Source organism: Spinacia oleracea, chromosome 1, assembly GCF_020520425.1.
Source record: "Spinacia oleracea cultivar Varoflay chromosome 1, BTI_SOV_V1, whole genome shotgun sequence".
NCBI classification, from domain to species: domain Eukaryota; kingdom Viridiplantae; phylum Streptophyta; class Magnoliopsida; order Caryophyllales; family Amaranthaceae; genus Spinacia; species Spinacia oleracea.
In genome coordinates this window covers 135,496,939-135,557,052 of record NC_079487.1, presented here as the reverse complement: position 1 = coordinate 135,557,052, position 60,114 = coordinate 135,496,939, and the positions used below count along the sequence as shown (strand labels likewise).

At 35.0% G+C, this 60,114-nt stretch overlaps 5 protein-coding genes across 27 annotated transcripts; 2 read left to right on the top strand and 3 right to left on the bottom strand.

The window, feature by feature from the left end:
- Window positions 1–12,227: 12,227 nt before the first annotated feature.
- Window positions 12,228–26,973, bottom strand: LOC110785711 (phosphoinositide phospholipase C 6). 21 transcript variants are annotated; one of them, XM_056830695.1, is made up of 14 exons: window positions 24,669–24,899; window positions 24,007–24,073; window positions 23,687–23,737; window positions 23,317–23,469; window positions 23,148–23,234; window positions 22,739–22,998; window positions 22,457–22,548; window positions 21,810–22,233; window positions 21,296–21,638; window positions 18,730–18,818; window positions 18,319–18,524; window positions 13,364–13,616; window positions 12,777–12,868; window positions 12,228–12,649 (listed from the first exon to the last, which is right to left on the bottom strand). In XM_056830695.1, exons 1-7 carry the CDS (start codon window positions 24,719–24,721, stop codon window positions 22,479–22,481), a joined length of 741 nt encoding a protein of 246 aa, XP_056686673.1. In that variant the 5' UTR covers window positions 24,722–24,899; the 3' UTR covers window positions 12,228–12,649; window positions 12,777–12,868; window positions 13,364–13,616; window positions 18,319–18,524; window positions 18,730–18,818; window positions 21,296–21,638; window positions 21,810–22,233; window positions 22,457–22,478. The 21 variants fall into 21 exon arrangements, with proteins under 21 accessions (XP_056686673.1, XP_056686684.1, XP_056686680.1 ...); XM_056830706.1 differs by having other exon boundaries at window positions 12,228–12,621; XM_056830702.1 differs by having other exon boundaries at window positions 12,228–12,868; window positions 13,364–13,450; window positions 13,560–13,616.
- A 1,540-nt stretch (window positions 26,974–28,513) lies between these two features.
- LOC110785710 (protein gamma response 1) lies at window positions 28,514–32,961 on the bottom strand. Of its 3 annotated transcripts, XM_056830653.1 has the most exons (4): window positions 32,801–32,961; window positions 30,967–32,024; window positions 29,630–30,320; window positions 28,514–28,967 (listed from the first exon to the last, which is right to left on the bottom strand). In XM_056830653.1, exons 2-4 carry the CDS (start codon window positions 32,021–32,023, stop codon window positions 28,826–28,828), a joined length of 1,890 nt encoding a protein of 629 aa, XP_056686631.1. In that variant the 5' UTR covers window position 32,024; window positions 32,801–32,961; the 3' UTR covers window positions 28,514–28,825. The 3 variants fall into 3 exon arrangements, with proteins under 3 accessions (XP_056686631.1, XP_056686636.1, XP_021845892.1); XM_056830658.1 differs by lacking the exon at window positions 28,514–28,967 and having other exon boundaries at window positions 29,440–30,320; window positions 30,967–32,038; XM_021990200.2 differs by lacking the exon at window positions 28,514–28,967 and having other exon boundaries at window positions 29,440–30,320; window positions 32,801–32,960.
- Window positions 32,962–34,545: 1,584 nt separating this feature from the next.
- LOC110785709 (uncharacterized) lies at window positions 34,546–38,360 on the top strand. Its single transcript, XM_021990199.2, has 2 exons — window positions 34,546–34,797; window positions 35,289–38,360. The coding sequence occupies exon 2, from the start codon at window positions 35,388–35,390 to the stop codon at window positions 37,500–37,502; it is 2,115 nt and encodes a 704-aa protein (XP_021845891.2). The 5' UTR covers window positions 34,546–34,797; window positions 35,289–35,387; the 3' UTR covers window positions 37,503–38,360.
- A 1,470-nt stretch (window positions 38,361–39,830) lies between these two features.
- Window positions 39,831–44,234, top strand: LOC110785708 (uncharacterized). Its single transcript, XM_021990198.2, has 3 exons — window positions 39,831–39,991; window positions 41,391–41,547; window positions 44,069–44,234. The coding sequence occupies exons 1-3, from the start codon at window positions 39,989–39,991 to the stop codon at window positions 44,113–44,115; spliced, it is 207 nt and encodes a 68-aa protein (XP_021845890.1). The 5' UTR covers window positions 39,831–39,988; the 3' UTR covers window positions 44,116–44,234.
- A 6,223-nt stretch (window positions 44,235–50,457) lies between these two features.
- LOC110785707 (F-box only protein 6) lies at window positions 50,458–57,520 on the bottom strand. Its single transcript, XM_021990197.2, has 2 exons — window positions 57,185–57,520; window positions 50,458–52,027 (listed from the first exon to the last, which is right to left on the bottom strand). Exons 1-2 carry the CDS (start codon window positions 57,313–57,315, stop codon window positions 50,770–50,772), a joined length of 1,389 nt encoding a protein of 462 aa, XP_021845889.1. The 5' UTR covers window positions 57,316–57,520; the 3' UTR covers window positions 50,458–50,769.
- Window positions 57,521–60,114: the final 2,594 nt, after the last annotated feature.

Genomic DNA, 60,114 nt, shown 5'->3' with positions numbered 1-60,114 from the left:
TTGTTATCATCCATGAAATTTTTTGCCAACTAAACTAGTTAGTATCCATTTATCCCTGAAAGATCCTGATTTATCCACGATGGTAGTTAACTTACTCAATCTAAAGCATTGGATGACTAGGAAAACAAAATTTAATAAAAACTTTGGTTAAAACCTCTTTATAAGTATTTGATAGTGTCTTTTTCGTTATTTCGCAAAATAAGATTGAATATATTAGAAAGGTAACTTCAAAATAAAAGTACGAAATTATTTTGATTGAACCGATTAAAATGTGTATTACATAGTAACCAACTAACCACATTTACTTTAAATAGCAAAATCTTTAAAAAAAAAACCCTATAGATGTAGGAAAATAATAAAGAAAGAAAAGTTCAAGTCACAAAGAATTAATTCTTAGGCACACCTTGTTTAATGAGTATTTATCCGAATACATGATAATAGAGGTTACGCGCACTTTATAAGGAAAAGGTTTAACCTACATGCATTTCAATTGTCCTGTCTAATCTGTCCTCCTTTGACAAATCATTCATCTATTCTTATTTATATGACATAATTATTTAGTGATGTTTGCCAATGCACGATTTTCAAACATTAATATATTCAATCATGGATAAGAAAAAATTACAAAATATTAATATTTATAAAATACATATTGAGAGAATCTAGCAATTAAGACCTCATACAACTATATTTTTTCTTAAATATAAATTACAAAAAGGAAGTCAAATGATCTTGTGTGAATAATGTTTTAAACTCGATTATGTCATGTAGATACAAACGGAGTAAGTATATCAATAACGTAAAGATTTGAGGTAATATTACACCAACAATGTTATAGATCGTCACCTCCAACTTGTGTATTCATCCAAGTTAAAGGGGGGAAGAAGTGTAAAAAGACAACATTGTCCTTCCTTTTAATTTGGACATTGCCAAAACGATTAAGCACCGCATGCCGTTGTAGATGATTGGGACGTTGGTAATGTGATATACACTTGAGTAACTCATCATTCTCTTCTTAGATGAGTCATACTCCAATACCCACTTTTCAAAAGTTTTTAAACTAATCCATAATATATTTGATTGATCCAAACTAACCAAAATTTAAGTGCATGTGTTACATGATGACATAATCATATTAGATTATTAGGTGCTTTTGCTAAGTCATGAGTGGCAACCAAGAGTTTTGTACTGTATTAAATAATTTGCCACGTATTAAAAAACGACGATCAGATTTAATTGCGGAGGAGGTAGGGAGGTAGAGTCTGTTAATGCTTTTTAATTTAACATAACAATAATAATAATAATAATAATAATAATAATAATAATAATAATAATAAACATTTATTTAAGACAAAATTAATACTCCGTACTTCGTATTAGGAGGCCATAACAAAGACTTGTCCTTGGACATACTACGATTACAAACTTTACGAGTCGGGTATAAATGAAAGCAAATTTAAGGTTTTATATTTTTATATGTATAAATTTTAATTAGGGCATCAAGTGCAAAGCCCCTCTACCATAAGTATGGAATAAGCAAATTTAATGATGACTAAAGGTCTAAAGTATGTATGTTTTTCATTTGATAATAAGTTCATATGACAAGTAATATGTGTCTAGATTCATTCTTGTACAAGATAAGAAAAACAAGAAATGAAATCCCACTACATACAAGTACACATAGATCCAATGAATGCTCATGCAATCATAGTTTAAAATGTATAGTGTTACATGGAGTATGGTATGGATCATAAGTTCTTGACCAGATTTTTGTTGTTGTTTGGATAGGGTGCCAACTCCTAAGTACGTACTTTATTCGTTTGAGGAACTAGGGTACAAAAATAATGGTACAATATCGCTACATGGAGGCCGCTGAGTAGGTTATTTCTCTAAACTTATGAAATGTAATTCAGGTCTGTTGATCATAGGTTCAAATCCCCCATTTTTATATATTTGTAATTTATATTGCCTTCGTGGTTCACATTATCTCAATATGCTTTCCACCATTTAAACGTATGTTATAATTTCCTCGCACGACTTTATCACCCTCGAACATCAGTATGTACACCTCCGTGATTAAAGGCCTATTGCCATTTGTCACCCACATTTCTATTCACATAACCTTAATTAGTATTGTACATACCATCACCTTCATTATCGCCCAATAAACTATCGTACTACATGCACAACTTCTTAATTCGAGTTGTAATTTTTAATATTAAGTCAATTTTTAACCACTAGACTAAAACCTTGTTGGTAATTACTTTGTAATATTAGATATTATAAGATCACTACAAACTCTTTTTATTCATCAATTTTTTTCAAAGGTTATTGATCAATTATATTTGTACTACAAAACCCACAAAAAAAAAAAAAGCACTCCAAAAAGCAAATAAAAATGGGAAGGATGATGTACGTGAAACATGTGTAAAAGCCAGAGATTAACCCACTATCTAAGATGTACAAGGACTCAACATCTAAGAGTATTAAACTCAACACCTAAGAGCATTAAACTCTCACTGTTGTCGATTTTGATGCTAAAACTATATTATATTAAGTATAAATTATAATACGAAGTATAAAGTTTATCTTAAATAGATTCATATGCTTTTTAGGAGGTGGGTGATTGATGAAGTCATATTATTCACAGGTATAAATATGTAATATGCGATAGGTTACGGATTCATATTTTCTTCTCGGTTCCATCATTTGTAATTTGTATTATCTTTGTTGTACAATTGCAAAAAAAAAAAAAAAAAGACAAAAAAAAGAGTATTATATATAAATTATGTAAATAATCAAAGGAAGTCAAATCTAATCTAATCTAACATATATATATAAAGGGGAGTTTTTTCAAGAGTATTGGGAGCGTCCACGTAGGAAAGTCCAGTCACAAAATCAACATTAATTTAATTTTAATTAATGTAAAAGATAAAAGTAAATTAAGGATAAAATATTTAACTATAAGATAAACATTGAGTAATAATTAAGTTGATAAAATCAAATTAAGGATAAAATATTAAATGATAAGATAAACATTGATTAATAATAAAGGTTTTATTTTTAAAAAAAAATGTAGGTATAAGATACTCCTATATATATAATATCTAAATATCTCATGGGCTATTTGCGTAGTCAAGGAGCAAAATACTTCAATTTTTATTATAGCTTTACGCCTTTACGAATGGTTTTTTTGGGTGTTCTATCGTTCAACTTTTTGTAGGCATAGATTTTAACTTTAACGCTGTTTTATATAATAGCTTTACCGTGATTTTTGTTGTTCTATCATTATTCAACATGTTTTATTAATCGACATACAAGACATCTAACTGATGATCCGAAGTGTTATTTATGTGGAGATGAGGAGAAAATAATGTTACGTTGCATATACTTAGAAACTTTCCAACAGCCAAGACTATTTGCCGTCGGCTTCTGGTCCTACAGATGCACTCAGTTTTTTTCAAGAAGACCTTAGACATTGGTTTATAAAAAATCAGGAGTTTAAAGATCCTACGAGCAATATAATTTGAGCCACTTATTTCTATATTACAATAGGGTGGATATGTGTGAGGAATTGTTTCGTTTTTTGTCGTAGTGAAGATGGTTGTGCGTGGTAACAAGTAGGAGATTTATGTAGCTTGGTGTGCCCACCTGATGGTTGGTATGCAATGAATACTGATGGACCATTAAAAGGCTCTTCGAGTCTAGCTGGGGGATGGGGCGATCATACGGAACAACAGGTCGAGGTACTATGGTGTCTGCCTTCATAGCTTAGGGAACTTTGGTAGATGCAATGCTTCTTTTCAGGCTGAGGTTATGGCGCTTGCAAGTGATAAATCTAGCATGTGTGCAAGCTCTCGAGTGTGTTGCGGATGGAAGCAGTGAGTGTGATTGCTCGCCAATCATGGAGTTCCTAGAGGATATTCCATCTTATATTATACATATACAAAATTTATGTATTAAGTATATTAGTTTAGTAATAATTTAATTTTTTTTAGTTTGGTTATACTTCTCATGTTTCCAAACATAAAAATATTGTTGTACAATCCGGGCAACGACCGAAATTTATTTTAAATTGTAAACTAATATTTTTCCCCCCTTTATCCTTCATAATTGATATTAAAAGTATTTTTTTATTCTTTATTTTCTTTACATTTGGATGTTAGAACAGGCCCTGTCAAGATTCAAGACTCTTCTATAAAGTTTGACAATAGTAAAGATAAGATTTTATTTTATAAGAGTTTTGGGAAGTGAAAATACCATAAGTGACGATGACATTTTAAAAAAAAATCTGGCATATAGTAAAGTGCATTTAGATAAATCTTAGCAAAGATAATAAGATTAGTTATTTAGATGATCAAAGAAGTTTGTTTATGGTAGAAATAGTCCATTTAGACAAATCTTAGCAAAGTAGAAAAATAGAACAATGTTACTAGATCAGTTCATATACGAAGTATATAATTTCATCAAAGATTTTTCTTATTTAGAGTAAAATTTTAATTTTTGCTTTGGTATTACAATTAGGCCAATTAGGGATATCATAGACTGAGCATAAGAGTTTTTCATAAACTTATACTTCCGTATAAGATATAAGTCATTGTATTTTAACTATTGTTTTTTGCCGTGCATCGCACGGGCTTCAAACTAGTATACATATATAAAGGAGGCATATTTGCTGAACTATTAGAGCGCCACCTAGGATTACTAATGGTTTCGGCCAATGAAAAATAAGATTTCTAATTTATTTTTGAATTAAAAAAATCGAATGCCACATAGATAATTAAATAGATGTCACGTAAAAAATTTAATGGTTTCGGCCAATTAAAAATAAGATTTCTAATTTTTGAATTAAAAAATTCTTCTGAAATCATTAGATTTTAGCCAATAAAATTAAGATATTTTTTAATTAATTAATTAATTACTAATACAACTCTAATATCTTATACATATATTTTTGATGAAATATTAGCAGGCCACGTAAGCAAGGTTATAATTTCGACCAACAAAAGAAAAATTTTGGAATTAAAAAAATAATTTTATTCATGCCATACGGCTATTCAGCTATATAAATAATTAATAGGTTGATTTTTTAAACAATTGCAAAAAAAAAAAAGCTAACCTATAATGATCTTATGAAAACGTAGCATGGTGTTTAATAAATATAAATTATTATTTTTTATTTAAAGAACTTACAATCCTACTCCGTATAACTCTTTAGATGGTTTATGTGCCACTAAACTCTAACTTCTAATCATAAATCATAATACCTGAAATTGATCAAAATCTAATGGAACTCTTCTATTGATGATAGATTTTTTGTTTTATTTTTAAACGCGAAGTTAAGTCGTAACATACTTATCTCGTGCAAACTATATCTACTTAGTATATATTAAATCATCCATCCCACCTCACCCAATTCTATATTCATCAACTTCTTGCATTATATTGGACTCTTATTTCGCATACAATTGCTTGCATTTGTTTTTCAATGATATATTCTACTTTACTGTATTTTTTCCTCCCGTTCTTTACTATGATCAATTGCAAATAATTTGTTGTATTTTATGTATTAATTATTATGATTCATCTTTGTTTACATAGGAGGTGCTGCTACTTCCTTTTCAAAGAAACAGGGTTCACCATAATGAGATGATTTATTCTTCACCATAACAGAAGTTCGATTATGGTAAATTATTATTTTGATGGGTTTGTATTTTATTTGTTTTCATATATATAACTTCTAGGAGCCATACATACTCTTCGTGTCTTCATAAATCTCAGAAGTGACATTGTGTAGTTCATGCCAAGTCCTATCTCAATATTGAAAAATGGTCTCCCATTGTATTTTGTTCATGTGGATGTCTTTAGAAATGAATAATCTCTATTATCTACTTTTTTTATAAAAAAACCCATTATCAACGTCATAGGTTAGGGATGACTTTTTTTTTTTGTGTATTTTTGTTACTAATGCTAAATTCATTTTTTCAGCATCCTCTAAACCGCGAAGAAAATCAATGACAAAGTTAATATGTAACGCATTAATAATGATTTCTTGCAATGGAACATATATAAACAATAATAAACAATGAAGCACGTACAAAATTATTTTCTATGGAACATAAACAATGAAGCCCAACATAAACAATTATGCGGTACACCGTGACCATCGGGTGGCCCGTATTTATGAAACGAAATAAAGAATAAACGTACGGAGTAATTGAATATTTGCTACGTATTCCCCTGTAATTGACCACCAATATCAAATTTCGAGAATTCATCGTGAATATCATACAAAGTAATATTTATGGCGCGATTATGAAGCATGGTTGATAATATTAATGTTTCTGTTTATTGTATTTGATACTCCTTATCTGTTGTTATTGTTCAGATTTACTCCTAACTATAGTTTTATACTTGGTTTATTTGCTTAACTAATTGAATTTCAAACTTAATTAATTGGTTTCAGCGGTTAACTAATTAGTTAAAGTGCATGCATATAAGTGGTCTAAAGAACCGTTAGACCGTCTTTCCTAAAAGTTTGTATTATTTTTATGCACATATCTACATATATATAGTTGGTAGGCTTTAAATTTGAGATCCTCATCATGGATTTAAATTAATGGTGTAGTGAATCTTCATGTTATCCTCCATGTTTGAGATCTAAGTATTCAATTATAAAAAGCTTGAAGTATATTATTATAGTTAACATAAAATTTTCATTATATTGTAGAGTAGTACATAATTTAAAGTAGTTCTGCGTAGGTAATTAGATCTTTACATGAAAATAAAAATAAAAATAAAAATATAGAGTAAAGAGATAATAAGTATATACTTAATTTAGCTAAACTATTCCAAACTATTATGAAATTCATGATTTTTATTTTGTTAGATCATTAGACGAAGCTCAAATAATTACATTTTCAAATAAGACTCTTTAGAAGGTACTTATACTGTCTTTTTTGTTATTTTGATAAATATGAGTATGAGATAGATTTATGGAGTATTAATTAGTTCTAAGATTTATCTACAATGAGATAAAATTTTAACTTAATAAATATACTTTAGGCTAAGATATACAGAATAAGTTTGAGATAATGTATAGTTTTAAGTTATAAGGAACATTTAATACAAAGAAAACAATTTGTATATGACTTTTTTGACGGGAAAGAAAATTTTAATTAAAAAAACAATCATAGTTTAGGATAAGATATATTTCATACTTAATTTAATACAATGAAAAAAAATTGTATTAAAAGAAGATTTGTTTTTTAAAATTTAATTTATCATGAAATTTAAATCTCAATCAACATGAATAAAATTCCGTGCATCGCACGGGCTTAAGTCTAGTATATATATATATAAAGGGGAGTTTTTTCAAGAGATTTTGGAGCGCCACGTAGGATTGTACAGTCACAATTTTATTTTATTCTATATTAAATACTACGTAAAAGATAAAAACGAATGGGGATAAAATAATATGGTTGGATAACTTATCACAAATATCTTTTACAAACTACTTTACAAAATTTATCTAATTAAATGATAAGTTATAGGTTGACAGAACCACCACAAATATATCATTCTTATATATTATTGTATAAATAACGTAGTATGAAATTAAACCATCCACGACAAACGTGGTTCACAATCAAATCATTCTCAAATATTGTAACCCATGACGTAGGAAGTAATTTTGGTTTACAATGCTGTAGGTGGGATTTGTTCGAGTACAAAGGTGAGTTAATGGAGGAGATGCAAACGGAGCTAGCCTATAAACGGGCCATGAGAACATATTAGTTCCCCTTGATTTGTATGCATTGTATTATTTAAGTTTTGTTGGTTGGCGTATGAATTAGTTTTCTTTCATTTGTACGCATTAAGTTTTGTTGGTCGGTGTATGAATTAGTTTCCCTAGATTTGTATGCAATGAGTTAGTTTCCCTTGATTTGTATGCAATGAATTAGTTTCCTTGATTTGTATGTATTGTATTATTTAAGTTTTTGTTATGCTTGATTTCATCTTGTTTAATTAACTCACGCACATTAATTATTTATTGTGTTTCAGCGTAAAAGTCGATGGTGGAGTATTACGCATATAGGTTGCACACAAGAACAAGTGAAACACAAAATTTAATGCAAGGAGGGTGATTGATGCAACAAGTTATACTGGACTGCTACTGTTCAATTGATGACAAAAGGTTTTCTTTTATACAGCACAACGAACTACAATATAGGTGTGTAACTGCGGTTGCAAGCCTACATGTGTCCATAATATATTCACTGCAAACCCGAGATAGGTAGAACTAGAAGGACAACAGCCGGAAGGTCGCCCCAATATCATGTTGCATCAAGAATTGTAAAAAATATTTTACTTGGAAGCATTCCACTAACTTAACTATCTATGAAAGACATATCTAAATAAAGCTCAAATGTAGTTTTATAAAATATAAAACACAAGTAACGAGTAGGTAATATTGGTTAATCATATTGTTGCAGTGTTAAATACGTATATAGATTGGTCATATTCAAATATATAGGTTCAAAAATTATATAGATACCTACTATGTATTAATTAATTAATTTGAATACATCAGTAACAGTTTGTTACGTTGTGTATTGGACTGAAGAATCAAGTCTGGTTTCTTTAGATCTTAAACTTGATTAGGAGTTGGGGTAGTGATGATCTAACTATAATTAACCTCCTGTTGTTAGAGGTAATTTTGATTGATTTTTTTTTTTGTCAAACCCCTTATATTTTGTCAATCTTTGATATACTTATCCTCAAATCTGAATATAATAATTACTACTACGAAGAGATAAATTTCGGTAATAGTATAAAAGATACAATTATCCCCTTTTAAAAAATAAGATAGAATTATAAATAGTGAGTTTTCCCAAATGTAAAATACCATAGAGAGTGGATAGAATAGTCAAAGAAGAAAAATAGATAGAATTTGTATTCATATTAAGCTTTAAAATAAAAATCGAAATTAAACTTCTCGAAAAAAGATAAATATTTAAACTGGTAGTTGTGAAATCTACCTCATTACGATAAAAATAAAAAAGATAAATATACGGTAGATGTGATTCCATTCTTTGAGATAGGCGTAGGGGGTGCAAGATGAGTATTTTGTTCTAGGGTTGAATTTGTACAAGGATGACCAGATTGGACTTTATTATGAACCAAATAGAATTTTAGATAAAAATTCTTATAGAATTTTATTCACATTAAACATTTAATATTTGAACTAATTCATATTATAATAGAATTCTACTTACATTAAACCTATATTTTTCTGTAATTATTATTACAAACACGTGCATTTATAAAACGCTTATCTGTATACAATGATATAATAAGACAAATATGTATTTTTCATTTCAAACCCGTGCATCGCACGGGATTCAATACTAGTGTGCCAATAAAGTTTAGGACTATTGTCAAAGACGGAAGACGTGTGTATAATAGAGTAAATTATTAAGGAGTACATTTTTTAGTCCCTTTTCCCCTATAATAATTTGTACTTCATCTGGTTTTATATAATAGTTACTCTTTGAATTTTGGCAATATTCACGAGACACGACTCCAATTTGATATGCATTTTTGATATATCAACTTTTTATATTTTTGTTACATAATTAACCATAAACATTAATGTTCAAATATTTATGTTGGAAAATGTAAGAAGATACAGAGTACCGTGTAACCATTATATCAGAATACGGGGAATAATATTGTAAAAGATTGTTTTTGGCTATTTTATGAACATCTTTGTGTATGTGAGATACCCATGACGATTCTTGCACACAGTGTTCCAATAAAAACCCTGGTGATGGTTCTTGATAAAGATGGTTGTGGGCCGTGCATGCTGTCCCGAAGCCTTACCCAACCCGGTATCAAAAAAGTCGGCCCTACATGAGCACGAAGAAAGCCCGGCCCGGTCCGAGTACGAAGTCGTGGACCGGGCCTGAGCCTTAATTTTTTGGAAAAAGCACGACAAGACACACTAAATTTGGTAAAATTAGCCTTAGACACGGTGGCCCAGCCCGGCCCGACAGAATATGGGTCTGACATGGCCCGACCCGATTAGCCCAATGGGCTTGGCGCCTTGGCCCAAAGCCCCGGCCCGACCCGACCCACGACAAATTGGGTGTGCACAATTCATAACTTCACTACTGAACTTCTAGTCATGGAATACATTCAAACTGCTGGTTTGGTATATATGACCTTGCCGATTCTGCTTAATCTTTTGACTGAAATTATTTTGTCACTCGAACTTGGGAATTGCAACAGAGAAAATGGCTTAATCTCAAAAGACACAAACTCAAACTGGTCTGTACATTCAAATCTGTTTCTGTATAGCAAATCAGTGATGCAGGTAAATAGATATTTTTTTTTGTTAAATGTAGAGAGTATTACATTTGTAAATGTTTTGAGGAAAAGTAATAAACCAACAGTTTTCTTTTTGGCAAATTTTTAGAATGAACTTCTGTAAACTGCTTCTAGTCTCCAAAAGTCAAATGGATTTGATTCTTTGTGGCTTATTTTTTTTTTTAAAAGTCCAATTTTTATAATCACATTTAACTTCACTATTTTTTTCGAGATTTAAAATTAAATTCTGGGTTAAATAGGTTGATATAGGTTTTGAACCTATGTTGTGCTAAAATATAATTTGAATCTATACAATTTCTATCATTATTATATTTAAACATATTTTGAGCTTAAATTAGACGAAACTTGTTGAAAAAACAGACACTAACTAATTTTTATGGTTTGTCGGAATAGCGTGTTCATTTATAGTACCGTGTGTAGTAGCTACGTATTGGTTTGCGTCTTATAATGCATTTGAAGAGTTATACTCGACTCAATGGGTTTGGTTTTCCGCAGAAAAAAAAAGTGAGATTTTTTTTTTAGATTTCATCTTGAAATAATGGGGAGCTTAGTTTTTAAAATTTACTTAATTAGTCCTTTCGAAAATTTGAAAGATTTACCAATTAAGAAAGTTGATTATCTTCACATGTTGATGTTATTGATCATCAGACCACAGTTCTTGGTGATTTTGTGAATGTTGACGGAAAGATAATAGTAAGATCGTAGTTGTTTTTTTTTTTTGTTTTTTTTTTTTTTTGTGAGATTTCATTTTGAAATCAATGGTGTTTGGTCCGTTAATTTTTAGAATTTATTTAACTAACTTAGGATCCGTACAATACACGGATGAAATTAAATTTGATTACGGAGTATTATAAATTACTCTTCTTGGTGATTTTGTGAATGTTGACGGAAAGATAATAGTAAAATCATAGTTGCTTTTTTTTTGTTGTTGTTGTGAGATTTCATCTTGAAATCAATAGTGTTTGGTCCGTTAGTTTTTAGAATTTATTTAACTAACTTAGGATCCGTACAATACACGGATGAAATTAAATTTGATTACGGAGTATTATAAATTACTCGTAAATAATATTATAAGTAAGAAATATTTTTAATTAACTAATTTTTTTGTTATTTGTCATTGAGAAAATATGAAATACAAATTAGAATCACATTAACTTCACTACTTTTCCTCCATTGGCCACGAAAATTCCCTCTGAAAATTCCCTCTAAGATGTATAAGGACTCAACACCTAAAAGCATTAAACTTCCACTGGCTTTTTTTTAAGCTTGACCATGATGACATGCATGATCTTAATACTACTAGAGTGGTTGTGTCTTGTGTGTTATTTTTTGTAATTGCGTATGACATTTTATGAATGTATATAAAGATTTTAATGAAATATCGGTTCTTATTATTGTTTCTCAATGCACGATTTCAAACATTAATATATCATTGAAAAACGTGACTAAATAATTGTTTTAGGTAAATGAGAATAGAGGAAATTATAGGCAGGCCTGTATTACGGAGTAATACACTAATATGGAGTTATGGTTTATGTCTTGAGTCGTTAAGTAGTACAAAGTTTTTAGCAATTTGTGTAGCAAATTTGCACGATTGTTAACCTCATAATTCGGATTTTGAAATCATGTTTTGATAAAAAAAATTGGCAAATACGTTTTGATCGTGCACTTGAGTTTCGACGAGAGTAGAGCAGCGACTAAAGTAAATAAGCCATTGAGAAAGTCTTGCTCAGATTGCACAAAGATAGCTATTTACAAATTATTGGTAAACATTTACTCACACAAATTTAAATTTACTCGTACACTGTAAGTGTTGATAATTTGAAGGCATAATATCACACAAAAGATAGCGATTTACAAATTACTGGTAAACATTTACTCGCACAAATTTAAATTACTCATACAATGTAAGTTTTGATAGTTTGAAGGCATAATATCAAGCCAAAAGGTGAGCTAGAGCAATATTTACTCTTCCGGATCCTAATTATAACAAGCAGTAACATGAGATCTGAAAGATGTACAAAACTTAGTCAAGACTAAACCTTTCTGTTAGAGAGAGATCTGTTTTCGTCTTTTGTCTTCTCGGATCTTTTTCTTTTGTTGCCTTTATATTCCAACCGAGAAGCCTTTTCAAAACTTCTTGACCTCTAATCTTGTCGCTTTTCTTGATCTCTCGGTTTTCAGCTCCATATTTCCTGCCTAAATCATCCTCCAAGGAAATCAAGGACACTACTTGATCAAGAACACCAAACTCAAACTGTATTCCACCCATGAACAATACACAAGGTCGGAGAACAATACACAAGGTAGAGATGGTGTATATAACACTGTAAATGTGTAAATATCACTAAAAACATCTATAAATCACTGGAGGAGATGGAGACCTTGGATTGCAGGGCATCTTTGGCATGGGCTCATGTTCCTTAAACCCAGAAGGAACGTGACCTCCTCTGCTTGCCCGAAGAACAACTTCTGACTTGAAAACACAACCTTCATTGTAATAAACAATGGCTTTCCAAGATAAATTTGAGTAAGGAAAATTTGGTAATATTAATCCAACCTTTGGCCGATTTTCTTTTATTAAGCCCACCTATGACATATTTTTTAATAATCCCACCTTTGCTACCCGGCGACTTTTGTTGGACCTAAAAGGTCATAAACCTGTTGTAGGCGGTAATATATCCCTACGTAGTAGTAGTCTCTCTCGATATATCCAGTCATCATCATCAATTCATCACCATCTCGTTGACTTTTTCACCGGTTTTCGGTCACTTAAGCCCAATAAAAGTCGTTGGGTAGTAAATGTGGGATTATTAAAAAATATGTCGTAGGTGGGATTAATAAAAGAAAATCGCCCAAAGATTGGATTAATATTACCAAATTTTCCTTTGAGTAATGGGGATAAAATATACCCAAGAATAAATAAATAAAAAATCAAAGTTTAAATTATGACATCTAATAAGCTGGATACCTAGAGAATCCTCTGAGGACTTGAGTAGTTTTGCTATTCTTGCAAGGAATATGAGCATTCATCTGAGCAAGAGCAGAGATAACATCCCTAAGTGCAGAAAGTGACTTATTTATATGTTCGGCCTTTCTCCAATATCCTCAGAGCTGGTGTATTGCTTCAATCATTGACTGATTTATACATATGAAAGGATGCATACCTCAAGAAACAAAGCCTTAATTTGTCTCAAGTCTTTTTCAGCCAGATCCAGAAAGACCTAATAATCAACAATCAATGGCATTCGATCATTTATCAGAAAAATGAGTACGGTATATATGCTAATACAAAGCAATCCTTTACACGGTCCAGCCTAGGACTTTGTGCTCTTGCTGAAAAGTATAAGATTCACAAAAAACTATATTTTACTATGCAAGAACACAAAAGAAACCATGATAAGTTTACATCCCCAGTGATCACCCTTGCAATAACCTTCTTGTACGGTACATATTCATCTTTTAACTTTCTTGTACTTACACTTAGTATCAACTAACAAACATGAAACAAACTCACTGTAAAATCGGATGAAATTATTGGAGAAAGGACAGACTCCTTCTCAAAATGTAGCACAGAAAAATAGCTTTGAAGCCAAGTAAATATGTCATTCACAGAAATTCAGAGTCATACAATTGCAAGAGCTGAAAACTGATCTTCTATAAGACAACAAATACTTCAAAACTAAACGTATTGTATGAGTTGACTTTATGAACTATCCCCAAAGATTCAATACATCTATACTGATTCAAATTATATTGATTCAGATCAGTAGTATTATACCCACACAGACACGGAAAGACACAGGCGCGCGAGCACACACATAAAGAACAGGAAAAAGCCAGATAGCCCAACCTAGAGTATCCCAGAATCACGGAACAAGACAACAGAAAGTCAAAATAGCACCCAGTAGCCCCAATAACGACAAACTGAAGATATTTAAGACCTAACCTCAACCATCCAGAAAAAGCACACAATCAAATCTTCAAACATCAACCTAATGTTTACAGGAACATAAAATTCCCACATCGACTAATTAACTTTAAACACATCCATTAAAAGGAGTATTATAATGACATTAACTTTAAACACATCCATTAACAGGAGATCTTCAATCAGGTAGATATCGGGAAGTCAAATCTTTCTTTAAAGGGGAAATAGGCATAAAGAACCATTCACACAGGTATAATTGTGTGTTGGAGGGAGGGTTATGGAATTTTTAGTGTGCGCTAATCCCATAATAAACTTACCACAATTTCACAGTATTTATACATGCTTCACTTCTATAGCTAACAACTAACAATATCTTCTTTTGAGTAACATGATAGAAAGGATTAATACGAGTCCCTCACATGACACGACGGTACTAAAGTTCTTGAGCTTCATTTGCTTCAGCAAAAAGTGAAAAGCGAAGAACACTTTTCCAACAGTCAATCAATGTTCCAAACCACAAATTATTTCACTCAAAATTGGGACATGGAAACACGGTGAAACAGACTACCATAATGCAGATCCAAGAGCTAAACCTAGTTGTTTCTTCAATCTATGTCCAAACTGATTTGAAACACTCAATTCTCGTATCCTAAGCAATGCAGCCTCCATTACAAGTGATAAGTTCAATAATAATACCTTTGTAAACTCAAAACAAACCCCAGAAAAGACAGAAAACCCAACAAAAAAGTATCTGGTCAAGGCTTCATTTAATCTGTCAACTGCCTTCAGGAACACCTAACAGTCAACCACACCCTATAAATATGTACTCCCTCCGTCCCTTAATACTCGACCTGTTTTGACTTTTTGCACTATTCACATAATTCACTTTGACCCTATTTTATTTATAGTATATGAAAACGAATGTTAGTAAACGAATGTTAGTCTCATAAGCATTCTCGATTTAATACAAATACTACATGAGTACCATCACATGGAGATGGAAGCATGGAACAAAAAAGATGAAAGAGTTCATAGCTCATCATTTAGAGAATTTCATATTAATTGGACCAAGGGAATGTGGGGCAATTCTAGAGCCAATTGGATGGAATTATAGAGAATATTAATGAAAGAACAATCAAAACCCATGTACCTTTTTGGCCACAATCACATAATAACTATTAAAAACAAGGAAGGAAATGGGGGGTAATTCTAGAGCCAATTGGATGGAATTATAGAGAATATGTGCACAATCATCTAAAGATAAAAATGAAATTATAAGCGAGTAGCCATCCAATTGGCTCTAAATTCTAATACAGGAGATTCAAGCGATCTAAAGCGCTATTGGACTCTTAACTGGACCAAATTCTCAATTTCATTCAACTATTCAAGCAGAAATAACATTAATAAATTCAAACTACACCATTCCAATATGCAGCATAAGTAGGAGCCAAACAAACACATTTATCTTCCTCAACTCCTTGCTAACACCCAACTTTATCCTTACTCGTATCACTTCAATACTCCAATGTGGGTATAGATTTATTTACACTTCAATTCAAACCATGAAGATACAAATTTATATAAAAATGGCTGAGGCACCAACTCCTAGATACAAATTATTGCCGTACTCTTGTAGCCATTCTTATTAACATTGATACAATAGACAAAGGTTTCTGTAATTTTGGCACCGCGATACCGATACACCAACGGGACTCACTCACCTCAGGCAAGGTCTGAAGTAATTCGCCACATAAAACCAAGAACAAGGAATAAATGTGGACATTAGAGATAAAGCGGAATATGTGTTTGCTGAAAATGAACCCAATTGCTAAAATCTATAAATTCCTTTTTTTTTAAAAAAAAAATTTGTGTTTGGAATGATCAAATGTAAACCTTAAATGACTCGAAAACCCTAAAATGTCAGCATCAACAACAATGTCAGCAACAACAATGTCAACAACAACAATGTCAACAACAACAACGTCAGGCACAAATCTACTAACCCATTTTCGAAACTGATAACACAAAATTGCGAATTAATTAATTTCAGTATAACAACAATAGCAAATAATTTAATTACACGAATAAATACGACAATAACTGTGTACATAAAACTTCAAAATTCAAGAAAAGCGAAGAACAAAGATTATACCGTTGAAAGAAGGATGACCCATCATAGTTGGGGATTAACTGAAGCAGCCAAATAGATCGTGTTAAATGGAGCAAATACGAAGAAGAAAAGTAGGAATAGAGGATCAGTGAGAAAGCCATGGGAGAGGAGAGGAGAGGATCAGTGAGAAAGCCATGGGGGAGGAGAGGACGAGAGAAGTGGAGTTTACCAGGAAGGAGGAGGAGGAAAGGGAAACAGGTTCCAATATGAGAGGAGTATCAAAATAAGTGGAGAGCAATGGGGTTAAACCGTAAATATTATATTCCTAAGGAAAAGACAAAAAAAACTAAGAAGGAACTTGGGGGCGTTTTAAGAATAGCACTGTTACAGCCTTACAGGAATAGTAACTCAAGTTCATGATTTTATAAGAGTTAGGAGGCATTTTAGTAATAGCACTTTTACAGGATTAGTAACTCAAGTTCATGACTTTATAAGAGTTAGGAGGCATTTTAGTAATAGCACTGTTACAGGAATACTCAAGTTCATGACTTTATAAGAGTTGGGATATACAATAAACAACATCAACTAACTCAAACTTCTACTATTAAAACACAAATATACAATAAACAACATCAACTAAAACAAACTTCTAGTATTAAAACACAAATTTATTATCATTCAAACTTCAGTATTGAAACAATTTTAGAGACTGGACCGTCACACACTCTCTTAGATATCACTTCTGGTGCAATATAAGGTGGCATCCGAAAAGCAGATTTCGATTGGGAATGCAACACTGAAGACTGCAAAGACAAGGTCCATATAGCAGAAAAAGTCAACAAATACCATTGATGGTGATCGAACTAGAAATGTAAGGTAGGTTAAAAAACCATTCTAAGAAACCACCCATCCCTTACCAAAAATATAATTAACAACTACTTTTAGGACGAAGTTGACATTACGTTTACCTTGAAGTAACCAAAATCGCATATCTTGAACCCAGACTTCCTTTCCCACCAAAACAAGACAGATGCAACAAAGCACCTAGCCTAACTCAGCAAAGTAGACCCATCTAACACACACAAGTCAACTAAAGTCATAAAAACTCAGCAAAAAGTCAACCAAACTGCAGCCACAGGATTGCTAGATCTTGCTGGATTGACAGGTGACAACAGTTGTAATAATTATTTTTATCAGTCTTGCCTAAGGTTAACAATAACTAACTCAGCCTATTTCTTTCTTTAAGTATATAAAGTATCACCTTCTCTTACTCTAATCATGGCTAATTATCGCATTACCATTTACTTCAATCCCTTTTGTTGTTCGTTTACTGGTCAATGTCATCGTGCTTTCAGTCGGGAAAATAATTAGAGGCCTAAAGGAGAGAGGTAGGCTATAAGCTACATGTAACACACACAATTCTCCTGATAAAATCTCAGAAAGTAAAAACCCATGAATGAATTAAGACCATACAAGTATACAACAACTACTACAGCTGAGTGAGTACTGAAACTCAACTGTAGTACCTGTGATGGACCTAACCTGAGCCTTACATACATGTAACCAATAATAGGAGTGGGGGATTCCATAATGGTCTCATTGACATACCATTAAAACAAATTCAAAGAGTCTATTTTCAGTGTTTTTACACTAGAGCAAATGTAGGAGCATGAGTTCACGTAAGCTTCTAATCTATTGAAATTCTATTGCACAGAATGATAAAAAAAGAATAAAAAAAGAACAACATTCACCAATGGTATGGAAGTATAGTGATGAAATGATGATATTGGAAAATGCTTCGTGCAGTGAGAACAGTCATTTGGTTACTAAATGGAGAAAAATATATTGAGGGCATTGGAATTAGATTTTAAGAGAATTTCAAAACCTTAAGATTCTTGATGAATTGCTCAAAGTGTAAACGCACACCACGGAGAAGCTCTAGCATAAACTCATTACTTCTGCATGAAAACTTAGTCCCTTCGGAAATACTTGCTCCGAGTTTAGAGTCAGCTACTCCAATAACAAATTCCTTGGTCTTAGAGTTTTGGAACCTACCCTCCAAGAAACTTCTCAATTTGTCAGTCATAATACCTGTCCAGGCATAAATGTACAGACAAGTAAACCTTCAATCCGTAAAAAACACAGAGCTAATCAGCCAATTAGCTGACAACTGATTCAAATGAGTCCTTCTGAGGACAAAAGTGGCAAAAGAGTAAAGCTCATAAATCAATCACATATCCAAGGACATTAAACAGGAAAAACTGAAAAAGAGAAAGAACGGAACAAAAAAACAAACCCTCTCAACACATATGACATATTGGACATGCTTCTCGGCCACCAGCTTCACCATTTTGGCCGTAAGACGGTAAGGTACTTGTTAAGTACCTGACAATAACAACGATCAGAGATTAATCCAATCCCAAAAATGGAATGAAGATCAATTATGACAATCCCAGAAACAACCAGCCAAGAAGAGGAGTTTCGAAGAATTAAATCAAAGATTATGTTTAAGCTTAAAAGGAGAAGAGAGAGAGAGAGATTTTAGAGAGAAAGAAGAGAATAGATTTCATTCATGATGCCCATCATAATATCACAGTGGCTTATATTGCCTTACAAAGCTTGCTCAGTAATTAAGCTAGAATTTAATGTAATGGACCATACCATCAGCCGTACAACCAAGCCACCTATTAACTTAGTCTACAACAGAAGACAAAGAAAGAGACAAGAGGAGACAAAGCAGTCAGCAGCAGTCTTACAGGAAACAAGCAGAGAGCCACAACAGTAGGTGGGAGTGGAGGAAACAACCGTTGGCAACAAGCAAACAAAAGTAGTAAAAGTAGTAATTAATGTAAGGTACTTGAGGAATACCTTGAGTATATATGTAAGGGGAAGAAAGAGAGGAGGGCATTGAGAATTGTATTGAGTAAACTTGAGAGACTTGTAACCTAAAGTTACTGTTGAGATTGGCAGCCTCAAGTTGCTGGATTACTCTTACAACTATTAATCCAAGCTTCCACTTTCTGGTATCTCTTGTGTGTGTTTGTCTGAATTGTGGTAACAGGGTCGCAGGTGTATTGCACTTGGTATCAGAGCGGACAGATCCGGGGAAGGTGAAGAAACATGGTGCTCTCAAGTTCGCAGAGAATTGAAGCTCTAGAAACTGGACTTGCTGAGGTTGGGGAGAAAGTGGGTGGATTGGAGGCATCCATACAGCAAGTTCTCACGGAGGGGATGGCGAATTTCCAGAGGACCTTGGCTGCGAATTTCCTTTCCAAAAGTGAGGAAGAAACCACCAGGAACAAGGAGGCGTTGGATAGCGCCACCGAAAGGCTAGAGAGTAGACTCGACCAGTTCAGGGAGGAGCAGAGCAACCAACTGGCAGTAATGAAACAAGCCCAGGAAAAGTTCCAGGACGAGATGAAGGTGATGATAGCGGAGAAATTTCAACAGGAGGATGAGGGAGACTACTCTGAGAATCGACGGAATAGGAGGTTTGAAAAGAGGGGTTATGACGACGGCGGCGGAGGGGGCCGCTGGAAATACCGGAAACTGGAAATGCCCTTGTTCGAAGGAACCGATCCCGATGGTTGGATTCTACGTGGAGAAAAGTACTTTGACTTCTATAGGCTGTCTGAAGAAGAGAAGTTAGACGCGGCGGTGGTCTCCCTGGAAGGCGACGCTCTGCGGTGGTTCTCGTTCGAAAATCGGAGAAACCCGATCAGATCTTGGGTGGAGTTGAAAACTCGGGTCTTGTTGAAGTATCGGCCCACCAACGCCGGAACATTACACGAACAGTGGTTGGCCACCCGACAAATCGGGCAGGCTGTTGTACAAAGGGAGGATGGTACTGTCAAAACACTCGAAGTTCATCCTTCCCCTGTTGCAAGAGTATCATGACTCTCCAGTTGGGGGACATGCTGGGGAGGTCAAAACATACTTGAGGTTGGCGTCCGAATGGTTCTGGCCGGGGATGAGAAAGGAAGTGGCTAAATATGTCCGAGGTTGTGTTACGTGTCAGAGAAATAAGCATTCACAACAACAACCCGCGGGACTCTTACAACCGTTGGCCATACCCACTGCCATATGGGAAGATATCACAATGGACTTTATAGAAGGTCTTCCCATTTCAAAAGGAGTTGACTCTATACTTGTTGTGGTTGATCGGTTGTCAAAATATGCACACTTCATTGGTCTCAAACACCCATTCTCAGCAGCCACTGTGGCTAATGCCTTCATCAAAGACATTGTGAGGCTTCATGGATTCCCATCATCCATAATTTCGGACAGAGATCGAATCTTCCTTAGTATTTTTTGGAAGGAATTGTTTAAGCTACATGGCACAGAACTCAAGAGGAGCACATCGTACCACCCTCAAACGGATGGGCAAACGGAGAATGTTAATAAGGGGCTAGAGACATACTTAAGGTGCTTCGCGGGGGAGAGGCCAAGAGAATGGGCTAAATGGTTGGCATGGGCAGAGTACTCGTATAACACCTCTCCTCACATGTCGGCCTCCATGACACCATTTAAGGTGGTATACGGCAGAGACCCACCTAAGCTGTTGCGCTTGGGGTTGGGGCAAACCCCCATAGACAGTGTAGAGGAGATGCTCTTGGAGCGTGATTATGTCCTAGATGAGCTTAGACTAAACCTGCTGCGTGCCCAACAGATTATGAAGAAAAATGCAGACAACAAGAGGAGGGATGAAAATTTTAATGTAGGGGATCGAGTATTCCTCAAATTACAGCCTTATAGGCAACGTTCCTTAGCCAAACGGCCTTTTGAAAAGCTTGCTGCACGTTTTTATGGCCCTTATAACATCATTCAGAAAGTGAGCACAGTAGCTTACAAGTTGCAATTACCAGAGACTTGTAAAATACATCCGGTGTTTCATGTCTCACAACTTAGGAAGGCGGTGGGCGATCAGGTGGTGCAGCCTACCATTCCTATGCAAGTCACTGCTGAGTTGGAGTTGTTAGTGGAACCAGAGGAACTGATGGCTGTGCGCAGCAAGGAGGGAGTTGTGAGTGAGGTACTGATCAAGTGGAAGGGACTGCAGCCCTTTGAGGCGACTTGGGAGGATGCTGACTTGATCTCTGATCGATTCCCAGACTTCCACCTTGAGGACAAGGTGTGTCTTTTGGGGGGGAGTGATGTAATGGACCATACCATCAGCCGTACAACCAAGCCACCTATTAACTTAGTCTACAACAGAAGACAAAGAAAGAGACAAGAGGAGACAAAGCAGTCAGCAGCAGTCTTACAGGAAACAAGCAGAGAGCCACAACAGTAGGTGGGAGTGGAGGAAACAACCGTTGGCAACAAGCAAACAAAAGTAGTAAAAGTAGTAATTAATGTAAGGTACTTGAGGAATACCTTGAGTATATATGTAAGGGGAAGAAAGAGAGGAGGGCATTGAGAATTGTATTGAGTAAACTTGAGAGACTTGTAACCTAAAGTTACTGTTGAGATTGGCAGCCTCAAGTTGCTGGATTACTCTTACAACTATTAATCCAAGCTTCCACTTTCTGGTATCTCTTGTGTGTGTTTGTCTGAATTGTGGTAACAGGGTCGCAGGTGTATTGCATTTAAATACATCAGTGATATAATTAACTGTCTAAATGCAGCTTCCTCCTTACAGTGGCCTTGAGGGAATCCAGCTCAGCATTCATGCACCCAACCTCTCTTAGTGAGCAATTGTCCTCATCCTTCATTCTTGCTGTCGGCATGTGCAGTCCTCTCTCCTCTATTTCAGCACTGGTTTGCTCATCTTTTTCCGGACTTGTAACAGTACTTCTTCCTTTCAAAACAGCCAAGGATAAAGTTTAGACAAATCTTTCTGAATATGTAAAGCAAAATATTGCATAACGAATACCCAACTATATTTGGGTATTCGTCTACAGAATCGTCACCCATTTCATCAACTGTACATTTGGGCCTCAAGAAATCAACGTCTACAAAATACGCGAAAACGATTAAAAATAACGAACAATCTAAAATCTAAAGAGTAAGAGAGAACATACTTTCGAGAGTTTCAGCAAAAACCTAGCCACCGTAGCAGTACCAGAGAAATCTGACGAAGTCTGTATCAACAGATCCTTCCTTAATAATGCTCCTGTACACATACAAATTCAAATCAAAAACCAAATTAGGGTTTTTCTTGAAATCAAAATCGAACAATAATTACACAAAGGTTCACAACAGTGACCCAATTAAGCTATACACTCGAATACTGCAAACAAGAGTAGAGTACATATATAACTGTATGAAAATTAAGCAAATTGAAACCTCATCAGAAGCCTAACATTTGGGAGTTTCTCGCCCTTCCTATCAAAAAGTCGATTGATCTAATCCCGGTTTTCAGCTCTGATATCGGCAAACATGCTTGCCCTCCAAAATCATCCCCCTCTGACATGTCATGTTCTTTTACTTCAATTTGAAGTGGAGCCAACTCTGGAACAGTTAATGAAAACGTGAACTCTTGATCCCACACAGGTACCCAATCATCTTCAATCACTTTTGTTTTCTGCTTCGCAAAATCTCTTGGAACTCCCAATATGCGAAACTGCTCACACAATGAATGAAATTATGTCAATCAGAAGAACAATGCAGTCACAATAAAATTAGCAAAGTCAATTTCATTTTAGACACTAAACAATAATGGACTTCATGAATACAAGCCACAGAATTGGGTTGGAGAGTTGGAGGACTAACCTTCACATAGAAGTCTGGTGGAGAAAAAGTATCGAAGTGAGTTTTGCTAAAATCCAAGCGCCATCCATCCCCCAAGAATACTCTAACCTGCAAATGCGATGCAGAATTCAGCTGAAGAACTGTAGCTCAGCTAGAACACATATGTTAAAATGATCATTAATCAGCTTACCTTCAAGGTCTTCTTCACTTCTGATGAAGCCTTCGGATCAAATACCTCACCATTTGTCCCTTTTGTCATCAGAAAATCAAGCTTTTTGACATAACCACAACCACCGTTAGATCGAAACATCCCTTGCATTAACCAAAGAGATGTACCATATCCCTGCATTTTTACAATTATATTAATTTCATAGGCTAAAAGATGGAAAACCAAGAAAATAATCATCATGCCAATGATAAAAACTGGACATAGGAAGAACGCTAAATAAACTGAAAATCAAATCAGAAGTTGGACATTCAATCAGATAGACATACTACACTGCTATGATAACACATACAGAAACATTCTTTTAGTTCCATAATCTGTGTTCTATACTCACTGTCATGGCTTCAGATTTCATGTCGGATCTCATATGATTCCCAAAGTTGATCTGTTCGAGATTTATCAACACGCATTGCGTTATGCTAGGTAAATGAAGCTTCTTTCAGCTAAGGAAACACTGTTCTTGCAAAAGTCATTATACACGCACATAAAAAGAGGAAGAAAAAACAGCATTGTGTTCTTAATCAGGAAAATTGGCCGAGCTGGTCTAATAGTTTACTCCGTAATACTTACAACAGCAATAACCAATGTAGATAAAAAGTTTTCTATATGAAATGCGACATAATAAACGAATATCCATAGACAATTACCACTTACCTGCATGTTAAATGCAACCATTTGAGCACCATGCATCCACCTAACTAAAGGTTCATAGTTTGAAGACCTGCATTTTTATAGCACAAAAAAAAGGAAATCAGTGAGTCTCAAAGAAAAAGGCACCAGAAGTAGCTACTGTGAGAAAGCAGTACATAGATTATGGCTCCAAGACACTAATAAAATACAAAAAACTATGCTTGAGCTAAAGGAAATATACATAAAATAACTGCAAATAAATCCTTGATTTTTTTTTTCAACATTAAAAGAATCTCAAATTTCCAAAGCAAGAATTTTCCAACTCAACCAACAATTTTTTCGGCGACTCACAAACATTATCATTCGCCTCACTGGCACCCGTTACGTTGATCGAAATCATATCAAAAGCAAGGTTATGAACCTTCTCTGTCCCCACAAAACAGCAAAACTCAAGCTTTAATATTGAAAAAAGCTCAATTTAGAACCCCAAATTACGCATAAACACCAGTAAAACAACTAAAATAAACGTAAATTATCCACATTAAACATTCAAAATTGCAAACAGACAAACAGTCTCAATTTCAATCAGATCAAACCAAAACAGTACTACCAAAAATCAAAATTAAACTTCATTCAACTCAAAAACAAATTAACAAAAAAAAGCTAAATATATAGATCAGAAAAACCTCTTTTTCGATGAACTTAGTGTAGAACTTCTCAGCTTGAACCGCTGAAACATCGCCGCGATAATCCCGCCATATCAGAACTCTACCTTTAATGTCTAAAAGGAACATATATAGCTGAGGCTGCTCCCGACATTTTTGCTTCGATCGACGAAACTCAGCCGAAACCCTTGGTATTCAAATTGAAAATTTGGGGAAGATTCAGATAAGTGAAGAAGAAGGAGAAGACAGAATCCAATCGCTAACTGTTGTACCCGGGTACAGCCATACCCCAAAAACGACACGCTCATATTGTTTGTTCATTCTTGTCGACTGTTTGTTCTTTTTTATTGTACTGTTTGTTCATTCTTATTGTACTGTTTGTTCTTTCTTGTTGTACTGTTTGTTCATTCTTATTGTACTGTTTGTTCTTTCTTGTTGTACTGTTTGTTCTTTCATGTTGTTTTTTAAATTCATCATCAAATTTTCATAATTGTCGTCTTTTTTTGTTCTTTTTTCTGGAATTTTATGTTCTTTTTTATATTGTTTGTTCTTTCTTGTTTATTTGTTTGTTTATAATAATCATATGGTTAATGTTCATAATTAAACTCTTCATTAATCTTTTATTCTTTCTTTTTGTATTGTTTGTTCTTTGAATTTTATGTTCTTTTTTATATTGTTTGTTCTTTCTTGTTTATTTGTTTGTTTATAATAATCATATGGTACGTTAATGTTCATAATTAAACTCTTCATTAATCTTTTACTCTTTCTTTTTGTATTGTTTGTTCTTTCTTGTTGTACTGTTTGTTCTTTCTTGTTGTTTTTTAAATTCATTCATCAAACTTATTGTTGTATTGTTTGTTCTTTCATGTTGGCTTTAAAATTCATCATAAAATTGTTCATAATTGTTGTATTGTTTGTTCTTTTTTCTGGAATTTTATGTTCTTTTTTATATTGTTTGTTCTTTTTTGTTGAATTATTTGTCCTTTCTTGTTTATTTGTTTGTTCATAATAAATATATGGTTAATGTTCATAATGAAATTGTTCACTTCATTGGTCTTTTATGTTTTTACAAGCGTCTATATTGTTTATTTCCCAATAAATAAATAAATAAATGTTCATTTCCAAAATAGTAAATGTTCATTCCAAATAAATAAATAAATGTTCATTTCCGAAATAGTAAATGTTCATTTTTGTAGTTTATTTCCCAATAAATAAATAAATAAATGTTCGTTTCCTAAATAGTAAATGTTCATTCCAAATAAATAAATAAATGTTCATTTTCGAAATATTAAATGTTCATTTTTGTACCAGTATATTAATGTTCATTTTAAACTAGAGCTAGCAAAAATTGACCCAACCCACCAACCCAACCCGAACCCAACCCAATAATAAAGGGTTGGGTCAAGATTTTCAACCCGTTTAATTAAATGGGTCAACCCAACCCAACCCGTTTAATTAAATGGGTTGGGTCAGGTTGAAATGTTCAACCCGAAAACAACCCTCCTAACCCGTTTAAGTTCAAGCAAGTATGTAATATACATCTGTAGAATTTATTTAAAACATTTTATTTCTCATTTTTCTTTCAAAAATGAATAATTATTTGACATTTTGATACATGTCAAATACATATTGAAGTATTACTTTTTTCTATGAGATATGCCACAAAAATATCACCTCGCGATTCTATAGTTAAGTCAATTTACACTTAAAAGTGAAAAAAAAAATTAAACGGGTCAACTTCAGGTCAACCCATTTATAATTGGGTTGGGTTGGGTTGAAAATTTCAACCCGTTTAATTAAACAGGTCGGGTTAGGTTGGAAAAATCTTAACCCGTTTATAAATGGGTCGACCTGATTTCGACCCAACCCAACCCATTGCCAGCTCTATTTTAAACAACACAAAACGACATCGTTTTGGATGGGGTACAGCCAGCTTTGACTGTACCCGGGTATAGCCAAAAATTTGCGGACATAATCGTAGGTGTCAAACGGTGAATTTGGGAAGATCTGGAACACGTGGCGTGTAACCCAGTCCAACTAGTATTAGGTAACCTTATTTCGCAATACTTAGCCGTGGTAGAATCTAGTTATACTAAGAATTCTACCTGGTTCGCAATTTGTGTATATATATTTATATAATATAATACATAGACGGATTATAAAGTGAAGTTCAGCAAAACGTACCTAATATATATGGTTCACAATACATAAACGTGATAATTCTGTTTATAGGGTGATAATTCCGTTTTGAAGAGAAGAATGACAAAATCAAAATTCGGTTTGCCATGGCTAATCAAAAAGGTGGAAAACGATGATGATATAGAATCTGGTTTGCAGGTAACGCCACGAGAAGACAATAACCACGAGATAGCATTATCGATGTTTGGTGAATTTTTAACTTGGATTTGTTATTTGTTTGCTGGTATTTTATTGTGTGGTTTTGGTATTTTTGTTATAAGCATAGGTATCATCCTAGCAGGATTACCTTTCTACGGCCTTTTATCCTTCGCAAGTTGGTTACATACACTTCTCGAACCTGATCAAGCCCTTTTATCTTGACGATCATTATTCTTGGATCTTGTTAGATTTGTTTCAACGAGTAATAATAATGTTTTTGTGGTTCTTGAGTAATTTTCATGTGTTTTAAAATTATTTTTGATCAATTTTTATAATTAATTGACCAATTTTTTATAATTTATTCATAGCCATGTATGTTAAATTCGGAAACGGAGATTTCAGTGTCATGATACTTTTCAACGAATATTTGTTTCAACGAGTAATAATAATGTTTTTGTGGTTCTTAGTAATTTTCGTGTGTTTCAAAATTATTTGATCAATTCTTTATAATTTAATTGACCAATTTTTTATAATTTATTCATAGTGATGTATGTTAAATTCGAAAACGGAGATTTCAATGTCGTGATACTCTTCAACAAATAACATCCGAAAACATTTATTTTCTCAAATAATATAACAATGAATAACATACAAGTTCAGCATAAAAACAATTTTAGGGCCTGTTTGGCCAAACTTCTGTAGTTTTATAGAAAAACTTCACAAAAATAGATTTGTTTGGTCGTTCAATTTAAGAAGTGTTTATAAGAAACATAAATTGTTTTATATTGTTTGGACCATTTTATATTTCTAAAGTTTACAACCCTTTATCCATTACTCCTTATTAACAAAACAAAAATAAACCATGTTGAATATTTTAAACAAAACATAGCCCCATGACAAAAAAATCATTTCAAATTTTTAGGAAAGACGGTCTAACGGTTAAACCACTTTTATGCATTGTGACCAATTAGTTATGCATTTTAACTAATTAGTTAACTACTGAAACAAATTAATTAATTCTGAAATTCTCAACCGAACCAATTAATTAAACACTGACCCAATTTGTTAAGCAATAAAGTTGATTAGTTAAGATTTCACGAGTTTTAGTTAATCATAAGTTTGTTCAAAAATAATAACAATTCGACTCCAAAATTAACTATTTGTCTTCATACCTTAATTATTTTGTTATTCAATTAGTTATGTTTTACACTAGTTTAGTTTGTAAAAAAAAAAGTGTTTTAACCATTAGACGGTCTTACACAAAACCTATTGAAAAATTATTTACATCAAAAAGTTTGCAAAAAAAATAATACTCCCTCCGTCCCAATTAGTCGTTACACTTTCCTTTTTCGTCCGTCCCAGATTAGTTGTTACACTTCTAAATTAAGAATGACCACACAATTATTATATTGTCTCTCTCTTCCCACTAATTTTTTTGTCCCCACACCCTCTCTCATTCAATTAAAAAAATACCTTCTAACTCCTATCACATCTACTGGAGGGAGTAAAATTGTTGAGAACAAAAAAATTAACTTTTTAAAAAAAAAAATTATTGACATAGGAACAAAAAGTTAATTAGAGTAAGAAACATGTCCTGTAATTACTCTCTTAGTCTCTTCGTCAACGAATTTAAAGGGTGTTACTGTAGGATACGGAGGAGTATAAAAGAAATTTAACAAAAAAATCTTTCTTTCTCCTGAAACTTTAATCCCACTTCTACATTTCCTCCACCTGAAACTCCATTAACACCCTTTCTACAACTTCAATCCCCACTTCTCCATTTCCTCCACCAAATTTGACCACCCGAAAACCCAGAAACTTAGAAACTCCCAAATTAGCTTTCACTGTTGCACCAAAACCTGGATTTTTAAGGGATAATCGTCGGTTTTTGCTGCAATTCTTTGTTTCTTTTTATCAATTTCTTGAACTACAAACTCCGGCAAGAAACCATGCCTGAGCCAGAAGATATCCAGAGCAATGGAACTGCAGATGGAGATGAAACCCAAATCATTGACATTGCACCTGCCAAAGAGAACATCACCACTGCAAATGCAGACTGGAAGAGCAATTTGGTTGACAAAGCAGTGCGATTAGTGGGTCTTTTGGGCCTCTTTGCTGTTGCTTCACTGGTGTCAATTTACATCTTTGCAACCTACTATAAGTTTCAGGAAGTGATACTGGGGCCACTCGGTATAGTGTTCCGTTTCGCAAGAAAATGAAGGTTCTTTTCACAATAAGTTTGAGGAGGTGATAATGGGGCCATTCAATCTAGTGTTCCGTTTCAGGGCAAGAAAATGAAGGCTCTTTCTTCTTTTTATTTTTTTTCTATTTTCAATTGGTTGTATGGGATATCCTGTGGAGTGTGTGGTTCTTGGTACTGGTAGATAGATTCTTTGGTAGATGTTCATTGAGAATATATAGATTCTTTGGTAGATGTTCATTGACAATGTAGATCTTTTGAGCAAGTAATAAAAACAACAATTTTATTTTTGGTAAATTTTGAGATTTATTCTGTAAACTGCTTGTAGTCTTCAAAGTCAAATGGATTTTTTAATAAAATCCCCATAAAAACACCCCCATTAAACTAAGTTTCAGTGTCAAATCCAATATTCCAAAACCCTTCTGGTGTTAGTGGAGGTGCATACCTGTACCTATGCCTTGAAACCCCATCGTGATGCTCACATCGAAGATTTTCCCTATCAAATTCGCCATCTTTAGCATCAGAACGAACAGCATCATAAAATTTCTTGCACTGCTTGCATTCTATTCCATTCAAGTTTTCCCGGTCAGCCTTTTTCCGAACAGGTTCCACATATTTAAATCCTCTTGGACCATCACCATCACCAGACCTACTAGGAAGAGCTTGCAATTGCTGCCTTTTGGGTGCAGATTCAGCTTTCATGTCATTGTCCTGTGTCTCATCATCTGAATCCACTCCTTGTGGACCACATTCAGCTGTAACATCATCACGCGCACTACTATCCTTCACGGTCTTGTGCATGTTTCCCCTAATTTCTTCATAGGGTGTATCAAGAAAATCATCATGTGGATCTGCACCACCAGGACTCTGACGAGCTCGAGTCTCTCTCCAACCAGATCCAGGCCGTTTTCCTCCGGCTAATGAGCTCAAGTTTCTAGTCTTCCCACTGGTGGTCCAATGGGTTGCAGTAGTAGTAGTAGTAGCAGGGTCAGAACCAGATGGAGCCTTGGAACTTGGTATCTGATTTTGTCTGCCAATTTTCTCATTCTCTGAGCTCTCCATAATATTCATCTCTTTCTTCACTTTGTTCAATTCACATGCTACAACTGTACTTGTTGGTTTTCTTTTACTGATTTCTGCAATTAACACAAGCTCAATGGTTACTGAGAGCAAAATAGAACACTAATAAGGTGGTAAATAAGTGAACCATTTCTTCTAAATTCCAACAACAAAACAAATACTCTGCCTATTACTCTGTATAAACTACCATTAAGCAATAAAAGATGAGGTTTTCTTTTACTGATTTCTGCAATTAACACAAGCTCAATGGTTACTGAGAGCAAAATAGAACACTAATAAGGTGGTAAATAAGTGAACCATTTCTTCTAAATTCCAACAACAAAACAAATACTCTGCCTATTACTCTGTATAAACTACCATTAAGCAATAAAAGATGAAAGAATCAGGCCAGAACAAATTGTAAGGTGAGAATCTGTGAAACTATATACTTTGGTATGAAAAGATATACTGTGCATAAAATCTTAAAGCTAGTTTGTTTCAACAATCCTCACCAGATACTCTGCCTATTACTCTGTATAAACTACCATTAAGCAATAGATTCACCGCCTATTACTCTGTATAATCTACCATTAAGCAATAAAAGATGAAAGAGTCAGGCTGGAACAAACTGTAAGGTGATAATCTGTGAAACTATATACTTTGATATGAAAAGATATATTGTGCATAAAATCTTAAAGCTAGTCCTGTTTCAACAATCCTCACCAGACAATGTAAAATCTGTTTCATCATTGTTCAATGGATCACTTTCTTCTTCTGCTTTAATTGGTAGATCTTTATTGGTGAGAGAAAACTTCTTGAGCAGATAGTTTAGCTGCGACTTGAGATTTTTATAACCTGCGTGAAGATTATTATATTTCAGCTTCTCTGCAGACAGAAGCATTTGTTTCTCTCTGTCATGAGCAGACAGCTGTTGACTCTTCTTTGTCAGCTCAGTAGCACACCAATTGACTTTCTGCACTAAGTTCTCATGCAACAGCTTCGCCTCTTCTGCTTCGAATTTTTTCCCCCTAAGCTCATTTCTCAGACCATCCAAACTGGCTTCCACATGTTCCAGCTTCGTCAAGAGTTGTTTATTTTCTTCTTCACTTTTTCTAAGCATCTGTTCAGTATTTCTTATCTTCAGGTCTTGTGATTCAATTTGCTTCTGCAAATCCTTGGTTAACTCCTTTTCGCTGGTTATCTCATTCTTCTTCTCCTGAATCTCTTTATTAAGTGCATCAGTCTTTCCCTCGAGTTCTTCTGATTTTGTAACAAGTAGCTTCATTCTTTCTTCATGCTCTTTCATCAGTAGATCTTTCTCTCTGATAGTGGTGGTTTTCGCCTCCATAAGGTCAAGTAACGTAGCATGCGATTTCATTCTATCATCGAATTCCTTTTCCTTCTGCAACAGCTTATCCTCCAGTTCAGCTACCCTTGTTAGTAGTCTTGACTTCTCTGCCCTGAAAGCTTTTGATTCATCACGGGCTAGTTCCTTTTCAAGAAAAAGCTGTTTCATTTGAATCTCGAGTTCACTTTGCCTCTCTTTCCATTCATTTTCAGCAGCATTCCTAGCTTCCAAATATACCTTCTTGAGGGATTTTGCAGTCTTGTGAAAATTTGGGTAAAGCTGACTACAAAAGATGTATTCTATCTGGGAAATTTTATCTTTTGCTTCTTGAATCGAGGCGACCAGTAAAGTACTAGCATCTGACACATGCTGTTCATTGCTCTCTACCTGATGATATATTTCTGGAGATTTCTCAAACTGATTAAGGTGCATTCTGCAATCATCAAACTAAAGGGATTTATTCACACTTAAGAGAAAGATACTTGATTTTTCTAACTACAACGAACAATTACTTAGCCCGGAAAATCAAAAAATATGACACAATCACAGTGATGTATCCTGGATTTTCAAGATGGGAACATGATAACACACATTGATATACCCAGCAACCAACGAGTTTTGGTTTTTCTGAAGCGATTCAATAGCCATTGCCTTTCCTAATTCAGCTAAGGTAAATCTACTAGATACTTTCCAAATAACAAGAATAAACTCATCTTATAAACCCACCATTAACCATAACTTCAATTCTACTATTGCAATACAAAAATCTGCAGCAATTTCAATTAAGCACCACTTCACCATAAATCAACAAATAAATCACCACTTCACCATAAATCAACAAATAAACTAACTAACTTCATTACTTAACAATTACACTATAACGAACACTTACCAAGCTCGGAAATTTTAAAAAAAACATGACAAAATCACTGGGGTGGATCCAGGGTTTTCAAAATGAGGAATAATTTAATTCCACAGTTGCAATCCAAAATCCGCAACACTTTCAATCAATCACCAATTCACCATAAATCAACAAATAAACTCACTCACTTACTTACTGAATTTACAATTACACTAATCAAGCTGAAATTAACATACATTTTCCACCCAAATTAACACAACCTATCATCTAATTTAATCGTTACTGGAAAGCAAAAACCCTAGTTCAAATGAGATTGTGGTGTGAAACGAAGTAATGGAAGTAATTACCTACAATTCGATTGATTCTGAACTCAATTTCTGGGAATTTCTGAATTTGCGCGGATTCCTTCCCTCTCAATTTTATTGCTTGTTCTTCAATTTGGGGGAAAACGCCCTTTTTCGATGGAAAGCGGGAAATTGAAATGGACACTGAATTTTACTTGGTAAAAAGAAATTGTAGATAAGAAAGCGGGAAATTCATTTTCCCTAAAAAAACAAATAAAAAATGCAGTCCTTTTAATTTTTTAACCTAAAAAATTACAGTGATTACCGTACTTTACTTGGGGAATCGTGTGTGCCTAGTTACCGTTATATAAAGGTATCTACTTCGTATCTATGTTCTATTTATTTTTTAATTTTTCGAGCTTGGTAATAGACAAGACCTATTGTAAAAGTAAAATTTGAAATAAACTTTACTTATCAATACTTATTTAATTAATCCCGCGCATGTACACGTCGTAATTTTTTTTTATGCAACAAAGTCAAGCTTACACCTTTTGACTTTCGTTTTCGTTGCATCTTCTATATACGCGCGTGTTTTATACCTTATTTTTAAATGATGGATCTCCTATTTTATTATTTTCTTTCCTTCCTACGTCATCTTTATTTCACCCACGCCGACTAAGAAGTAAGCCTTTTTGTACATTATTTCTTTATTCTATTCAAGTTCTCTCTTTTTACTTCCAATGTTCATATCTTGCTTTTTTTCGTTGTGGTCCAAAAGCTAAAGGGAATTTAGCATGAGGATTGTAGTTCTCGCAATGGATAAATAAAAAAAAATCAATTTCTTCGAGATTGGCTGAATTTCTTGGGAAGGAGTTCAAATATGTTGTAAGTTTTAGCATATAGGAAGAAGAAAAAAAACAAAGTGAGGAGGGAGGAGAGTAGGGATTTCATTCAGACGGCAAAGACAATTACATGTCGTAGAAGAGAAATATATTGAATTTTAAAGTACTACTCCGTATAATAGCTCGCAACTAATAAGATAAATCACGACAACTTAGTATATATTAACAGGATGAGCAAGATGATATTTTCATAAAATAGGTTGAGTAAGATGATAATTTTATAAAAACCAAATTTAAATAAACAATTGTGCAATGAAATTGTACTCCGTCTATTTTTGTTAGTTGTACACTGACACTCGTGTTTATTATAGTTTCAATTATATATATAAGTAGAAATTATAAAAAATACATAGTTGAAAATAGATATTGATATTAAACGAATCAATCACACATACAAATAAATATACTTAGATGCTTCAAAGTGGAGTATGTAATAGTGTAAAAAGTAAACATGATACTAGTGGCTACTATAGTAATTGAAAACAGAGGGAATACAAAGTTAACAAAAATATTCTTTCAATCATTTGACCCATTTTTTTCGGTGGGCCAGGCCACAAAGTACGACCAAAATCATAGTTTAGTCTATTGGTTTGTATTGATTGACCTCTTAAGTCACATGCACATTCTAAGTTGAACAAGTTGAGACAACCTTAACCACAAATAAACTCCACGATCACCTACGTAAGGTTTAAATTTAACCATGATTAGGTTTATAGGAAAGATGTAAAACAATCTGGACCACGGGCAAACTGTGCATGTGTTAAAATTTAACCATGGTTAAGATTCCAGGGCAAAATAAGCTAAAACAATCTTAACCACGGATAAACTGAACAATCGTCTATGTTGGGTTAAAATTTAACCATGGTTAAGTTTTTATAAACATGGGTTCAAACTCCTAAGGGGTACAAACATCATCTAAGGACAAGCAAAACCCATACCCTCCACATTTTTCTCTTTGCATTTTACATAATTAAATTAGATTAAAATTACCCTAAAAAATTGGGAATTTTTTGGGGAATTGAAAGAACAAAATAGGGGCAAATAGAGGAAAGCATAAACAACCGTCAATGGAGGTCCTTAATATCCATGTTCATGGCGTATTTTGATTCAAACACATACGAACTTCGTATTTGTAAGTCGTAGTATTGCTTCTTCCAGGTAATCCTTCGATTCATTGTCTACCAATTTTAATATCTCTCTTAATTTTCACTAATTAAGCGCTGATTCTAGGTAGTAAGAACTAATGTTAGGGTTTTTGTGGTTAGGTGTTTGTTCATATGAGTTAGTTGAAACTGTATGCGGGATTAAAATTTTCTACTAATTGTTTTGCTTTAATTTTTGTTCAATTTGGTGCTCATGTTTATTTTTCTGGGTTTTGCAATTTGAACTTGGGTTTTTATTTTGATGAATTGGGTGTAAATTTTATTTGATTTTCTGAAATTTGAAGTTTTTTTTGGAGAAAATTTCCCATTTAATGAATTTGGTGGGTGTTCTGTAACGTTTTCGACTATGCTGAGGTTACAGAGTGTACAGGAATCTGCATTTGCAGTCTAGAAAAAGAGGGAATTGATTATACGGAGTAATAATTAGCCCCTTCAATTTGTTTATGTATCTGAGGATGTTTTTCATGTATTTGTGTCATGCTTAAGGGTTATGCTGTCAAATTGAGATTCAGAAGTTGCTGGATTTGGATGATACTTTTGCATATACATTGAGTCTTGTGTTGAATAAGGGTCAAATAATTGTCAATGGAGTGCAACAAAGATGATGCAATCAAGGCTAGAGAGATTGCAGAGAGGAAGTTTATTGCAAAGGACTTATCAGGAGCCAAGAAATTTGCTCTCAAAGCCCAGAATTTGTATCCTGGACTCGAGGGAATTTCGCAGATGTTGGCGACACTTAACGTGTATGCCTGTGCAGAAAATCCAGTTTTAGGGGATGCAGATTTTTACGGTGTTCTCGGTGTATCCCAACAAGCAGACGATGATACGATTAGGAGACAGTACAGAAAGCTCGCTCTTATGCTTCACCCCGACAAAAACAAATCTATTGGAGCAGAGGGGGCTTTTAAGCTAATTTCAGAATCATGGACCGTTTTATCGAACAAGATTCAGAGATCTGCATATGATTCGAGAAGAAACTGGGGTTTTTCGCAGAGACCTAAACCTCCTCCTTCGTCACAGGGTTCATCTGGGTTTTACAACTTTGCCAAAGCTAGTACCATGTCTAATCCCGAAGTTAATAAGAAAACCTCCCATCAAAACGGCTCTTCATTTCCCGGTTCATCATCTAAGGAGGCAAATCAGAATACTTTCTGGACTGTCTGCCATAGATGTAAGATGCAGTATGAGTACCTTAGAAGTTATCTTAATCATAATTTGGTCTGTCCCAATTGTCGAAAGCCATTTTTCGCCATAGAGATACCCCCACCTGATTCAGATGGTCCCGGATCGTCAAAACCACAGGATGGTTTCAAACATTGGCGAAACCCTCAACAGGAAGGTAAAAACACGAGCAGTCATAATAATGCTGGTTATAATAACACAGACAATTTTCAGTGGGCACCGTTTTCAGGAGCGGCTGGTGTTTCATCTGTTTCTCAAGCTGCAAATGTGGTTCAACAGACGTATGAGAAGGTTAAAAGAGTGCGCGAGGAAGCACAGGCTGCCAGAAAACGAGAGAAGGCCACGAAAAGAAAAAACGGAGATGTGATTGGTTCCTCTATTGATAAAAAGAAAAGAGTTAGTGATGATTTCAGTATGAACAATAATCAAATGGGCCTTGGAGTTAGTGCTGGATTTTCCATAATACCACCACTCGGGCACGGGCCAATTTATGCAAGTAGATTCAGAAAACTCAACAGTACCAGGGAGCTAACTCAGAGTGAATTGCGCAGCATATTGATACATAAGGCTAGGAAAGAAATTGTTACCAAAATAAGTGAGTGGAAGTCTGCTAGTATTACTGGCACTTCTGTTCAAATAACTGAGAAAACTACTGAGAAATCATCTTATGACAAGAAGAATAGGCACGAGAACGGGGTGGTAAATGGTGCCGAATCTAGTAAGACAGCAAAGGAGGAGGTCTTAGATCGACTCTCAATCCCGGTTCCTGATCCAGATTTCTATGATTTTGACAAGGAAAGGACTGAAAAGGCCTTTGGAGAGAATCAGGTGTGGGCTGCATATGACAATGATGATGGAATGCCTCGATTCTATGCTATGGTCCATAGTGTAATCTCCCGTGATCCATTCATGGTACGGATCAGTTGGCTTAATTCAAAAACAAATACAGAACTTAGTCCTTTAAATTGGGTTGGGTCTGGTTTCTCAAAAACTTGTGGAGATTTTCGAGTTGGACGGCATGAGACATATGATGGTGGTCTGAATTGCTTTTCACATAAAGTTAGGTGGACGAAAGGTACACGTGGAGCTATTTGTATCTTTCCAAGGAAGGGGGATGTGTGGGCACTGTATAGAAATTGGTCTCCAGATTGGGATGAACTCACTGATGATGATGTGATACACAAGTATGACATGGTAGAAGTGTTAGAAGATTATGATGAGGAGATAGGCGTTGTAGTCATACCGTTAGTCAAAGTTGCTGGTTTCAAGGCCGTGTTTCATCATCATTTGGACTCAAAACAAGTGAGAAGGATCCCTAAAGAGGAGATCTTTCGGTTTTCTTATCAGCTTCCTTCTCACTTGCTTTCGGGTCAAGAAGCTCCTAATGCTCCTACGGGTTGTCGGGAGCTTGACCCGGCTGCCCTTCCACCTGAATTTCTTCAGTTGATAGCTGACGTAGAGGATGTAGATACTGTGGAAAATCCTCAGGTGACCAAGGTTTCGGTTGGTAAGGTGTAACGATTTTCCCCCCTTTTCTATCATTTTACGGTGTTTGGTTTGGGAAGAAATGAAAAGTAATTTTCCATAACTCCCTCAAAGGTGGAAAAACATTTTCCATACTTTTCCATCTTTCCTCCTTACCATCTACCTTCTTCCTATCAATCTTCACCCCGTTTTCCTTTTTCTATTACTTTTCTTGTAAGGAACCAAACAAAAGAAAACTAGTTTGGAATTGTGTTTCTCCTTGAAAAAAGTTTTCCATGGAAAAATCATTTTTCATTGAAAACGTTTTACGTCAAACCAAACGGGGCCTAACACAGTGAAAGTTGTAGATGTTGATGGCATGCATAATACTGCAGAAACTAAGGATCATATTCCCAGCAGTACAAAAACACCATAGAAAGTCGACATTGTAGAAGAAACAAAGTAAACTCGATCAGCTGAGACATGACAGTGAAGAATGAAGACTCGAGATAATTCAATTTCTTGATTTGTCTGCATGGAAAGTGAACTGCATTTGATCTCTTCCCAGAAAATTTGTTCAGAATTGATTTATAGTTCTACTTATCTTGCTGAGTTCTTGGCACCATGCAGAAGATTGCAGTCTTGTACTTTCAGCAAGTGAGATTGAAGAACTGCTTCTGTCAAAGTATGTTCAGTTGTTCACAGGTTTCTGACATAACTTGGCAATAACCGAGTTTGGGGCTCCGTGTAAAACACCATAAGGCCTGTATATATACGAGTCACCCCCAATTAGCAGGTAGCTGATGTTCTCGTTACAATTTTACAGTAAAACTGTTGTAAAGTAGGATTTTTTATTCATAAACATCAGTTGTGTTCTTGGTTTTATAATGAAGTGGATTTCAATTTTTCAAATGATTATCTGCTGATGCTAAAACATAGTTTAGCAGGAGCTGTTGTTCTCGTTACAATTTTACAGTAAAACTGTTGTGAAGTAGGATTTTTTTTATTCATAAACATCAGTTGTGTTCTTGGTTTACTGAATTGGATTTCAATTTTTCAAATGATTATCTGCTGATGTGAAACATAGTTTACATGTGACAGGCATTTCTGATCTTAAGTCTGTGGCTTGTTCTTCTAATTCTTTGTAAACCCTTGTGCGCGGTTATGATCACCGATGTTTGTTGTTGAATTTCAATTTCATGATCGAAGATTTGTATGTTAGAAAATAACAAATGATCAATTTCAGATCATATAATTCCAGTTATTCCCGGAAATTAAAACAGAGTTGCTTAACCACTTTTTGCCGGAAACTTCACCTGCACGGCCACACCACATGATAATACACCCAAATGTGAACTGTCCATGCTGTGTTGCTAAGTAAAGCAGGTAAACCTACTAGGCTACTAGTATGTAGGATCTGCATTATGCTACATTGTTACCTAACTTCTAGTTACAAAATAATAATGAATTTCAGGTAAGTTTTATTCACATGATTTTCATTTATCTACATTTTAGAATGTATCTGTACTTATCAGATCTTATTTTAATTGTAAATTGAATTAGAGTAACCCTTATTTTTCTTTGACTTAACTTAATTGAGTTTATCTGAACCATGTTTTTCCGTGGAATAAGTGGAATGAAGTAAACTTCAGTGTTTTCAAATCAAAAATTTGTCAGAAAACATACCAAGTAAAATTCAGATTTTCTGAACAGCTACTTTATATTACGGAGTAAAAAAAAAGTTGTACTAATAGAGTAATAGATTACCTTATAAAGCATAATAAAATGGTGTAAGAAGTTACATTTTGTTGGATTCTGGTAATTTGACTTTTTCAGACTATTTTTGCTGAATCCGATCAAACTTAATCCGTATAGTAATAAAGAGAGATAGTCCTCATCAGGTACGTAATCAATTCCTCTCTCTTCCTTGCCTTCCTTCAATTGCATCGCCATTATAACTATTAAATTTCCCGAATATGATTTACTCTAAATCCCAAACCATGACTTTAACTCGTTGTTGTCAATAGCGATAAACCATGCATTATTGTGAATACTCATGTAAAACCTTGGTACTTAGATATGCTCCTCATAGATTGACGAATAGTCTACATCGGTTGTAGTTTTAAGAAATGGGAGGATGTATGTGTTCAAACTCTTTCTTTCGAGTGTAACGTTGAAACGGGTAAGTATTTTCCCATAGGAGTTCTTAAAATAATCACATTTTCTACCATTTCTTAATCTTACCAACGTTGTTTTACACAAAGTCAAATACGGAGTACTTGAAAACGTGTCATCCACGTAGACTAAAATACACCAATAATGACATGCCATGTCACTCCGTTGACGTTTTAGACTTCCCATCAGCTTTTCTCATAAATTCGCTCTACATTACACCCCATCGATTTTCTTCAGTTCAGACCGACAAAGAAGCCGCGTTTTAGAGAGAGAAAGTCTTCTTCTTTCAAATTTCTCCGGACAAATCCTTGAAATTCTCCCCTGTTTTGATTTTTGAGCAACTTTTTCGACACCGAATTATAATCATGGTATTTTCCTTTTTTGTTTTGTGCTGTAATTTCGCATTTTAATATCATGAAATTATGTGCTAATTTGGTGTTTCGATCATGGTTATGATTTTGATTATGATTTGACTTGTTGGGTTTAGCTGGTAATTTTGTTTGATCTTGTTGGAGATTTTTTTGCAATTGCACTCTGTTTGGCTGGAAATTAATCAACAGATTCATGCAATTATATACTCCGTAGTTTTTTGGTTGATTCATAAATTTCGATCTCGTCTGATTTAGCTCGCAATTGGAAATTATCATTTGTAAATTTTTGATTTTGTGTGCGAGTGTGATTAAGATCTCTGGGGTGCATGCAGATGCAATGTATGAACTTGTTGTGTTGAAATCTTACAAACGAAACCCATTTCCTTAATTTCAATTTATAAGAATTTGTTTGAAAAATAATGAAAATTTATGGGGGTGATACCTTGCATGTAATCATTTATGTTTGGGTGTAAATTTATTAGAATTAAGCTTATGTAATTAAGAGGAAACTTTCATTATTTTTCAAGGTTGATTGCATTGGAAATTATCATGTTGGGATTTGACATCAATTTCAATTTATAAGATTTTGTTTGAAAAAGAATGAAAATTTATGGGGGTGATACCTTGTGCAATCATTTATGTGTGGTGTAAATTGATTAGGAGGATACTTTCATGGGTTTTCAAGGTTGATTACATTGGGAATTATGATATTGGGATTTGATATGTCATATGTTTGCAAATTTTGGGATGCTGAAGCAACATTTGAGGTTATAAAGGAAAAATGATTTTTGTTCTAGTGTTCGAAAAAGATTTGTTATGGATATTGCTGGGTTTTTAATAGGTGGGTTGTTGCCTGAACATTGTGATAATATGTAGTTTATGATGTAGATTATTCTTTTAGAGAACAATCATTCTATAACGTTCACTTTCATCCGATCCTCTTGCTAAATCTTGTTTCGAGTTATGATTGAAGATTACTCGAATGCTTTTTTTTAATGAATTGTGCGTCCATTGATGTTAACAACTTAACATAACTGATCTTATACTGGCTAGAATATTCGAATTGTTGATGGGCCATGATATATTTATGTAGATTGTATAACACCCTTTGAGCCTTTGGTATTTGATGTAGAGTTTTCTTATAGACAACAATCATTCTATAAGGTTCACTTTTCATCCTCTTGCTAAATCTTGTTTGGAGTTATGATTGAAGATTACTCAAATGCTTTTTTTTTTAAAGGAAGTGTGTATCCATTGAGGTTAACAACTTAACATAACGGATCTCATAATGGCTAGAATAGTCGTATTGTTGATGGGCCATGATATATTTATGTAGATTGTATAACACCCTTTACATATTAACTCATCGATCACATGACCTGTGAATTCTTTGCAGACTATCTCAAGACGTGTTGCTGACAGGAAGAACGAAAAGTTCCAGAAGAACGTCACAAAGAGAGGCTTTGTTCCCGAGACAACGGTTAAGAAGGGTTCCGATTACCCTGTCGGGCCTATTTTGTTGGGGTTCTTTGTATTTGTTGTCATTGGCTCATGTAAGTTTCTGCTTTGCTTTACGTCCTTTGTCTTTTTCATTGTTTGGTTTTGCATTCTTGAAAAGCTATCTTGCTTTCTATGAAAAAGTTTTAGCATAATTTTTTTGATTCCTGAAATAACAAATATTCACTGTGACTTCTTAAAGCCATAATAATATAGTACACAACATCACTGTCCTAGTGGAGACACTAGGTTAATCACGGAGATTTATGAATAGTTCTATATCTCGGTGGCATCTTTTGTAGTTCCCTTACATGAAGGGGGGTTGTTTGACGGTTAATCCCTCCATGCCTAAAAGATTGCCCCATTGCAAATTTTTCGGTCAAACTTTGAAAACTTTGACCATGAATTCTCATTAGCCTATAAGAAATAATATTTTCATGTGGGATCTTGATAGATTCGATTCAATACATATTTTCAGAATATTAACTTTTTAAAGTTTTATGGGTGTAGAATTATAGATATTTAAGTTGTGTATCGGTGACTGTGAAAAGTCATATGAGGCAATCTTTTAGGGACGGAGGGAATAACTAGTACTTCCTTGCTCTCACTTGGGATATGGGAAGGGATGTATTCAGCAATACTTCTGCAATTGCAAATACGAGAGTTTCTTGTAGACTGCCTGTCATGAACCTTCATGGCAGTCACACAATAAATACGAAGTAGAACCTGGTTTCATGAGTTTGGCCCATTCTGTTTTACTGGTGATTTATGAAAGTATCTGGTGGGTGTGAATTCTTCACTAGTATGTCCATATAGCATGTGAGGAAGATGGAAACCCCTTCTAATGGCCTGTGTGATAGCCCGGCCATAAATGGTATCAATAGGAATGAATTTGTATGTAATTTTGTAAGGAAATCAATATCCATTTCCATGGCTATGGTAGCTTACTCAAAATTATATCTTTTTCGTTAAATTTTTCATTACCATCCATTACCATTTGAGGAATGGTATTAGGTGGGAATGCAAATTTATGAAGAAAAACACCAAGTTTAAGACAAAATTTTCATTACCATGGACATTATGATGTTATTTTCTTGCCAAATAACACTTACGTTCATTCTCATTCCCACCAATTATTACCGGCTACCAAACGGGCCGTAAAAGTAATACACCCTTAGGAAACAAGTTCACACGATAAGAAGTACAACTTGTTTCTCAAAATTTTTGCACATTCATAGGCATAGGAAACTGGAAGATTTACTTTCAGTAGGCAGACCTCCTCCTCTCCTGACCAAGTGTGAGTTTTGAGTGATTTGGTTTCAGTACCTTAAGTGTGAGTTTTGTCGGATTTGGTTTCAGTAGCTTGAACAAGAATATGCATCTTCCTTTTGAGGATTGTCTCTTCACAAATTTCTTTGAAGTATGAAGTTATATTTTGGTTGCATCTTCATCTGGATTATGTTTTTTTCACATGCTATGTACTACGGAGTAGTTCTTTAGTCATAATACTCCCGTTGTCCACGGAGGACGTAATACTTGACCTTTTTCTACTCCATATGATTCCCGATAGTTAAAATATTATAAAATCTTTGTTTTCTTTAAACTGTTTTTCAAGAGGAACTCGAAAAAAATATACTTTGGACTTGATTGTTAGAATCAACATACGAGTATATGTTCATCCAATGCCTCTCTTCTCTTTGTTGCATGGTATGACATAAGGCGACAATTTTTGAGTTGTCGCCAAAGGTTGCAACAATTTTGATAAGTTGTCTTTACAAAACTGTTGCTTTCGGTTCCCTTCTCCCTTCAAATCTAAAAATGTTGACAGGGTAAATGCAACTCCTTAAATAGTGTTGCCTTGGATATAAACCATCTCTGAAATGGTTTTCTTGTGAACTCCATTTTATTCTAATGACATCTTTTGAATTGTTGATAAAAGTGTACAGATTTAAGAGAAAATAAGCTAATTGTAGGGTCCTGCTTATTGTGTTTGTTTAAGAGATTTATAGTTTATGGCAGCAAAGATATTGCAATTTTTTTGGCAAGATGGCTGTGGGTCGGGCCAACCCGAGGCCCGACCCGGCCCGAGTACAAAATCGTGGGCCAATTTTTTTCGGGAAAGCACGACAAGGCACGACTCGATCCGGCACAACAAAGCACACTAAAGTTAGTAAAAGTAGGCTTAGGCACGAGGCCCGACACAAAAACACGCGGGGCTAGGCCCTATTTTGAACTTTTTGGCCCAACCCGAACCGGTACAATGTGGGCCTGACCCGTTTAGGCCCACAACCTGAAGCCCGGCCTGGCCCACGACCATCTTTAGAGCAGGCATTAGTTTTTAGAAGATCTTGTCATTGTTCTGATAATGATAAGAACTTTATTGATACTGTAAGTTTGGTTTGCTGGCTTTTCTCCACCCTTCATAGAATTTATTGATACTGTAAGTTTGGTTTGTTGTTTCCCTTTGTGTTTTGGTGGCTGTTTGGTCTGTTGGCTTTTGTTTTCCTGTAAATCTGTTGATTCTTTCTACTGAAACTGTTTTTTTGTTTCCTGCTCTTTTCTTCCTTTTTTTTTCAGCTCTTTTCCAGATTATCAGGACAGCCACGAGTGGGGGAATGGCTTGATTGCACAATATGTTACAGTCCACAGAAATAGTAGTAATATAATCGAGATGGAATGTACCAACTGCATGTGTTGTTCGAACCCAACTTAATAAAGAAGATGCAGTGATGCACATTCTCTACTTGCTTTACATATTTACTGCTGTTGCTCTTTTATAGATTCAGACCTAATCAACTATAACCTGGCCCGCTGGCCTCTCGAAAAAGTACGGGGTTGGGTAGCCTAAAATATGCATTTTAGACCAAAACCTGAGCCTGGCGCGGAAGCCCATTTCGGCCCGAACGGCCGCACCAAATTTATAGGCATGGGCCCAACTTAATAAAGAAGATGCAGTGATGCACATTCTCTACTTGCTTTACAAATTTACTGTTGTTGCTCTTCTTATATACTTCGTATTCACTCCCCTTTCTTTTTCTTTTTCTTTTTTGAAAGGAAAGATACAGTAAAAGTTAGTATAGTCTTCTCTCAAGACTCTTGCTGCTACCGCTCATTGGTGCTTGTCCTTTGATTAATGGAGCCAATGATAATATAATTTTTTCCTAAACCAAAATCCGGGTCTAGTTCACTTTGTAAGTGCACTTTGCTATGGAACCACACAAAACCAGACAATGGCTTAACACGTAAATTTTTGGGCCTCTACATTTGTGAACTATTTGCCATACAAGTGCTTGGTCAAAATTTGTTTTATACTTCCTCCGTATTTTAATACTTGCAACGTTTGTTAGTTTCACGTATGCCAATGCACAACTTTGATTATTTATATCTTAAATTATCTTTATACAAAAATTATAAAAAGTTGATATTTTGAATATACACATTGAGACGAATCTAACAAGATCCCACATGACTATGTTTTATCTTATATAAAAAGCACTAAGAATAGTCAAAGTAGATTATATGAATAGTGGCAAAAGTCCAAACATTGCGAGTATTAAAAGACGGAAACACGTTTGAACAAAAAAATTTGATTTAAAAAAAAAAAATGTTTAATGGTTGATGATTTCCCATGTGGTGGTGGTTGATGGTTGATGATGGCGAGGGAGATGGTTGTGAGGGTGGTGGTGGTGTCGTGGTGAATCATAATGGCCGCCGGATATTGGTTGGTCGGTAGTAGGATGGTGGGTAATGATGAAGATGGGTGAGAACTGAGAAGTTTCATGTTAAAGGATAAAGCGGTATTTAAACTCATATTTGAAGGCGTTTTATAGTAAATGGGGGCGTCGAATAACGATACACTAAACATAATGTTATAATATACAGAGTAAAAAACATTGGTTTTTCTACCAAAAAAAGAGAAAACATTGGTTTATATACTACGTTTGTTACCAAATAAGACTTGATCTAGTGGTAAAGGTTTGATGTCATGGGATCAAACCTCATTAGAGGCTCTTTGGAGATTAGGATTTTCAATTGTCCATGTGTTTAGCTTCCTTGTGAAGCTTATCGAAAGGATTATCACAAACTTTTAATCACACCCATTGAACTAAATATTTTCAAAAGAATGTCAAGTTACCCAAATTATTTTTAAGTAAAACGATATCAGACAAAAAATATTTATTTTTGGCAAATTTGGCAAAAAAGACATTAATGTTATAGCCCAATTTTTTGCGAAAAAGGACTTTATAGAATTATTTTTTGTGAAATCACACCTTAATGTAATTTTATTTTTGCAATAGACAACCAAAAGGAAGTTTCCGGCATTGATTTAGTTTTCCGGCAATTAATTTGCACTTGAGCAGCACGCGTGGCTTTATTTTGCTAGCCACACCCAGCTTCCCTCCAAAATTCTAAGCTTTAACTCGTAGTTATCGATTCAGTGTATGGATATCAATCTATACTACTCCGTATATATTAAAAGGCGTCTTGAGAAAGTATATGTGACACGTGTCGCTCTCCTTATGGGTCGTTCATTTCATGTAATCTTTATATACATAAAAAAAATAAAAAAAAATAAAAAGCGTACCTCGAGTTTAAACAATAAACGTTTTTCCATTAAGCTATTACTTGTTTCATTTTATCATGTAATTACTCATTCGGGCCAAAAACTAGTTTTAACGTAAACTTTTGATGGGCCGCAGTCTGATAATACTATCCCGATTCCCGACTAATGCAGTCACGCTGACCTAGTCACCCCTAATAAAATATAGGGTATAAATATATTGTACGCGCGTAAAAATAACCAAACCCTAAAAATTGAAATTGGTTGAGAATGTGGAATACGAAGAAATCGAGTTCTCCACCAGCAATTGATAATCCCCAATTGAAAAGATTAAAAGGATCCTTTCGCGATGTTAACATCTTTTACAGATGGCAAGATTTAAAGGACCATTGCTCAGCGATCAAATCGTGTTTGCTGAAAATACCAAAAGAGGATATCGAATTCTTCAGCAAAGTCGACTGCTCCTCCCCAATCACCCACGATCACTCCTCCCGTGGTGGTGGCGGTGGTGGCGATAAGCGATTCGAGAGTCGCGCACTGGATTCAACGTTTCTGACAGGTATTATCGGAATTCCGGATTCCTTACTCATGGGGAACGCCGCCGTGGTTGGCTCTGTTGTCTACGCTGTTTATAACGGTAAGCTTCTGACCCTCGACCTTAATTACAAACCACCTTACCCAGATTGTTTTCAAGGTTTAATGGAAGTGCCAGCCCCTCCCTCTTGCCTTCCTGGCTTCGATGTCTCATCGGAGTACTTCGAATTCAATCATGAGTTGTTACCCAAGCTTATCTCTCTCCGTGGTCGTCTTTATCACTTTGGGGGGAAAACAAAACCCTTTGGTGAAGTTTTCAATCCTATTACCAAATCATGGTCTTCACTCAAGGAGCCTGATTCAGTCGTCGATTCCACCAAATGCATGAACATATTTAGAACATCTCATGGGGAGTCCAATGGCGAAATTCTCGTCTATGGACTTAAAGATAAAGATAATAAACATAAAGATGTTACTGATAAAGATGTGTCGTCGTTTTACACGATTTACATCTATAATGTTGACTCTGATCAATGGAGAAGCTTTACCAGTTCTGAGGATCTTGACAGTGCTGTTATGTGTGACTGGTTCGTCTTAGCGAATCCGGTGGTTAAGGAACCACCCAACAACAACAACATCATCACTACTACTTTGTATTGGATGGATCATTATGGTTCTTTGTACGCTTTTGATTGGGTCGCTAAGAAACTCTCTTATTGCCGAATTTCTGGGATGGATAATGAAGAACTGAACCGAGCCGAACATTATCATTATTCATTTTGTCATTTGTATGGGGATCTCTTCTGCTTACTTTGGAGTGGGTGGGCTAATGGATCTGACTATGTCAACACTTCTGCCTACCACATCACATTTTTTAGGGTTGACGGCCAATGTTGTGGGTTGTATTGAGTATTTTGATAAAGACCATTGTCTTTTATGTTTTGATGCTTTCCGGGTTTAATTCTGGTTAGTAATTTACTGATTAATTGATTATCCTTCTTTTACTTCAAGTTTTGCAAAATATAATGTTTTGTTAGTGTTTCATGTAGTCATGTCATGTCTATTTTATTGGACAAAAAGTGTTGAGAATATGAATATTGGAATTAGAAATACTTCCTCCGTTCCGGAAATATCACTTTTACACTATTCACACTATGAAATTATGCTTAGACGTTAGACCCAAGAACTAGAGCATGGAATCAAAGCCTCGTGGCTCAACTGTTTCTGCGTGTTGACTGTTGAGCATACCTTTAAGTATGTGAATGCCGGATGATCGTATATGTTGGGAGCTGGAGAGTAACGGCCGGGGAGTACTCGGTTAGGTCGGCTTATCGAGCTTTGGTTATGGATGGCTCATTCGCTGCACCATTGTCGATTGGTGGGATAAGGTGAATGTGGACGCGGGTTTGCTAGGCGAGGTTGGGTCGGGTTTGGGGGCCGTGGTGCGCGATGATGGGGGGCGGCATGTGCGGTTGCAGCAGGGGAGTGAGAAATGGCCGGCCTGGTGGCATGTTGTAGTTGAAAGTGATTGCATGAATGGTAGTACAGACACTTGGAAGTGGAGCTCATGGCTACAAATACATTCTGGCTTGTGGTTGAAGACATTCTTGAGTTATTAGTGTACGTAGTTTGGTCCTTTGTTAAACGTAGTGGTAATAAGTTAGCTCACGATCTTTAACCTTGGGAGTTTGGGACTAGAAATTAAGTGGGAGGGTGATTTTCCATTGAAAATATCTTGGTTCTTTAGAGTGTCTTAGATGACTATTGAAAAACTTGGGTTCTTCTCTCCAAAAACACTTCCAGTGGAGGATACTGATAGACACCAGAAATTTAATGCCATGAATATTAATGAAATGATGATATCAACCCTTACCTTGGTTTCCCCTTCCCAGTACTAAAGTGCAATTTATTCTCCAAAAGATTATGGGGAAATACGATTCTTAATACTACTACCTATATGCAATTTATGCTCTTAACTGAATCCATTCTAATAAAACCGAATCTCTATTATAGAAGGGAAGATATGGAGTTATTTTATTAAATTCATTTTTGATGTCCCTATTGGATTACTAAAATACCTTCCACACTTATAGGATAGAGAATATAATGCTAATCTACCTGATAGGAAAAGCCTAAAGAAACATTTTAATAATCTAGCCCCTTAAATAAATTCTTACCATTTTAATCAATCTATTTATATGCGTTCAGCTCTATCTAACTTATACGGAGTATGTTTCTTATATTCGCATGCATCATATTTATATTATGTTTTTTACATGTTATTTCAGGTTTAAATGTAATAAAACAAATCTATTTCTTATATTCGCACGCATAGCGTAGACTAGTAGTAATAATGCTTAGTTTTTATGTGTATGTATATGCTCAAATCATGGTGAACCAAGAGTAAATACCCAAGGATAAGCCCATCAATGTGCCTCTTGTGATGTGCTGGACTCATGGGCTAGTGTTAGCCTAACTGCCCCAAGTACTTGCTTTACACTGCTAGAAGAAACGTGAAACGAGAAAAAGAAGAAAAGGGGGAAATTACTTTGAACATCTTTGACGTTTTATGTTTTTATGTGCCTTTTTGACATTTTTCATGATAATGGTTTAGTGGTTTACCAATCTAGTACATATGTGCAGAAGAGAACTTTTTTCTTCTAATGGCCCATTTGATAATCAAAATTTGTAATAGATTCCTTAGAGCAACTCCAATGGTTGGAAAATGGACCTGCTCACGAAAAAAAAGAATGTATGAGCAGGTAGCCCACCATTTTTACAATAATGACATGAAATACAAGAATTAAATATTATAGGGAGCTACAAGAGATTGTAGCCCACCAATGTGAAAGTTTGTAGCTTAATTAATTGTAGCTAGAAATATGATGTGGTAAACTTAGCTACATCACCTTGTAGCCCACCATTGGAATTGCTCTTAACTTATCTAATTATATGCTACAACTACCTATAATCTTTTATTTAATTATTAAAAACCAAAAAAAAGTACAACTAGTGCCTTTTATATATATATATATATATATATATATATATATATATATATATATATATATATATATATATATATATATATATATATATATATATATATATATATATATATATAATAAAGTTGTACTTTTTTTTGGTTTTTCTACATCATAGCGTTGTTTTTTTAATTATTGATTTCTACATTGTACTTAAGCCTTTATAGTTGTAAAATTAAAACAACTTCATCCCTGTCGCGTTCACATCTTCATGAGTTATGTTGTAGAACCAAGCCATTCCATTCCAACACAAGCGAAAAAATGTGGCAATGGGAAGCTCAGTTCCTGTCTCATGTTATCAGATCAATTCAAGAATTCAGAATCCTTTCCACATTTCTAAAATCCCAGTGCAGTTTTCTTCCATAAGATTGTCATCAAGATTGAGGAAACAACATCTGTAAATTTTACAGTAAAAACTGAGTAAAACAAAATAGGGCAATTGAATACATGAAAAAAGTATCTGCAAATAATCATGAAGATCAACATTAATAGTGAAAGGTCCGGCAGATACAACAACAAATTTTAACAGAAAATTTATTAATATTGATGATCAAAGTTATGCGTGGGCAAAAGTGAAAGCAAAAACGATGCAACTATTTTAGAACGGAGAAATAAATTATATAATATAACATTATGTTTATTTGATTTCACTTGTACTTGTACTTGTACCGATGCCTTTCTAGTTGTCCAGTGTCCACATTGTATCAAGTAAATTCTTTTGGAGTGCACTAAATTGGATAAGTCTGGATGCTTGATCACTTGTACAAAATTGCTTCTTCATTGGCCTATTAATTATCAACTTTGACAATAGAAAAACACCAAACCCCTGGAAAAATAAGCAGTAAAAGGTCTGCCCAGATACAACAAGTTCTACAACAATACATGCTTGCTTGGCAGGTTCTCAGTTTTGTAATGATCAAAATAAAACAACAATCTTTTACATATTCAGACTACAGGGAAACGGAATGGTAAACTACAGCAACCACCTTGTGCAGCAACGCAATGGTAAACTGCAGCAACGCGTTCTATAAGACATATTCAGACTGCCGGGAAACGGAACGGTAAACTGCAGCAACGCGTTTCTGCAAACGGATGTTGAAGCAGCTGACAACATGAAAAGAATTAGAACAATCAATCAATCAGGGAACAGCAGTAAGGCAAGGGTAAAATGCAGTTCCACAAGCAATCCATTGCCGTTTCCTCCCACGCGGAAGAACGCAACCAGGTACCTTCAACCACTCCCGTTTCGCCACATCATACGTGACGATCCGATTCATCTGTCGGGACCGCAGTGACAGCATGAGCAAACCTTTGTTGCCCAAACAAGTCATCCGCACGTGCTTTCCGTAAAATTCTAAGCACCACACATTTGGCATTCTGTCAACCTCCTTCCACAACACCGTCATCTTCTGAAGCTCCCATATGCAAACGCAAGTGGCAGCGTTCTTTGTCAGTAACCCGACCAGAAAGATTCGGCCTCCACACTCTGCAAGGTTGTGGTCGGTCGAGTTTGGCGGGTTCGGGATCAGGTGTTGCTTCCAAATCCCACTAACCACGTCATAGGACACAACCCCCTCAGGTTCGGACCTCAAGAAGTAGATCGTGGCATCAATAGACACCGTGTTTGACCTAAAATTCAACGAAAGTGGGAGCTTGATTCCCGAGGGAAAATTTCCCGGACGTTCCCAAGAATTCTTCAGAGAGTCGTAAATTTCGTACTCACCATCACGGCCGAACCATAGTATCTTGTATCCACGTGTGGTTGTGGTTGAATCTCCATATTGGACCATACCAACAGCAACACGGGACCAAACCTTGACAGATCTTGGAGGGAGCTCCTTCCATACCTGGGTTAAAGGGTTGCATATGTAAAACAATCGATGACCTATATCGAGGAAGCAGACAAGACCCCCAACTGAAGCAACTGGCAATAGGATAACCTTCGGAGGAAGTTGAGGGATGGTGGGGTGGCGCCATTTTTTAGCAGAAGGATCATAAATAGCACCTGCGTTCACATTTTCATGAGTTATGGTGTAGAACCAAGGTTGGGACTGTGACACTTCACTGCAGTGTTCTGAGAAACTCCGTGAAGTAAGCAAACCATTCCATTTCCGACACACCGTACGGAAACGGAAGAATGTAGCTATGGGAAGCTTAGCAATGACCGCCTCAAATAAGTCCTCGGGAAATTCCTTCCATAGTTCCTCACTCATGTTATCAGATGAATTATTCGAGAATTCAGACTGCTTTCCACGATTTCGTCCTTTCCGGGGTTTCTTGGTTGGTGGTGGCTTGAAATGATCGACCATTTCTAAAATCCCGGGTTTTTCAGCTGGCATGATGACACTATTGCAGTTTTCTTCCACAAGATTGTCATCAAGATTAAGGAAACAGCATCTGTAAATTTTACAGTAAAAATGAGTAAAACCAAAAAGGGCAATTGACTACATGAAAAAAAAAATCTGCAAATAATCAAGAAGATCAACATTAATAGTAAAAGTAACAGGTCTACCAGATACAGGAAAATGGACACTGTTTTAGTCCTCCAAATTCCATCATAAGAACACACTCTGTCATTAACTCATTTTCTTAAATAATGCTCCCCTCAATCAAATACTCCAGACCTTTCAAGATAGTAGGCAACAATTAAGTTAAGTGGTCAGACCTTGCTACCTTTGAGATTTGGCAAAAAATGTAATGAGTTATATTATACACCTATACAATAGAACATTTATGATTACAAAGTTTTTACGATGACATAATGACAGAAAATAATGGGAAAATATGGCAAGGTTTAGCCTCTAAAGTCACATGTTCAAGAAAAGAGGTACCAAGGGAGCAACTCAAATACGAAATCGGTCCAGAAAGATGTGTGGAATTCAGCTTTGTATGTATCATGTAACTTGTCTTACATGAGATGCCTAATTTACTGAGTACACAGAACACGAGTAAACACTTGCATATTTAATTGAAGCCATAATCCCGCAGCATCCTTTAAGATGTCGGAATCTGACGCATTGACATGGTCTTATACGGATGATTGTAGCCAAGTCCAAATAACTTAGTATGTCAGACTACCGACTCTTTAAGTAGTTCTAACATTTACATATATAAAATATAAGCATGTGACGGTCAACCCACAGGAACTAGGGAATTTATAAGAACATAATATGTTGTCCTGCAAACTACTCCGTTGTTAGTAAATACTCTGCGGCTCATTGAAGAAAACTAAAGCAATTTTAGTATCTCTTAGAGGACAGGTTTCATGAGATGACATGTACCCTTGAAGGGCTATAACTGGCATCTTTGCCTTTACAGAGGCAAAACACAAAATACTTTTAAAAAAGATCTCTTGATAGCTTATACTTTGGAGTTGAGAAGCAATAAACACCCAGCAATACACAGTAAATGACTAACTTCCCCAAAAACCAACACAAACTCTATCTTCACATATGGAGCAAAGTCTAATCAACTACTCAGCACAAAGTCCAACAGAACCTTATATTCAAGAAAATTATAATTATAATATTTTACTGCTAGGGGCATGCTTTTGACATTTTGATTTCAACACATATAGCTTTGTGGAACAAAATCTATGTCCAAATAGAACACATGCTACTAGAAAGTATTAAAATAAATATACCAAAAAATCAAATCACAAATTCATTTTTTTCCGAATGCTATTAGACAAGATAAACCTGTTCTAAGGTCCACCACATTGTCTATTTCTCTAATTAAACTTGGCTGCATAAAAAAAAATACAATTTAGTCCGGCAATCTTTGTTCAAGGATCAATTCCAGTTTTTCTTCTATAACAGTAGGTCTCACACATGGATAAAAAATATGGTATAGGTCGCGGTCGCGGTCGCGGGATCGGTCGCGGAATTTCGGTAACGGAAATGATGCGTTAGTCACGGACCTTATCGCGGTTGTCACGTAGGTACTTGAAATTTGAAAAAGAAGCCCCATGTCAACTCCACTCACTACCTACCCTACCCCCCTCCCCTAAACCGTACACGTGACAGAATTAAATGAATTACTTTGTCCACCTTCTCTCTCCTCTCTTGTTTTAGATCTGAAAATGGAGTTCTCTACTCTATTTCAGTGGGGTTTCTCCATTTCTTTCCTTTTTCCCTTTCTTTTTTGAGTCAAAAACTGAGTAGACGTGAGGCTAATAACGTTAAATACCGACAAAATTGGTTCGGACCGGTTGAATCGACCGAGATCTCGCCGTGTTTAAAACACCTTTACAACTCGGGATATCTCGTATCGCCGGCCTCCAAAACTAGTTAACTCAGGCGATACGAGTTAACTAGGGTGAGTTTTTACACCATGGTCTCACACCAACCTAATATTTTCCACAATTCAAGTCATGATGTTCAACATTGAACAGTATGTAAAAGAAAAATAGAAGATGCAACTCAAAGGACAAACCAATATGTAATTCTACTTTCTTAAATTCTAAAACAAACTTCATGCCCAAATATCCCTAACCTAAAACCACCACCATCCTGACCCTTTCTCTACAAAACAAGAGGTGAACAATCTAAACAGCCGACCTCCCTGACAACGTATAAAATCTTCAAAATAAGAAACGAAAAATATTTGTCGACATTGATGACTAAAACAAGATAAGCAAACAAATTTACCCACATTAGGCTGAATTTTGAACTTCTAAACACCGTATCTCTCTGTGAAACAGCTTTCATACCACTCCCATCAGTATGATGACAGGATCATCAGATTAGAAAGCTCCTAAACCATAACCATGAGTGTCTCTGCCTCTTCCTCCCCCTTTCCCTACCTATCTCACTTCCTTCTCTCTATCCCTCTACCTTCTCTTTGGTAATAAGTAACCCTCTTATTAACACCAACCACCAAGGCCACCTGGCATCACCTCTTGATTGGGTGGGAAGTGAGAACTACTGAGTCATTAAATTGTTTTGCTCTCAAGTGTTCCACAACCCCTTTGAAGCTTTGACCCAATGTATAATTCAGTTTACAGGCCTTATTGAACACCGGTGTCCTCCATCATCAACATCTGCTAGTAACTTATACTTTTAGTAACTCCTTGGTTTACCTCATTCCCATTCCACCTAATACAGAGTATTAGACAATAGCTTCTAAAGTAGAGAGTGGGCCAGGCCTTACCTTAGTGCAACACTATGTGAAATGCAAGTTGAAATAAAGGGAAAGACATACCCACACCCTCCCATATCCTCCTTAAGCGAGAGCATAGTGCAGTTGTGTTCTGCTTTGCTATTTCTTTTTTAAAGTGAATTCTAGCTCAAATTACGTATAAAAGGTGCACATGGTGAATTTGCACGTGCCTCAACCACCAAGTATAACCAACGTTTGTGTTTGTAAAATTCCATTGTGTATCTCTTGGGTTTGCAAATACTAACTTAACACCCTGATTACCAAATTTTAACTAAGATCACCCATAATCAGGTAGGTGGGCGGGGAGGGGGGATTGAAGATAGGGAAAAAGGAACTTAAACCCTCCGACTCCCATAGTGAGTGTTTGATTGGAAAATTTTAAAAAAATAAAAGAGGCAAGAGGGAATCATCAACACTGCAAACTCAACCTCCATGAGAGTTTTACAAATCTTTTAACACAGAAACAGAAAATACGATTCACCATCATTGAGTTAAAAGGAAGATAATCAAACAAATCTTTCAGAAAAAGATATGTTAATTTTGAACTCTTACTCTAGAAAATTGATATAAAAACAACTAAACACCATGCTCCTCAGTGAAACAACTGCCAGCCCCTCCCATCAGTATGATAACAGGACAACCATGATAAAAAGCTCCTCAACCATAGCCGCAAACATATCTGCCTCTTCCTCCTACCCTTCCTGTCCCCCTTCCTCCTCTCTATCCCTCTAGGTTGTTTGGTACTAAATTTTTCACGCTTTTACCAGAATATATCTCAGTTCACAGACCTTACAGAACACTGTTGTCCAACGTCATTAACGTCTGCTACTCACTTACCCTTTAAGTAAAACCTTAAGGTCAACCTCATTTCATTTCAACTTGACCTAAATTAGACAATAGCTTGTGAGGTAAACGTTGGCCTTAGTGCAACAGTATACGAAATGCATGTTCAACCCAAGGGAAAGACAAATCCACAATTCCGCACCCCCCACCCCCCCTGTATCCTGCTTCAGTAAGAGAACTATGTAGTTGTGCGATTGTGCACTGGCTTTGCAGTCACTTTTTAAAGTGAATTCTATCTCAAGTACGTTTCAAAAGTTCACATGGTAAATTTGACAAATTCCTCAACCCTTAAGCATGATTGGACTTTTCGGCATAAAGCCTCGCGCTAAATTACTCAGAAGTGATGAGATACGGACCACGTGGTCATGGAGTATATTTTCAAACATATCACACGATTACAGCTTTATAACGTTGCAATAATCTACAAATAGAAAGAAACATATCAACTAAGAGAACTCTTTATTTCGCAACATGCTAAGTAGTAAAGGATTGAAGTTTCACATTTAAATAATGTCAGGTAACTCTTTATTCCTTACCGTATCAATGCCTACTACGCATATGATACACTTCTAATTCCTAAACAAATTGGTAATACGATGACGCCAGAAGAAATAGTCCATTTTAAGGCTGCAGGTGGGCTGTACTACTCATCATGCAAAACCAAGATTCTAGCTTGTGTTTAAAAGTGATTATCTATATCAGAAACAACATGATCGTAACTACATTCTCACTTTGAAACGCATAAAAAAAAGAAACTAAAGAAAAAAGGAAACTACTAAAGATGTAAATTGTAAGGGCTAATACAATTCATCTCCAAATGCCAATCAAACCCTTGAAGAACAAAAACTAACTCACATACCCAAAAGGCTAAAACTAAACATAAACATAACGACCAAGTCCGAGCTACCTCATCGAAATTACACTATTGCATGGCAATTGAATCTACCTAACCAGCTCACCCAACTAATCACCTCCAGATTGTTGGTTCTATTCATCTATCAATAAGCACTGGGTCTTGAGTCATTTCATTCATCACTTGATTCGAATTCCGAGCAGGTTCAAAAAATTGATCTCAAAGTGTCTAGGGTTGGCCACAAGAGGTTCTCTCCCCACTTTCTTCTCCCTTCCCATCGCAAAATTGCACGATGACTCGCCACAGTGAAAGGAACATTATTATCACTTATCACTGTTGTCCTTGTATTATTAATCATCACAATTGACTTCTAATTCAAAGCTCAAACAATCACATGGAAAATTTGAAGCAATTACAATCAAAACTTGTAGATTAGCTATAAACCCCAGAAAATCCAAAGGGGTTGCAAAATTCACCACAATTAACAGGAAAAAAAAATCATAACCTAAAAATCATCATTATTCACAAAGAAGACCATCAAATTGCCCACAAATAGCTGACAAAAATGCACCAAAAACACCTCAAAAATCAAAAACAAAACCAGCCCACAAACGGAAACAACCCCAGGAAATCGGATCAGGTGACACAAATTGAAAAACAATTACAAAATTCAAAATAGAAATAGAAAGAAGAAATACCTGGATGAAGAGGAAGATTGTGAGAAGAGAAGAGGATGAGGTTGAAACGGTGTCGTACTATAGCCGTAAATTTGAGAGAGTTCATGAAAGTGGGTAAGAAGCTGCCTTAGCATGGCAAATTCTTCTTCCATACGCCTTCTTAATACACAATTTTTGCTGGCAAAAGAAAACTGGGTTTTCTTCCCTCTTCTTCAATGAAGAAGAAGAAGGAGGATTCTGGGGAAGAATTTCTTCTTCTTTTCCATTTTTGTTGGCTTTATTATCTGCCTTTTTGTTGTTCTTCTTTTTTGGGTTTATTTGTTTTTCTCACTCCTAATTTTATCCAACGTCAATGTATCAACCGTGCGATATGGGATATCATTGCTTTGTATTGACCCGTACGCTAACTAAACCATTCCCCCTAATCCCCTCTTTGTGGCTAATTAGTTTGTTGAATGTGTTTAGCCTTTTAGGGAGCGGTGGTTGTTTTTTTATGGATCGTTCGGATCAAATTCGGGCCGGGTTTATGTTCAATTGGTTATGAGATGTTTAATTAAAAAATAGTTGATTCTTATAATTTTATTGTTAGATCGAGTACGTCTGGTTTGAGATCGTATTTGAATTATGAGTTATTCTATTCAATTTCAACTAAAGCATTCCCCTTAATCTCCTATGGCTTAGTTTGTTGAATGTGTTTAGCCTTTTAGGGACCGGTGGTTGTTTTCGATGGATCGTTCAGATCAAATTCGGGTCGGGTTTGTGTTCAGTTGGTTATGAGATGTTTAATTAAAAATGAGGTGGTCCTTGTGATTTTATTGTTAGATCGAGTTCCGTTTGAAATTGTATTTGAGTTATGAGTTATTCTATTCAATTTTTCAACTAAATCATTCCCCTTAATCTCCTATGGCTTATTTTGTTGAGTGATTTTTAGCCATTTAGTCTTTTTATGTTTAGGTGTTATGAGATATTCAATTTAATATGAGGTGGTTCTTATGATCTTATCAATAGGTCGTTCAGTTAGATTTCAGAGAAAAATGAAATGGGTCTGGGCAACTCAATAAGGAGGAGAACAGCTCGATCCACTTATAAGTATGGATGACAATATTAAATGGATATACATTTACCTGATCCACCCGCAATGATTAAATGGATGGATACTCGAACTAAACGGATGAGACGGGGTGTCAGATCACATTTTATTTAATATTAGGTGGATGCGGGTAAAGCTTCACTCAATTCGAATGCCATCCCTACTTATAAGTCGAATAAAGGCTTCACACTAAAACCAATTGGAAATAGTGGGAGTAACTCCACAAACTTATACAATTGTATTTTCTCTCCTCTTTTTTCAAAGTGGGATAACTCACATGTAATAACATTGAGTTTCAACACGTTCAACTCTAGTTTGGCGGCATAATATTGGTCCAACATGGGAGAAAGGGATACTACCGATAGGTTGCTCATATCAATTTGGACGGTTTGGTGTTTAGATTATGAGATATTCAGCTTAATTTTGACTTAATTTTGATCTTTAATGATCAACTATTCAAGTATTTAGCAGTTAATTTTAAGTTTTGAGTTAGATTCAAGTTTAAACCACGAAAATTACTAAAAGAGGGATCCACATCATTAAAATCATAAAAACAAATTCTTCCTTATTGTAAAGGATAAAAAAAAGGATTCAAAGTAGAAAAATAAAGGGATGGGCTTTTGGTATTGGATTCCTTATTGTAAAGTGATGGGGTTGGAATTTTGGTTGCCAACGCTAGCTAGCCTACAAAATTCCTACCGCGTTAACATCATGCACCTTTGATTTTATTTTATTTTTCTTACAAAACAAAAATCAACCATTTCATAAATTTTCCTTTGATTTTTATCCTTCTTGAAATTAAAAAAAAAATCAACAAATTCATAAACTTTCCTTTGATTTTTATTCTTCTTCAAATATAATGATTTCAGACTCGCTTACACTTAATTATTTATGTAAGTTAGATAAGAAATGAGTAGCATAATACTTTCTCTGTTCTTAAATAGTTGCACCATTTTGACTTTCACGTTTGTCAACGCATAACTTTAACCATCAATACTAATAATTATGTATTAGTAAAAATTATAGAAAGTTGATATATTTAAAATTTATATTAAGACAAAACTAATAATACTTTGTATAATACTCCCTCCATTCCTTTTTTATCTTTCTGTTTCTATAAATGTCATTCCTATTTGATCTTCCTGTTTCTATTTTTGGACATGATTTTTTACCATAAATTTCCCCACCATCCTTTATTTAATTCATTCACATTTCCCCATTTACCCACCCAACACCACTTTTATGATTTTTTATTACTTTAATAAAAATATCCTCTCTCTCCTTCATTTCTTTATTATTTTTCTTCATTTCTTTATTATTTTCTCTTACACTCAATTATTACTCTTACACCCAATCATTACAAGATTCCATTTTCTTATTTTCCACCCCAAACACCAAATAAGAAGATCATTTAGGAATGGAGAGAGCAATTTTTAATTTTATTTACTAGTAGAAAATTAAAGTTGAACAAGACAAGTAAATAGTGTTAAAAGTTAAAATAATGTAACTATTTAAAAACGGATGAAGTATGTTGTTTGACAGTTAAATAAAAGTTAGATGTTCTTACAAAAATTTGTAAATAATGTCATTATTATCTCACTTGATTTTTGATGGAATTTTGTGCCATATTTTGTTCTTTGGCCCCACCACAATTTTCCTTTGTAATCATGACTTTTTTTTTAAGGAATAATCATGATTTTCTTATATTAAAGGAAGTATCTATACATTTTCTTCAAACTTTCTTTGTAATTTGTAAATTAGTTCTCTTTGAACGTAATTTTGTTCTTTTACCCTTGTTTTATACTGTCTTTTTATTAGCAAAGTAAGGTCCAATCCAATTGCTTTTTAATGGGTTTTTTCA

Bases quoted from the DNA above. Each gene is read 5' to 3' on its own strand.
- LOC110785708 (XM_021990198.2), top strand. The intron at 41,548-44,068 runs GTAAGTTTCTGC...TTTTTTTTTCAG, and splicing joins ATTTGTTGTCATTGGCTCAT to CTCTTTTCCAGATTATCAGG.
- LOC110785709 (XM_021990199.2), top strand. From the start codon at position 35,388: ATGGAGTGCAACAAAGATGATGCAATCAAGGCTAGAGAGATTGCAGAG.
- LOC110785707 (XM_021990197.2), bottom strand. From the start codon at position 57,315: ATGGAAGAAGAATTTGCCATGCTAAGGCAGCTTCTTACCCACTTTCAT. The intron at 52,028-57,184 runs GTATTTCTTCTT...TAAAATTTACAG, and splicing joins CAATCTTCCTCTTCATCCAG to ATGCTGTTTCCTTAATCTTG.
- LOC110785710 (XM_056830653.1), bottom strand. From the start codon at position 32,023: ATGCACCTTAATCAGTTTGAGAAATCTCCAGAAATATATCATCAGGTA. The intron at 30,321-30,966 runs GTGAGGATTGTT...TGTTAATTGCAG, and splicing joins AACAGATTTTACATTGTCTG to AAATCAGTAAAAGAAAACCA. The intron at 28,968-29,629 runs GTATGCACCTCC...CTCCATCTGCAG, and splicing joins GTTTCAAGGCATAGGTACAG to TTCCATTGCTCTGGATATCT.
- LOC110785711 (XM_056830669.1), bottom strand. From the start codon at position 24,721: ATGTTTCAGCGGTTCAAGCTGAGAAGTTCTACACTAAGTTCATCGAAA. The intron at 24,074-24,668 runs GTTTTTCTGATC...ATAAAAATGCAG, and splicing joins CTAAGTTCATCGAAAAAGAG to GTCTTCAAACTATGAACCTT. The intron at 23,235-23,316 runs GTAAGCTGATTA...TCGCATTTGCAG, and splicing joins AAGTGAAGAAGACCTTGAAG to GTTAGAGTATTCTTGGGGGA.